Genomic DNA, 72089 nt, shown 5'->3' on the forward strand with positions numbered 1-72089 from the left:
ATTCAATGTATGATAGTGTAATTTGTTTTTCGGTGATCAAGTGTGTTAGCGCATTGTTGCTCAGAACACATCTGGAGTGAATACTCACGTTGCAGGAGTCAGATATTATTTCGGGGTTTGATAATTCCACCTGCCTGCTTCGATCTGGAAGAGCCTCTTAATCCCGTGACAATCTAACGTCGCCTGAACACCTAACGCATTGATTGCTGTAGCTGTCCGCTACTTAAATCGCCACGAAACGAATTTTACTTTAAACGAGATTCACTTCTTCTTTTGCAGAGAAGAGCGACGCCGAAATGAAGAAACTAATAGCCTGTGTTATAGCGAAGGTTCCAGACGCTAGCAGTGTACGTACCTGAATTGTTCTTGCGTATTTATAGTTGTATTTATAACCAAATCGTTTTGTTGCGCCGATTTGTACAATAGCGCGAGCGTTCAAAAGAAGTGTCCGACAATCTTTTCAGTCTTATACTGCAACTCGCTTTTATATGCCCAGATGATTTATTCTAATTTATTCGCTTTGCTATTTTTTTACAATGCTTTGGGATAACAATGTCGCTCGTTTTGAGTGAGGGTGAACAGGAATGTATAATGTCATACACCTGTACATCTGAAGACTACTAATAAATGCTCTGCTGCATCCGCTTTCAAATGAGCAAGGCATAGCATACATCCTCGTGGGGAAAATATGTACCTTTCTTAAGTAGTTGTTTTCTGAATATATCTTAAGAGATTCCCCATAATGCACAGAAACTGGGTCAAACGAAATAGAGTCATCGTGGTCGTTGCATAACCTAGGTACTTTTTTAAATGTAGTAAATAAAATTATTCACGGTTTTGCCCCCCTTGGGAGATAGCAAACACCAGTTTTTTTTTTTATTTTCCGGTAAAGGCTTGACTTTAGGATCGAGCACGCTGCGAAAAAACTACAGAATTTGCCCTGCCGCGTTTGCTTTATTCCCGTCACGCGCAAGGCAAACGTGCCGCCGGGCGCACAGTCGTCTGTTGTTTTATTCTACGGAGTCCAGCCTCCTACAATGTCAAGTTTTTGGCAAACGACGGAAGTAGCGCTTATGAAGACACAATGCTTTGTTCTCTATTTTTGTCCAATGGGATTAACTTCGACACAGGAAAACGTTGCTACTGTCACTAAAACAAGAAAAAGAAACGCAGGAGGATCGAGCATTATCTTGTACCTCCGCAGTGAATGAAATAAGAGCATTAACTGAAAATCATCCGGAAGAACGAATCACTAACAAGAAGCGCGAAAATATAAGGTCACGTCCTGCGTTTCTGAGGTTGTCGGTGGCTCAAACAAAACAGTCTTGCATCGCGCAGTGTTGAGGCCGAAGTGCTGAGCGAGAAATTGAGACACTCGTTCAGTAGCTTAAAATATACATTTTTAATAAGCAAACGGTTTATACAAAGAAATGCACTAGTTAAATTTCGCAATCGTCTTACACTATCTGCGCTGGAGGTACAGATGCGCTCGTGCTTGTTCCAAACCCGCGATTTCGTGCCTGTAGCCTTCAATTCCCTGTCAGCCTAAAGACAAACATCTCGGCCGCCACCATATCTTTGGTGTAGCAAAATTCCCATTTGATATAAGTTATTCTTTATACACCAGACAACTTCTTCACATACACCCACAACTAAGTGAAAAACCTCTATCCCAATACTTTACAATGAATCCATCGATCTATCCCCTAAAGCAGCCGTTTTCACAACGCAGTTCTACGACACGCTCGACAAAATGATCAAGGACCTCGGATGCACTGAAAGGCTCTGCGCCGTGCGAAAGCTGTGCGGCCACGAAGATGTGGTAAGCATGTTTGACCTCCTTTCCGGAGAGCCTCTATGGTGTATTATAGTAGCGAGAGAGGCCGAGAGAAAATAAATGAAAGCTTTGGAGATATTCCGTATAGGAAAGTATATCCCACTCTTTGTGTACCGCGCAGACGCGCATACGTGACCAGTTGTGAGCCAACGTCACGCGATTCGCCGTCGTCCATTCACCGAGCACGCATCGGGCATGACGACTTCCTGCGTCAGGAAAGAGTTGGTTTTCCGTCTGCGTCCGGCGGTGCCCGATGCGTTGCGATTCTCTATGCTAAACATCGGGGAGCTGTACGACTACTCTAATCCCTATAAGAAAAATTATATTTGCGTACTGACTGACAACTTAGGAAGCGCAGGTCGTGGCGCGTCTCCAGCATCGCACCCAATGAGATTGTAAAAATTAACCGCGATAAGAGTACCAAGAAACGAATCACCACGCATTACGCGTAAGCGCAACATGCTAGGCCGTGCCTTTCGAGACCTGTCAGCGACTAGAGCACGAGACACGATACCTAAAATATATATTCTGCCCTGTGGCACCGAGCCGACACCATCTAGAATAAGGAAGGCCTCCGAACGCCCCACTCTTTTTTTCCGTGAAACGTCATCAGAGTGGGATGGCTCCCACTCGGCAGTCAAACCCCGAGCCCGACTCCGAGCGTCCTTCGACGCGTTGATTGGTCACGAGGCCAAGCCGAGCACTGACGCAGCACTCGTCCCCAATCTGCGTCTTCGCTCGATCTCACTGAGATGACGTCAAAATTAGAGCGCTCACTAGTTTCGATTATCGTAGGTGGTGTTGACTAAGCACGGCAAAGCGCCGTGCTTTGTGCCGCAGAGCAGACGCTTCTTTTCAGTCTAGACCAGGGGTGGCCAAACCGCGGCTCGCGAGCCGCATGCGGCCCTTTGCTGGACCAAGTGCGGCTCGCGGATCCCTCGTAAAGAACCCCCCCCCCCCCCCCCCCCCCCACACACCCCTCGCTCCTTTCCGCGTTTCCCCAGGAAAAAAAGAAGGGATTTCAGGCAGAATAAAGTACGGCTTGCGGTTTGGTATACTTTATTACGTATTACTTTATTACGTATAAGTGCACAAGGCTGTACTGTCGTACACCCTTGTACACTCATATGTACAATCAGACTCTGAACAAACATTAAATTTGCCCCCCCCCTCCCCCCCCCCCCCCCCGCTGCTCTTAGAAATTTCGTGGTTTCGTTTGCGGCTCTTAGGCCGGGTCAGCCTGGCCACCCCTGGTCTAGACCCATTGTCAGCCACGTCACTCACCGAGCTTTTTTCGGTAGATTACGGCGATTGGCCCTCCCAACTGCTTTGGGGGAAAGTAGACCTCTCCATGTTGGTAACGGGAGAAAACAGCGAAAAAACTTTCAGCTTTTTCACTCTAGTGAAGAAGGAAGACCAGCGAAGGTTTACTATAGTGGGAATGAAAAAATGGCTGGCCGCCAGTAGGCGAGCCAGAGGGGAAAGGCCAGAAAGGTTTCTGCCATTTATAAGCGACGGCTTCAACCAGAAAACCGGCGAATTGGCTGTCTGATTGCCGCCGTCGTTAATAGATGGTGGGAGCTGTCCGCAGTTTTGTGTCGAGATTTGTTTGCCCCCGGGCACACTACTTAATAATAATAATAATAATCTTTATTTCCATTTAAAGAAATGGTGGAGCGAAAGGGAAAAAGCTTCAACAAGAAGCCTGACTGGCCCTCAGCCCAATCACCAGCCAGTGAACAAACAGTTTTCGTGCAATAAAAAGAAATCATACAGAAAATTATACATTATCAAATGAGATAACAGAAACAAGACACAGAACACTTAAATATGTAAAAATATATTACGCAACTCTTTAGTAGATATGGTTTCTATATTTCCATTTTCCTTTTCAAAGTTGTTTAGAAGTTTTGGAATTAAACACCGAAGCATTTGCTGCCCATAATTTGACCTGCATGTGGGAACCTTCCAATATTCATTATGGCGGGTCAAGTAAACCGTATTATTTTTTTTCTAATCTAACTATCTCGTTTAAAAGAACACTTTTCTTTTTAATTTCATTCTTAATGGTGAGTAAAAGTCTATAATCAGATAGCTTATGAATTTTTAATATTTGCAGATTTCTAAACATATTCTCAGTGTGAGAGTCATAAGGCGCGTTGAAGATGGCTCTTAACATTTTTTTTGAAGCAGATAAATTTTGTTCAGGTTGGATGCCGTTGTTGTGCCCCAGACAAGGTTACAATAACTGAGGAGTGAATAAAACAAAGCGTTGTACATAATTAATTTCACGCGAACTGGTAGAAATTGGCTGTGGCGATACGTTAAACCAACAACACGTGACAATTTGGAAATCAAATCATTTACATGGCTATCCCATGACATATTTTCAGAAAAGAAGACACCTAGTGTTTTAAAATTTTTCACGATCTCTATTGGACTTGAGCTAAATACTATAGGCCTTGGCATAAAATTTTTTTTATTTTTTGGACGAAAGAAAATAGCCTTTGTCTTTGCAGTGTTAATACTTAGTCCATTTTCATTTGCCCACGCTGCCAACCTTGACAAAGTAAAATTAACGTCATCCGCAATTTCATCACTATTTAAAGAGGAAATAAATATACTAGTCTCGTCTGCATAAATTACAAATTTAGCAACAGGGTCTATATTCACAATATCGTTTATATACAGGTTAAAGAGAAGGGGCCCTAAAATACTTCCCTGTGGGACCCCTGAAATAATACGCTTTCTATCAGAGGAATGACCACTAATGTTAATATATTGGAGCAGTGACTCAAGTATGAATTGAGAAGTGCTAATGGCAACCCTCGAATACCATAGTAATTTAGTTTGCAAAGCAGAATGTTATGATCCACGAAGTCAAAGGCTTTTGTAAAATCTACGAACACGCCAACAACCGTTCTTTTTTCTTCAAAATTTTGTAATATATATTCTTTTTGGGACAAGAAGGCTGATTCCGTGGAACGATTTTTTCTGAAACCAAACTGCGAAGAGGAGAGTAAATCGTGCTTATTCACAAATTGTACGAGACGGGACTGTATTACTTTGGGAAACTAGCCCTTAACAGATCCGCGGTAAAGAGACACAGGGACAAGTAGATGAATCCATCTACTTGTCCCTGTGTCGCTGCGCTAACTCACGACTTCGTTGTTGTTGTTGTTTTTTTTGTTGTTTTTTCTTTGAGACGTAAAAGCATTGAAGTGAGAAAAAAGAAAAATACAAAAAAAAATCAGTCGTGAGTTTTTCATACAGCAGGAATTTAGTCTGCCAGAACATGGCGACATTGTTACCCAATGTAGGTGAGCAATTTAGCCAGTGCAGTATACGACTGCCAGCCTGGGGTTTTTAACGTGCATCACGCAGTAGTGATCCACGACCGCACGCCGGTACGATGCTCATCCAGATCGAAACGGGTAGGGGTCTGCTTTTCCCTGTGTCTTTTTTTGCGCTCTTTTCTCTTGTTACAAATGTGCACCAACTAGCCCAACCTCAAACTTTATTACACACCCTCCATCTTGTTTAGAGCGAATTAGGCTGCCAGCCCACTGGTACGCTTGGGCATTCCGTCTTCTCTTTTAGGACAGTTCTTAGTAAGAAAATGGGAAAAAATATAACTAGCCTAAAGGCTCGTTTTTCAATTGGATCATGAACTGCGAAAAGCTATCCGTCGAACTTTGAGAAAGGTGATTCGCGACCTGGTTCATATAGCGTTCTAAATCAACTCGACTATCAATATAATACCTTCGCACATGAGGAGCAAAATATTTTTTTGAGTATATTGCATTGCCGCCTTTGACGAGGACCAGGCAGGGCGTAATATTCAAACTATAAACCGACGAAGCTAACTTACGCCCCGACACTGCGCAGACGCATCAACGTGCGGTTTCAGTTTTTGCTGCATGCGCTTTGACAGTGGCTGTATCATCTTGAATTACGTGACGCGATTGGCTCTTCTTATTTACCGCAGGGCAGTAGTCTCAAAATCTTTATTACAGCGGAGCTGTTAAGGGCTAGTTTCCTTAGGATCGTGTCCCTCGCAAAGAAATGAAGACACCGAACTCTGGACATCTACCGCCGTCTATGAGCGACGGCGGCAAGCGACGTATCTGGTTGCCGCCGTCGCCCATAGATGGCCACAGCCTTTCCACTCTGGCTTGCCGACTTGTAGCCAGCCATTAATTTCCATTGTGCAGCTCCGCTGGTCTTCCTTCTTCACCAAAGTGAAAAGGCTGAAAGTTTTTTTCTTTTTTTTATTTCCAGCGAATATTAATTGTTTACACTATTTCAATGCGTGCACGTTTTTTTTTTTGCATTTGATGATTGATATTAATATGAAACACCCTTTGTTTACTCTTGTTGTTTCCACAGGAGGGGGCCTTCAAGAAATATATTACAGTAAGCCTGCGTTTTATAGCTACCGTATCTTCCGCGAATTTATTTCTGCATTCAAAAAAGAAAACAAAAAGAAAATACAAGAGCGTCGCAGAGTATTTTTTAGTCACCCGACCAACACCGCCAAAGTAGAACCAAGGCCTGCGAACGACGTTTTCTTGCTTCATGAAGCGTCATGGCAGGTGGATGACGCCAAGTCATCGATTCGACCCGAGACCTATCACGACCGCACTTCGACGCGTTGATTGGTGACGAGGCCCAGTCGAACTGTGACGCAGTACATCGCGTCCAATCTGCGTCTTTGCTCGATCTCACCGTGATGACGTCCAAACTCTAGTGCACAGGCTTCAATTATTCTATTAGGTAATGCCCCAGTCAAGCTGAGAACTACGCACTAGCTCGGTGTTGATAAACGAGAGTGTGGTCGCGTGAAAACTATGGGCAATGCAGATCCGCAAAATCGAAGCGTCGTCTCGTTATTTTATAGGTGCGAGAATAGCCGAGCCTACAAGTACTAGCACGCTGTCCCTAAGAGGTACTATTTCACTGCAGGAGTGCGCGTGCTCGGCAGGCCCATTCAAAGCACGAAGAGCCTCAAGCGACAGAAACAGATATTAGCTATACCCGTGGACGACTTTCTGTGGCTATGTACGGTCGAAGATACGGGAGGGCTTGTTTGAGGGCCAATCAAAGCTGGGCACGCGCATTCCTCCTCTCGACGAAAATGTCACCGAAAGTTGCCCGCGAACCTATTTTTGTTGTCACATTAAGAAAAAAAAAATGCTCATTCGTCATGCGCTGCGGGAAGTAGTTCTTGCAATATTTAGTTGAGGAAGAAAGTCACGATGCTCTTGGTGCTCAAAAGTGTAAGTTTCCATAAAATAACAAAAAGCAAATCTAAGAGGAACGTGTACATATATATATTAAAGGAGCTGTGCAACGATATTCAATTGGAATGTTTTTCTCTCTACACGAGCTTACTGGCACACCTGGGACTCAAGGATACTCACACGCAACGCCATTGGCCAAGAAACTCCTTTGTTGCGGTGTAATTTCAAGGACAAAAGCGATCATTTTCATTCAATCTCTCCTTTGTAAAATTTGATGGCGTAACGTGGGGATTGAAGTACTCCCAAGTGACGATATTTTAATGCGGTTCATAGATTGGACCCGAGCATTGCGTGGGCACTCGACTTGGGCTCGTGACAATTGCTAGCTCGAGAAGCATTCGGGCAGTGACCCGTGTCCAATCGCTGGAACGACGACAACAGCCGAGCCATAAGAAAGTCTGGAATTCAGCGCGTGTCCTGCGCTTTGCCAACCCCAGCGCGTGGCTATGATCAACACTGGCGGCATATAGTCGGCTCCAGATCACGTGGCCGCGCTTGTTCTGGCTGCGAGTTGAGGGGGTGAACGCTTCTCGTTTTTCTTTAATTTTTTTCTGGGACTTCTATTGTGCGGGGTGAAAAACGAACGCGTGTTTCATAGGTCATTAACGTTAGGGATCCGTTTTAAGCGGTATTTGTGCACAGTACAAAAATTGTTGCATAGCTCCTTTAACACACGAACGGGGAAATTAGTAGAGTTTCGCGAGGAGGCGGACTTTAACTTTTCCTTCTTGAGGTGAATGCTAGTATAGAATATTCGAAACCGGCGCAATCGAATTTTCGACATCATCACAGTAATATCGAACAAAAACATGAATAGAATACAAATGCTGTGTCAGCGTTCGGCTGGGCTTCGTGTATAATCAACGCGTCAAAAAACGCGTTAACAAAAAAGAAGAAAAAAAAAACGCATTTTGGGCGCAATACGTCGGAAAATCTTTACCGCCGTGAAGTGACGTCAAAGATATCAGATACCAACTCAATACTGTGACGTCATAACATTGTGCTGGCTCTGCTGTCGGCACTGCGCACGCACAGACGCCTCTCCTCAAGGACATCTGGTTTCTGCTCACCCGCTTGGCCCTAGTGTGGGCGAAATGCGGGCTTGCGTGTAAACAGAGTGTTCATGTAGACTGGAATTCTTTGGAGCGCTCCCTACGGTCTGCGGGAAAATGAACTCGCAGGCTCTTTTCAGAGTGTATGCGCTCTGGTTGGCTTGATTTCGGACGCGCCTTGCTTAAACAAAATGTTTAAAAAAAAATTCACTGGCATGGAAGTTGCTTCTGTAAATGTTTTTACTTTCGATGATCTGCCACGTGACCGGTCTTCCGTGCAATGTTATTCAAGTTTTTTTAATGATTTTTTTCCTTTTTGCAGGCTGCTCAGCTTGAACTGTTGCATGGCCTGGTAGACAGCTGTTCCCACTGAGGCGATCGTTGCTCCCCGCAAGATTTCCACTAAAATAAAAATATTAAAAAAAAATTTCCTTACTTTTCTTCAAATGCCGTGTCATTCAACCCCTTCGTGGATTAACAAAGTGTCGTTCATCACTCCGGCGTATTGTGATGAAGGAGTTCACAATACGAGCGGCCTCTCAAACCCCGAGCGAACAATTGCTAGAAAAAAATTTGTCTGTTCAAGAAAATACGATTCTCCCAGAGTAAAAAGCGGATTGTGAATCGGTCACAATGCGCATTTTTCTATTCGTTCAGTAGCGGTAGTCCCAGTAAATAGAATCATTACTCTTTGCAGCTGCTACGAACTCTTTGATTAATAATTAAATGCTCGTGGTGTCTTCTGCATTCGAGATGTTTCATGACCTTCATTTTAACCTAACTGCAGAGACATTCCTCCACGTCTGTTTTTCCGAAGATCACGTAACAAGCCAATCATTGAGATCTAGGGATCGCGTCCAAAGAATACCAATGAGCAAAAAAAAAAAAAAAAAAAAAAAAAAGATAATTCTTGAGAAAGCAATTTGTAAAGCGTCATCAAGCACGCTAAACGTCCTGCTTGTGTTCCCCAGCAAGTTGGGGTTTTTCAGCCAAAACGCCTTTTCAGCCCTGTCATCCGCTGAACGTGCCACGTGGCTCGCAGTGACTGCAGCACCTGCTCCACAGCGAAGCGGGCTCCCAGACATTTCCAGATCATATCCAGCAGTATATGTGGCGTGTTCGAAACTGTTTCGTGCTTGCTTGTTTTGGCCTCAGAGGGGCGAGGATTTCTCGAGTACTCTTCGCCCACCTTGAACTGCGATAGGGTTACAATCACATCGCACTCTAGATCTCTGCTAAATAATCGCTGTGTTCATTTTATGTGCGTTTGAAGGGATATGAACAGAAGATTGAACAGTCGCCCCTAGCAGTTCATTTCAAGTGCATAGGCAAAAAACACACGCTCCTTCGTTCGTTTCTAACGCAGGGTTACGTAGGGGTCCGAGTTCAATCAATCAAGCACCGACTAAATTCGATTCCAGACTTGGACGCAGCTCTCGTGTCCAGTATCCGCTCCTCGCTCAATCGAGAAAGATGACGTAAATGATCCAGTCCACGTGCCTCGACTTGGGTAAACACAGAGCTGTGTATCAAACAAGTTGGACAAAGCGTCTTCTGTAGTTAAATTTCATCGCGGCGGCATCAGAGGGGGACATGAAAAACACGCGTTCTGTTACACGTGTGAGCTCATCAGTTTTTTTTTTTTTTTGAGGGGGGGGGGGAGGCTTCTTTGTTTGTTTTTTTCATTTAAGCATATACAGCACTCAATGCCAGGCAGCTATGAGGCAGAGCAGATGTCAGAGATTGTGCTGTATATCAACTATACACGCAGATCCAGGGATTTTCAAATCCGTTCCCCTCAGCGTATCGTCTCAAAATACAGCGAGCCTCCATTTGTATGCTCGGTGGGGCCTGAATGGAAACCACTGCGAGCTGCAGCTGCCGCGTATTGCATATCGGATTACTCTCGCCGTGTTTTCATCCGTCATCTAGCCCCGGTGATGCATATATAAAGAGAAACGCCCCGCCGTAAAAAAAAAGATTTCCCACCGGCGTTCGAAGTGGAGGTGAGGCGTGCATTACCATGAAGTTCTTACTGGCCTGTGTCCTCCACGCCGTTGTGATCTTCGTGGCGTTTGGTCTGAATTGGGAACACTGCGGTAAGTGTGTTCATTTCTTCATGACAATGTCCCGTATTATGTGTCATGATTGTATCGTCAGCCGAGCAAGCAGTGCCAAAAGTTTATTGTCCTCACGCTCGTCGCCTTTGCGTGTTTGCTATACCCGGCTAAATCAATCGCGGAAAGCGATTGCACAGTGATTCTTTGCTTTGTTTGGCGCGTGTTAGATGCAGCCGGTTGTAGCAACCGGATGAATACGACGAGAGCCCTGATTTTGGCGCTGCAAGGTCGACTCTAATCAGGATGTAGCGTCTGCGGCGACCGGATATAGAGTGAAACAAAGGGATATAAGTGTACGTAAATCTCCTTTATCTATATTTCAGTTTATTCTAGACAATATCTATACCACGTTTATTTCAACATTATATCAAAGCATGATTCTAATATAGTGCGACGCGAAAAAAAAAAAAGTGGTACTCCCACGTGTACAATATAGATAAAGAGTTGGCGAAATGGATTGAACGCACTTTTAACTGACAGCATAAATCGGTTTCTTAACTTATCGCGCTGGGATTTACTACAGAGGTGCCTGAAGTTAGTGGAAGACTTCGCGAAAATTTCGGAAAGATTGGCTCGTGTGAGTAAACCAAGGAAAAAAAAACTGTTTTCTTGTACATTGCATGTACACTAAACAGATATTATGTGTCACTGTGGCAGTTATTTGGGCCAAATGAAGTGAAGGATAGGTAAGCCAATTTTATTTTTTTTTCTATTTCACAAATTGTTTAATCGTAGTAAACAGCAGAATAGCCCAATATGATTTTCTTATTTCGAGATAAAAAAAATTAGCCATAATGTTTGCACAGAAAAAAAAACAGTTCTTTTTTTTGTTGTTTTTGGCTTCGGAGGTTTCTTGTATTTATACTCTCAATTAATGAATGCACTGCTTCGAGCAGCTCTGTAGTAAATCCCAGCGCGACAAGTTAAGAAACCGATTTATGCGATCAGTTTAAAGTGCTTTCAATCCATTTCGCCCATGCTGTAGCAGTGGTTGCTAACGTTTCCTAGGAAATTCGCACTCCTGACGAAAGGGTATGTCTGACTATCTAACCGGCCTGCTCCGATACGTCCGTTGTAACTGAACGTGCCAATCGTTTGATTGTCCGAGTCGCGGCACTCCAAATTGTGACACCACCGCACCGCGGTGGTGGGCTTTCTTCCTGCGCAGAAAAAAACGATCTCGAAATCAGGACGCTGCTTGACTGCGTCGAATCGAAGGTTCCCTTTTATGTAAGTATTACCTCTTGCACAGGTTTTTTTGTCTATGAACAGTATTGGAGTAAGACAAGCAGAAGGTGGTGAGTTCCAGCTATCCTATAATCACTTTTCAGTCAATGAGGTTTTGGCATGAGCCGATAAGATCATTGAAGGGTGAATCACGATGCAATAAACATGAACATACTAAGACATGCTTCTTTCGACTGGCTTTAACGTATAGAACATAAGGCGGAAATGTATTTACCAAATATTCGAATTCATTCAGAAGATATAAGCGAACTGAAATTTAAAAAAAAAATTAAAGACTTTTACAACTCCCTGTTACGCCGAATTAGAGCGTAGCTCTTGAGGAGGAGGAGAGGAGGGCATGCCCATCCTCCTCATCCGTAGTCTATCCTCCTCCCCTTCTTTTCTCTAGAAGTATTTCCATTTTGCGTTGTACTGTGCCAAACAATCTTAATAGTATATATATATATATATATATGAATAGTGGTATTCTCGCTCACCGCTTGTCCGAAGAAAGGAAATATGGTTCTCACATCTGGAAGCTCCACTCTGTCTAAATTCTGCCGGTGCCAGGAAACAGGGCAGCAGAAGCAAGGCGGGAGAACGATATAGCGTTAGAGTCAACACTTTGACGAAGCACGTGATGTTCTCGATGTCATCCTAGTTGCTCTCGGCTTTGTCGAAGACTCCTCGGCATTTTTTTTTATTTCCTCGGCATTAGTCTTGAGCTTGCCGTTGTCGCCCTTGGCGGCACACAATTTACCAACTTCGTCTGACGTGCCACAGATATCGATGAGTACAGCACAGACCCGTACCCATGTAGATAGATACTTGGATAACGAGTACACCACGTTTTCATACGTGTCTCCCTGTGATTTATGAATGGTGATATCACTTGCCTGCACAGTGGGCAGCTGGCATCTCCCCACCTCCTCCTTCTCCCTCCTCCTCCGCTTCCCCTTCTTCTCTCCTCCTCCCCTCCTCCCTCCTCTTCCCCATCCTCTCCTCCTCTTCCCCCCTCCCCTCCTCCTTCCTGACGTCACTCATGAAGGTCACTGACAAGGTCGTGACCTTCATCATGACATTCACGATTGAACTTCGTGACGTCGCTCGTGAGCTTTGTGACATCACTCGTGACCCTAGTGACCCTCGTGACGTCACGTATGGCGTCATTATGGGAAACGTCCCACAATACAACGCGCGGCTACGCAGACGGCGACGGCGACGCCGCTCAAGCCAGAAACGGGCGCCTAAGAACTGTGCTCTAAAAGGAACCATAACATTTTTGCTCCGCTACATAATCGGCAAAATTCAATGATTTGAAGGTTGTCGCGAAGCGGCTGGCCGATTGGCTGCGGGTTAGGTTCATGGCTGCCGTGCCGAGGACGTGCACGCATCGTCACCAAAGCTGCCAAAGACACCTTTTATCGACGTAGGTTCGGGCTCCGAACGCGCTCGGCGTTACCAATTGGCCTAGGCCATTGGAGGCTATGCCTGGGCTGTTTATACTCGTCGGCGAACCCAACGCACGCTGGCGTAGAACGATATGTTCGTCGTCCGTTTCGCCGCGCTCCACCGCGTTGAGAAGAGACCGACCAAACGTGCTTATAAAGTGCAGCGTGTTGGCATGATGAAAGCAGCGGTTCGGGGAAGGACGTTGTGCCGCCAATAGGTTTGAAAAAAGAAACCCAACGCAGGGGATAAGGAGTGCAAATAGTTTATTTATTTATTTATTGTCCCCCTAAAGTCAAAGCAGGGCATTACATAAAAGGAAGGGGGGGGGGGGGGCAATAAATGTGGACAAAAGACTTACATGTGGACAGAAAAAAAGCACTCACTATACTCCACTACCAATAACCATATACAAAAATGAAGGACCAAAAACGTGCCTGATGTAGATACAGCAACGCTTCAGCCACAGTGAACATTGCTGAGATATCTAAAGGTCACAATAGCAACGGCGTTAGTTCCTTATAAAAACAATGAGGTTACTTATTTACGAAACAAGATGGCGTCCGCGACGTCTGCGATGCAATCGGGAAGGTCGTTCCAATCCCGGATGCCACGTGAAACTGCTGAATTGACGAATGCAATCGTTGTAGCGGTTAATTGCCTAAAACTCCTGTTTTCTACCGAATGTCGCACAAATGTATGCGGAGGAAAAAATAAAGTATCCGCCGCCTGGCTTCGACGGACACGATACAGCCGCGTTTCGCAGCAACCTTCTGACAGATGGCCCGTCTACTAGCATTGTAGCTTGCTTTCCACATCAGGGAGCTGATGATCCCTAAATGGCGCCGTGTACGCATTGAAAATTTTTAGCGCAGAATAAACATTCCGGGCTTTACTTTCATTTTCATCGCACACCGCTATCTTGGCATTTGTTGCTTCGAGCGGGAACGGCTGCCGGCGCGAAAGGACCTAGCACATGATCATACATAACTCATACACGAGGTCGTCCTGAATTCTAACTAACTGCACCTTTGGTTAGTCATCAAGCTCCAAGCGTTTGCCGAAACCCCGTGAAAGCGCTGCTTAGAATCAGTCGCCCTTCCGTCGTACTGTTCCTTTTTGTTTTTGTTTCTTGCATTCACAAGTTAATAATAATATTAATAATATTTTTTTTATTTCCATCATCCGGTCTTTATGACCGGATGATGGAAATGAGTTCGCTTCGTTAAACGTATATTTTAAGTTTTACCATCATCCGGTCTTTATGACCCTTGGCATTCGATAGCAGGGCAGTGCAACTAAAAAAGGCGCGGGCCAAGCCAGAGTTTATTTGAGACCTCGCGGACCTCCCGTAAGCTTATGTTGCTATTTGCCATCGAGAGTCCGTCGCTTCCCAGAATCATCTGGGCTCATCTCTGTTTCAAGGCGATAGCTTTAAGGAGCTCGTGTCGAAGAAAAGCCGTCGTCGGCGTCGGTGTTGGCGTTTGTGTCGGCATCGGTGGGAGAAGAAAATCTTGATTGCTTTAAAAAAATTCATTCGCCTTAAAGAAAAAAAATTGAGGAGTTTAGGCGGAGCGCGATCGAACCCACGAGCCTTCGGTTGTAAGCCAGGCAAGCTAACCTTTTACACAATTCTTAAAAGGCCTAATGAGGAACGCTTGCACGGCTTGGCAACGAGCAGGGGTTTAAATTTAGCTATCGCGTTCCACTCCTGAAGGCGAAGCTTAAGTGTCCTCATGCAAATTTCTAAACAAATTGCACAATGTCATATCCACCGGTCTAAGCATACTTTTAAAGGGTTTTGTATTTTCAAATGAATTAAAAAAAAAAGTGGGCTTAAGCACTCGAGAGCCAATTTTTATGATATTCATTTATCTGAGAAATTCCGTATCTCCGAGTTGTCTGATCGGGAGGACTCAGGAGTGTAAAATGTTTTCCTTTTGCAACGAGACTCAGATGGCTTTCGAACGGCCCCTTCAACTTGCCGTATAAGCAAAATTGGGGAATTATGTTTGCAAATCACTCGACGGAAAGCCGTTTCGATCTTGTAGGTTTCTGCGACTGGCATTCCCGGCCGCTATGGTGACCTATTTCTCTGTAAGTCCTGAACCTGAACGTTGCAAAACAACCCGGAGAATCCGAAACATTACCTAAATAAACTAATAATAATTTCGTTGTATGCATGTTTAGATAGCCGGACGTTAGTCAGCCGTAACATCCCCAGCATTCCTGGACACGGTATCTTGGCTATTCTCAGAAAAACGTAATAAAATAATTCCAGCCAAACTACTGCATAAATCCTTAAGTTCGCCGGGATATTTATAGAGGGCACTAATACACTCTTATTTAATATCTACTTGAACCTCAGGATTGTATACTTTTTATTCCTGGCCCCAATATGATATTGTTGCATTGGGTCCTATGAGCCACTCTAACAAAATTTTAAATTTATTCTCACTGAAATTAAGAATCGTAAAGTTCCCGAGGAATATAATAGCTGACGAGTCATAGCACGCACCGCAGTTAAAATTTCGATTTTTAATTAATAATTTTTATTCCTCGAGACCATACCTCGGCAAATTCATTCATGAACTCGCTCATTCACCTTCATTCACATTCACGGCGTGAATCTGAATGGCTCTGAATGAATTCTTGAATTCGAAAAAAATCATGATGTGATGGTGAATGACTTTGTGAATTTGAATGAATTCGTGATGTGATGGTGAATGACTTCGTGAATTTGAATGAATTCGTGATGTGATGGTGAATGAATTCATGAATTTGAATGAATTCGTGATGTGATGGTGAAGGAAGTCGTGAAGTCATGATGTGATGGTGAATGACTTCGTGAATTTGAATGAATTCGTGATGTGATGTTGAATGATAATGTGATGTGATGGTGAATGACTTCGTGAATTTGAATGAACTCATGATCTGTTGTGATTGTGAAGGACTTTGTGAAGTGAATAGAATTCATTGTGATGGGTGAATGACTCAATGGATTCGTGACGTGATGGAGAATGGCTCGTGAACACGATGAATTTGCGATGTGCGTGGCTCGTGAACTTGGTAAGTTTGTGATGGGAAGTAATACCGTAAACTTAATTCTCGACGTGATAGTGAATGCGGTTATGCATTCAGAATAGGCGGAAAACATGTTACGCAGGTGCTTCTTGCTTACTAATTGTTTTCATCCTTCACCGCAAACCACAGGAACATATTTGACTTTAGCGGTTTGGGCTTCAGTCTTGCTGCGTAGCCGTGCGTGCCTCAGCACGGTGGCCCTTTGTCGAGCAATTTCGTAGTAACAGCTGTTTATAAAGGAAGTGCGGCGGCAGTGGCAATGAAGGGGAGGAGAGGGGGGGGGGGGGGGAGGAAGGGGGGCAGGCTAGTCTTTTTTTTTTTTTTGGCACTTGACACTTAATTTTGCCGTTGTTCTGAGCGGTTCCTCGTGAATCAATGGAGCTCCCATGCCGAGCTTGTCCTTCTGTGTCTCGGGGCATATGGTACGGAATCTCTGAAGGCTCTCGCTGTGCCGTTTCGCTCGTGAGTCGTGCGTGGCGCAGCCGCGCTGTCGGCGGGCACTAATAGCAGCAAGCGCCGTTTCAAAAGATACGAAGCCGAGGCCGACGTCACGAGCAGGCGCACCTAATCCGGCGCCGAGACCATATCATGTGACCTCCCGGTTCCGCGCGGCGGCGCACGGAGCACATTCATGTGACACGATCGCAGCGCAGCATTGACTGGGCTGGCGCTCTATCAATGTGGGTTGTGTTTCGCGCACTCGAAATACCCCACTTCCCCGACGGAGTCAGGTCCTGGTTTCAAGTGGCTGACACAAAAAGGCGCCACAATCCTATTCCACAAGAACTGCAAACTCGTAAAGGGCTACCAGCCGTGAAGCCGAATATAGTCAGAATGAACCTGAATGACTTCGTGAATTATGCGGAATTCATGATGTAATGGTGAATTCTGGTGAATTCGTGTTGACCGTGATGGTAAATAACTTCGTGAAGCGATGGTGAATTCGGATGAATTCATGATGTGATGGTGAATTCGGATGAATTCATGATGTGATGGTGAATTGGATGACTTCGTGAAGTGATGGTGAATTCGGATGAATTCGTGAAGTGATGGTGAATTCGGATGAATTTATGATGTGATGGTGAATTCTGATGAATTCACGATGGTGAATTCCGATGAATTTGTGGCGATGGTGAATGACTTCGGGAATTGGTGATATGATGGTGAATGACTCCGTGAATTCGGACGCGGTGGTGATGTGATGGGGATGAATTTTCGGCGCGGTTGAACGCCGTGATGTGAAGGTGATGAATTCTCGGCTGAGTTTGAAAGCCGTGATGTGAAGGGGATGAAGTTTTGGCGCGGTTGAACGCCGGGATGTGAAGGGCCGTGACTTTGGGAGGTCGGAGTACCTTGTGACGTGAATACGAATGAATTTGGAGACGTGATTTTGTTCGTGATGTGATGGTGAATGAAGGGGGTCTAAAATGCCGACCTATGCTCGAGACTTTCAAATTCGGCCCGCTTTTTGCCCCTGCAAAGTTAGCACTCCGCCGTGCACCAAGAAGCTTGCGGCCAAGCCACGTTTACCTAGGCTTTTCGAAAAAAAGATTTTTACGATGCGTTTGTGACAGCATATTGACTAAGAATGTGGCGGTTAAAATATGACTACATAAAGATTAGATGTTTACAATCAAAATTTGTGCCCTGGATTTCAAATATAAGCAATTGAAATGTAGGGTCAGAAACACTTGCATTGTATATATTTTTCCGCGGACACCATAACGATATCATTTATGAAGTAAAATTTTGTTGTTTAGGACATGAAACGCTTTGCTAAAATCAATAAGGATGCCTAAAGTAATGAGCCTTCTTTCTGTGTTTTGTAAATAATTTATTTTTGAAATAACAATGCTGCTTCTGTAGATTTACCTTTACGGAAACCGAACTGGGAGTCTGTAAACACAGTGTTTTGCAAAAACGTTGTCAAGGCGCGTAAAAATAAGTTTTTCAAGTACCTTGGAAAAAACAGGCGGCACAGAAATAGGCCTATAATTACTAATGATATGCTCATAACCACCTTTATATATAAATGCGACTTTCAGCCAACCTCATACTTGCAGGAAAATGTCCGGACGATAAAGATAAATTATATTGTCACGGGTGGTGAGTCGTGACCAATAAACAAGAAATAAACAGAAATAAATAAACGTTTAATGTGGCGAACTTGTGCCAAAAATAAAGAAGGAAACAGAAGAAAGCAGAGCGTCGCGGGCGTCGAAGTCGGCGTGTCAGCAGAATCGAGCGCTGGGGCGAGACTGACTCGACAAGGTCGCGGGCGGCCTCTTATCTAGGTGAGTCAGTATCTCGAAGATTCGGCGGAGAAGGTTCGAGCGTAGCGCGCTCGGGGCGAGAATGAACAAGCACTTTCTAGAACAACAAAAACAGGGATGAACGATAGTTATGTCCGCAGCAAGAGTGAACGAGAACTTTCTACAAGTCCGTGACCCTGCGCGCGGCATTATCCCCCCCTTTAAAAAGTGCATCGTCCCGATGCAGCACAAAACGAAAAACAACAAACAAAAACAAATCCAAAACAAAAAGGCAGCAGAATCGCGAGCCACAGTTCACAGTTCACCCGTCGACGAGAGTGGAAAGTTCTATCGTTCGTAATACGGCTTCAGCCGGACGACGTGCACCACCTCGGGTCGCGGCTGACGTCTTGCAGATGGGCGCGTTCCGTCGGAGAGGACTTCGTAGTTAAGATCACCGAGGCGACGAAGCACTTTGTAGGGTCCAAAGTATCGTTTCAGCAATTTCTCACTGAGGCCGCGGCGACGGATGGGCGTCCATACCCACACCCTATCTCCGGGCTGGAAGTGGACGTCCCTGCGACGAAGGTTGTAGCGGCCGGCGTCGACGCGTTGCTGGTCTTGAATCAGGAGTCGGGCGAGCTGGCGAACTTCTTCGGCGCGTTGAGCAACCGCCTGGGCGTCGTCGCTCTCGTTGTCAGATGGCTCATGGGGCAGCATAGCGTCCAGCATGGTCGTTACCTTCCGACCATGTACCAGCTGGAAAGGGGTGAATCCAGTGGTCTCTTGAACCGCCGTATTGTAGGCGAACGTGACGTAGGGCTGCACCTCGTCCCACGTCTTGTGCTCTACGTCGACGTACATAGAGATCATATCGGCGATTGTCTTGTTGAGTCGCTCCGTCAGCCCGTTGGTCTGCGGGTGGTACGCAGTTGTACGACGATGGCTGGTGTGACTGAGTCGGAGGATTTCTTGGGTCAGTTGTGCCATGAACGATGATCCGCGATCTGTAATCAGAACTTCTGGAGCGCCGTGCCGGAGGACGATGGACTCAATGAAAAACTTCGCAACTTCCACAGCAGTCCCCGAAGGAAGAGCTTTCGTTTCGGCGTACCGCGTGAGATAATCTGTGGCGACGATGATCCAGCGGTTCCCCGACGTCGAAGGCGGAAAAGGACCAAGTAGATCCATTCCGATCTGCTGGAAGGGTGCAGTTGGAGGAGAAATAGGCTGCAGGAGTCCGGCCGGCCTCGTCGGAGGTTTCTTGCGTCGCTGGCACTCGTGGCATGATCGTGTGTACAGGTGGACGGTCTTGGGGAGCTTGGGCCAGTAATACTTTTCACGAATACGGGCCAGTGTCCGGCTGTATCCAAGGTGTCCGGACGTCGGGTCGTCGTGACATGCTTGAAAGATCTCCCCTCGAAGGTCGGTCGGTATTACCAGCAGCCACGGCGAGTTGTTGTTCCCGAAGTTCTCTTTGTAGAGTACACCTTGCCGAATGGTGAAGGTCGGCACGGCTCGCGAGAAAACACGGGGTACGGTACCGCCGCGCCCTTCCAGGTGCTCGATTAAGGCTCGCAGCTCCGGATCGTCTCGTTGACGTCGTGCCATGTCATCGGTGTTCACTGCCCCTAGAAAGCACTCGTCATCATCGTCGTCGCTTCTGCCGGAAGGTGTTTCGACAGGGGCCCTGGACAGGCAGTCAGCGTCGCTGTGCTTGTGTCCTGACTTGTAAACCACAGTCATGTTGAACTCTTGTAGCCGGAGGCTCCATCGAGCGAGGCGTCCTGACGGGTCCTTGAGGTTCGCAAGCCAGCAGAGCGAGTGGTGGTCCGTGACTACGCGGAACGGGCTTCCGTACAAGTACGGACGAAACTTCGTGATTGCCCAGACGACCGCAAGGCATTCTTTCTCAGTCGTGGAGTAATTTCTCTCTGCCTTGGACAGTGTCCGACTTGCGTAGGCGATGACTCGTTCGGTGCCTTCTTGTACTTGAACTAGTACCGCGCCAAGTCCTGCGTTACTTGCGTCAGTGTGAATCTCGGTGTCCGCATCCTGATCGAAATGTTCAAGAACCGGAGGCGTCTGGAGTCGTCGCTTCAGCTCGTCGAATGCCTGCTGCTGTTCTTCGGCCCATTCGAACCTCTCGGCGTCCTTCGTGAGGTTTGTGAGCGGTGCGGAAATCCGTGCGAAATCCCGAACGAAGCGACGATAGTAGGCGCAAAGTCCGAGGAATCTTCGCACGGCCTTTTTGTCTGTCGGCACTGGAAATGACGCGACGGCGCGAGTCTTCTCAGGGTCTGGGCGCACGCCTTTGTTGCTAACCACGTGACCTAGAAACTTCAGTTCGTCATAGGCGAACCGACACTTTGACGGCTTGAGGGTGAGTCCAGCGGTCCGTATGGCTTGAAGAACAGCTCGGAGTCGTCGCAAGTGCTCGTCGAAGTCGCTGGAAAACACCACGACGTCATCGAGGTAGACCAGACAGCTCTGCCACTTCAGTCCTGCCAGTACGGTGTCCATAACACGCTGGGAAGTTGCTGGTGCCGTACATAGTCCGAAGGGCATTACCTTGAACTCGTACAGCCCATCCGGCGTGACGAAAGCTGTCTTCTCTCGGTCCCGTTCGTCGACTTCGATCTGCCAGTAGCCGCTCTTCAGGTCCATCGATGAGAAGTATCGAGAGTGGCGCAGCCGGTCGAACGTGTCGTCGATTCGGGGGAGTGGGTAGACGTCTTTCTTCGTCACCGCGTTCAGCTGCCGGTAGTCCACGCAGAACCGAAGCGTTCCGTCCTTCTTCTTAACCAGTACGACTGGAGAGGCCCACGGACTGTTTGATGGCTGGATTATGTCGTCGTTCAGCATCTCTTGAACTTGCTCCTGGATCACCTCCCTTTCTTTAGCGGAGACTCTGTACGGTGATCGATGCACAGGGCGCGCGTCGTCCTCGGTAATGATGCGGTGCTTCGCAACGGCTGTTTGGCGTACCTTCGACGACGTCGCAAAGCAGTCACGGTATTCGGCGAGGAGGTTCATCAGCTGCCGTCGTTTTGGGTCCGGAAGCTTAGGGTCGACGTCGAGTTGCGCTGGCGACGTACCGTCTTGCTGAGGTGGCGAGGATTCATCAGTAATGGCGGCGATTTCGGCGGAGTTTCGGAGATCCTCGACGTGGCCAACGGCTGCACCTTTCGTGAGGTGTTGCGTTTCATTCCGGAAGTTCGTCACGAGGACCACAGTGCGGCCATCCTGAAGTTCAGCTACTCCTCGTGCGACGCCTATTCCTCTTCCCAGGAGCAACTGGAGGTTACCTTCCAGAAGAACTTCGCTACGGGGAGCTGCATCGGTCACGACAGGTACGACAACACTTGATCGCGGCGGCAGATTCACGTGGTCGGCAGCGACTCGGAGGGCGGCTGACGCAGTTTGGAGTTTCTCCGAAGGCGGAACAGGTGTCCGCAGCGTCAATCTGTTTTCTCCAAGGTCGATGACGGCGCCGTATTCACACAAAAAGTCCATGCCGAGAATGACGTCTCTGGAACAGTCTTGTAGAATGACGAATTTCACAGGACACGTCTCGCCGTGAATTTCGACGCGAGCGGTGCACCTTCCGACAGGCGTGATGAGGTGTCCTCCGGCGGTTCGTATCTGCGGTCCATCCCACGGCGTCGTGACTTTTCGAAGGTGACGAGAGAGCCTCCCACTCAATACTGAGTAGTCTGCCCCGGTGTCAACGAGTGCCGATGCGTTTTGGCCATCGATAACAACGTTTAGGTTGTTGGACACCGTTGCAGGCGCGTCGGTGCAATGCGGGGCGTCGAGAGAGTGGGAGCGCTCCGGCGTTCTTGGAGGCTGTTTGCTTCCGTCGTTTTCGGCAACGTCACCTCCAGGCGTTGCCGCACTCAGTTTTCCCGACGACGCAGGGGGGACAGGCTCTCTCGGCGGGATCGTGGCGCTGGGGAGGCTGAACGTCGTGGCGATGGGGAGCGGGCTTCACGGCGGAGTGACGACACTGGGGAGGGGGAACGTCGGAGGTACTCCTCGATGTCGTGAGGGCGTTCGCCGTACCTCGGGCGTGGGTCGTTCGGGTGGAACCCACGCAGGCCCATTTGCCGGTAGAGACAACGACGGTAGATATGGTCGGCCTCCCCGCAGTGGTAGCATAACGGGCGTCGATCGGCCGTCCTCCACACGTCGGTCTTTCGTGGAGCAGCTTGTTCTGGGCGGACGTACGCCCGATCTTCATGGCGTCGTGAATACTGCGGCGCTAGAGGTTCACGTCGAGGTGGCGCCGTATACGGGTGAGCAGGGGGCGGTGGTCGTCGGGTAGCTGCGGCGTAGCTCAGCTTCGGTGGTTCAGGAGCGGCGCTGGCGAGAACTTCTGGCTGCAGCGCCTGCTGAAGTTCTTCCCGGACAATCTCGGCGACTGAGGGCGTATCCAGGCTTGTGGCAGCAGGTAGCAACTTCTTCAACTCCTCCCGGACGGCTTCACGGATAAGGTCACGGATGTCGGGGAGGGTGGTGCCCAGGTCGGATCCAGATGTCGCTAGAGTAGTTACGCCAGGGTGTCGTTGGTAGTGTCTGGCGCGGGCTAGCAAGGCCCGTTCCATATTTGTAGCCTCCGTGATAAACTCGTCGACTGTTGTTGGGGGATTCCGGATGAGACCGCCGAAAATCTCGCTTTTCACACCCCTCATCAGGTGGTGCAGCTTCTTCTCCTCGGTAGCCTGAGGATCGGCGCGGGCGCTTAGGCGGAGAACATCCTCCACGAAGCCGGTGATGCTCTCGTTGGGGCCTTGAGTCCTGGTACGCAGTAAGTCTTCGGCTCTCTCTCGGCGGTGCTGGTTGACAAATGTCGCCTTCAGCTGGCTCTTGAAAATGTCCCAGGATGTCAATGAAGACTCGTGATTTTCGTACCAGCTTCTGGCAGTCCCCTCGAGCGAGAAATACACGTTTTGCAGCCGTTGCTCGTTGGTCCAGCTATTGTGGCGGGCAACGCGTTCAAATTGGTCGATCCAATCTTCAACGTCTTCGTGGAGTTCGCCGTGGAACGGAGCCGGTGTCCGAGGAGCGACGGGTAGGTAGACGACGGCAGGAGCGGCGGGGGCCTGCGACTGGTTGTCCATCGTCGTCTTCTTCGGCTTGGGTTTATCCAGGAGCAAACCGTACTCCGGATCCTCTCCCTTGGTGCGGCGGCTGGTCCGAGTTTCAGGTTCCGCGCTGAGTGGTCTTCTCAGCGAGCTTGGAGTCGGGCTTGCACTGCGGGTCCTGGGAGGGGAACGCTGCACGGGCATGCGGTACCCCGCACCTCCACCAGAATGTCACGGGTGGTGAGTCGTGACCAATAAACAAGAAATAAACAGAAATAAATAAACGTTTAATGTGGCGAACTTGTGCCAAAAATAAAGAAGGAAACAGAAGAAAGCAGAGCGTCGCGGGCGTCGAAGTCGGCGTGTCAGCAGAATCGAGCGCTGGGGCGAGACTGACTCGACAAGGTCGCGGGCGGCCTCTTATCTAGAGTGAGTCAGTATCTCGAAGATTCGGCGGAGAAGGTTCGAGCGTAGCGCGCTCGGGGCGAGAATGAACAAGCACTTTCTAGAACAACAAAAACAGGGATGAACGATAGTTATGTCCGCAGCAAGAGTGAACGAGAACTTTCTACAAGTCCGTGACCCTGCGCGCGGCAATATATGTGTACGAGTCTTGGCGGCGATGACGTCCATTACTAAGCTAACTGGTTTTATCTGCATCTCATTCATATCAATACTCTTGCTGTTCTTAAGTCCCCAAAACATGTTAAATACCTCTTGTTCGTCGGTGGGATTTAGAAAAAAACTCTCATCGACATTTTAACAAACGAAATGCGTCGACATTGTAGGCAGTCTCGCGTGTACTTGAAAAGTAGTTATTAAAGCATTCCGCCAAAGTCGTACCCGACATAGCTTGACCATCTAAAATTAATTCATTTATACCAGAAAAAACCTGACTGCAATTTAAGACTTCATTAATATTTTTCCAAACAACATCTGGGCGTGGCTTAGGGACATCTTCGAATATTTCCATTGTAGTACGACGATTTTGCTTTTCTGAGCTCAGACTTTAAATCGTTCCTAAGTCTTTTGAAACGCGATAACTTGATTTGGTTTCTTGATATCGTATGCATCGTTTCGAAAAAGTATCAAACGAAAACACCAAGCACCACATTTGACGTTGATTCACACATCGAGACACTTGCTTGCACTGTCGCACAGACCGCCGGCGTAGCATAGCGTGTAGTCGTGAAATGTCTGCGACTAATAATAATGATAGCGATTTTGCCCCCCCCCCCCCCCCCCCCCAAAAAAAAAAAAAAAAGACTCGGCGCGGATTTTTTTTCCGTCAGGGCTGGATTCGGCGCTTTAGGCGTTCTGTCTAATGCAAATGAACAGAGTGGAATGTATTCCCCCTAGTAAAGTGTTTGGCCAGACGCAAACGGTGAAAAGGGTGGGAGGCCGGAGAGATGCACAGGAGAGGAGGTTCAGATAGCGGTCGCGCGCTTCGAATTCTTCGTTCACCTTGCTCTAGGATACCTACATGTCTGTCCGTCTGAGGGTGAAGACATCCATTGTTGCCCTGAATGTACCAGCGCGTGACGCTCTCGCGCACTCGGTGCGTGACTTGGGCGGAAAAATGGCGTCTATGCATTGGCCAAAGCTACGCGTCCGAGCTGAGTGACACCAGATTGCGCGCGCTTTAAAATGCATTAAAAAACGATTGGGCGGAAAAATGGCTGAGATGTCACCACTCAAGCAATTAAGTTACTCAAGAATTAAGTTACGCACGTCGCCTGGCTTTAATGCTTATACCACACCGAAGGGCTCCGCACAATATATATTGAAATACAGTTAGGGCGCAGGTGAGCTGGAGTAGGTTTACTAATTTTTAGACCACGTGAGACTGGGTGGAAGAAACACAACGACGTCGTCTTGTTTCTTCTACCCACTCTCAGGTGGTCTAAAAACTATTATATATATATTGGTTCGCTCCACTTTCATGCACGGTCTACGCATGGCGATTGGATGAAGTTACCTAAGCTGTACAATCACACTGGTGAAAATCTGCCAATGTTGCTCTTAGGTTGCTCAAGATTGATATGTCACGTGTCGTGAGAACCGGGAACTAAAACAGCGTGTCCCAAAAAGCTGGCCACGTGGGCGTCTGATGTCTCATCTGTATACAGTCTTGTACATTTACTTCAAAAAGGTTATCGATAACGATCAAGAGTACTCTTGCTTAAAAAGCATTCAATGAGATTTACTTGATTACTTGAGGAGAAAAGTAATTGGCCGTAACGTTTCTGATTACTTCCAATTTTCAAAACCTCATTTGTCCTGTCGATTGTTAGACTAGAATCCCTGAACAATAAACTACTTATCATCTTAATCCACCACATTAAGTAAACCATTTCCAGTCGGAGTCTTGTTTCGAGGATTTCTCGGTCGTACACCTGTACAAACAGCGTGCTCCATTAAAAAGGAGGGAGAAACAAAGCAACGGTTAGGAGTAATTTTAGTACTTTTAGTGAGTACCGTACAGTGTGACTGTATATAGTTGAAAATTTTACCGAGTACAGTATAACCCCTAGACTGGGGCCTTTAACATGCCCCCCGCAGTAGTGATGCAAGACCGCACGCCGATAGGATGCTCACCCATATCGAAACCAGGCAGGGTGGGGATTCCACATTGCAGGTTCCCTGTGATCTGCATCGCGAGCTTTCGCTCCATGCGCTCCGAGATGCGGTGGGCACCGCCCCCCCCCCCCTTTTTTTTTTCATTGCGTCAATTTGCAATGCAGAACTTAACGATGTTTAGATCCTCTCGAGTCTATAACTGCGCTGCGTTCTTTGGCACCAAAGCTCCTGTAATTGTAAGAGTGACACGGGCCTCCTCTCCTCACGCCACTTCCTCCTCCCTATGGATGATACCCTTCTCCCCTTCTTTTGCCTCCCGGGAGACATCTTTGTTGTTGTTTTATTTAAACGTGCATTGTTCAAAAATAATTTTTTTTTTTTTTAAACTTTAAGCATTGATGCATTATTCTAACCTCACTCATGTTTTGCGTGTAATCGAAACTACGAAGAACAACAAAGTAAGTATTTTCGACCGACCTCCCATCTGACCTATTCCCTGCCAATTCTGAGCATCTTGCCATATTTTCAATGTTACCGTTTTGTTTCGCAGAAAACCAAAACTTAATTCGTATAAAAAATGTTGCTTCTATTGTTACGATTAATTACAAATGCTACTAACAAAAATGAATTTAATTTTTATGTGTAGCGATATGTCTGTATTCGCTGTATTTTTATTTATCTATAAAACCGCCATATATGTAGAATTACATACTATAAACACCGCTGCATGATTTTTTTAATAAAACTCCGCCGCGTCTTCTTGAAGAGTCGCCTCGTCATATTTTTTGACACAACAAAGAGAATGCAACGACTCACAGTCTGAGGCAATGCAAAAGCGCACAAATACGCGCAGTTGGTGTGCCGGCGTGGGTAATCTGCAGGCGGCCAACTCCAGTATATTTTCACCGTATTACGGCTAGCTTGCTTACCATCATCAAGAAATTTGAGTAAGCTTTCTTTAGAATGAAATTCTGAAATATGCAGTAATACATGCCGAATATCCTGGTTCTAGAACGTTTTTAATGTCAACTCCACGGAAACACTTCAAAATTTATGACGGAAGCTATTTCGGTCATTCAGAGGCACTCGTAGTTATATTTATGGTGTTAATTTGGTAGTCTCCATTTAAGTATATATATATATATATATATATATATATATATATCAGACAGCTCGCGATTTTTGCTTTTTCAGGCCTAATTTCCGCCAAATTCAAGATGTCGCCGAAGCACTGCAGCGTGGGCGAAATAGATCGAACGCACTTTAAACAGACCGCATAAATTGTTTTTTTAACTTCTCGCGCTGGGATTTACTACAGATGTACCGGACGTTGGTAGAAGCTTTCGATAAAATTGTGGAAAGATTAGCTCATCCGAATAAATCAAGAAGAATCAAAAACAATGTTTTTTTTTTATTCTTTGCATGTACACTAAACAAATATTGTGTGTTACTTTGGAGCTTATTTGGGCCAAATGAAGAAAAAAATAGCTAAGCCAATTCCATTTGTTTTCCATCTTACGAAGTTTTCAATCGTTGCAAACGCCAGAATAGCCCACAACAATTTTCTGACGATTTTGAGATAAATTTCAGGGATAAATTTTCCATAAACAAGACCAGTTTCATTTTTTTTCTTTTGACCCCGGAGGTTTCATGTATTCTTACTCTCAATTAATGAATGCACCACCTTCGAGCACCTCTGTTTTAAATCCCAGCGCGATAAGTTAGGAAACCGATTTATACAGTCAGTTTAAAGTGCGTTCAATTCATTTCGCCCACGGTGTAAAAACGTTTCAAATTTAAAATACATTGCTGAACGTACTTTTACGTCAACAATTGGGAACGAGACCCAAACGTCGCGCCCTTGGGGGCTAGCGGCTATTTTGAGAACGACACCGAAGGGAACAACAACATAAATTATTTGTCGTTGTTCTTTCGCTCAGCTTTCGGCCCACGTATACCCGAACGTTGCGTCAGGGTTCAGGTGGGGCTGGTGTTCAGTCTGTGAAGCCGAACATGGACATGCAGAACTTATGGATTTTTTTACTTCACCTTTCTTGACTGAGCGCGGAAAAAAAATTGGACACGGGTTGTGCCCAATGTTTGCCCTGCCTTCAATCAAGAAAGGTGAAGTAAAGAATCCAGTGCACCTGCCTTGCGTTGATGATCACAGAACTCTGGAAAAAACAAGCTGGACATAGCGCCCATGTAATTCGATCACAACTATACACTTTTAGACCAGGTTCGGGAAGGTCAATTTAAGGCCTTAATCGTTTGGTGGAGAATAACTCGGAAAAAACCCAGTATGCAGATGTCTAAAGTATATACACACTAAAAAAAGGCTCCAAGTTTAACTTTTTTTCAGAATACGGAGACCGACAATCCAAAGAAAAGAACTATCACCGCGAGTGTTAAATCTCAGGACACGACTACATCTGAAAAATGCGGTTTCCGTAGAGGTAATGAGCAAGTGTGACGTCATGCTCATTGCCTCTCCGCGCATTGCAGTTTTTTTAATCTGTAAATATATTTTAATTCATTCATTGGCAGGCATTCTTATACTGTTCGTCATGATTGATTGCATTCGTCTTCTGCGATAAAGTGAACTCACATACTTTTTTTTTCTTTTAAGTGTATGACAAAACTAATCTTTGCGCTTGTTCCTTGATCGCGCTTAAAAGATTCACCGTCAGAAGTATTAACCTGCTCTTGCACCATTTTAACAAAACTTTCCGCCACAGCTCAAAGCCAAGCTGAACGAAACGGTAAAGAAACTCGGATGCACCGAAAAGCTGTGTGCCGTGCGAAAGGTGTGTGGCCAAGCTGACGTGGTAAGTGGAATTTCGAGTTCAGAATATCAGGTTCAAGTCACCGACAGCTGATAAAACAAAAACACAGGGTGCGGCGAGTTCTGAGCGTTCACTCAGAGTCAGTCAGGTGTGGCACTAGCCGATAAGAACGGCGATGAACCAATCACGGGGAAGGAATTAAGCGTGATATGTCACACCCTGCGATTCGTTAGCTGTCAGTGACTGGAGTGGGAGTGGGACTGTGTCCTTACATTTTACGATACTTCCACCAAGTGTGCACTGATATCAGCTGATTTGTTATGAGCTCATATTCCTGATCATATTAGTAAAAATAAAAACAAAACATTGACACGTCTTTCTTTTTTTTTTTGTTATTTCACAGGAAGAAACCCTCCAGCAGCATTTCCCAGTAAGCATGCATTGGTCTTAGTAGTATTGTGTTGCAACGAGTTGGTCTGAGCAGAATTGTATTCCAATGAACAACGGCGGGCATTAACAGCAGGTCGAAGAACTGTCATCTCTAAGTCAATCTATCGCGACAAATTTAAGTGTATAGAAGAATTTTAAGAATGCTCTGTTTCACTTGGGAACCTAAGTTGCAGTGGGCGTCAACTGTTCGCAAACATTTACAGATGGCGTGCAAAATAAAAAGTAAAATGCAATAATTTAATTTTGCGTTTTTGTATTTTCTTTATTTATTTACGTATTTTAATTTGTCTTCATATCCTGTGCGTGTGTTGTACACTGTTTAAAACTATACTGGAAGGCACATTCTTGAAAATTTTCAGAGTTTATGGAATGTTTTGTTGCAGGCCGCTGAGGTGGGTATGCTCAAACGAATGGCGTCCAGGTGCGAACGCCTTGGCAATCTTGTCTATCCTGGTGGTGATCCTTAAAATGAGACCGCCTTCGGGATTCCCATCAAGACTTATTGCGGAGCACTCGCTACTTCTGGACTACAGCGCCGATCTTGTACGACAGCGAGCGACTCAAGAAACTTGGGCTATTATCAGACCTGAACGTCCGATAGCTAGACGCCTGTATTCATTACAAGAGCAACCAATTGCGAAACCAAGTAGAAGCGCAAAAGTTGACCACGCCTTCGATTTCTGAAGTTGTCGCTGCTCTTTGGAAATAATAATAATAAAAACGTAGTGCGTTCTCTTAAGCAAGGTTTATTACGGATCATTTTAGTGCAGGCTGTTACATGCAAAAGCCAGACAAGACAAGAGATGCACACGTGCTCAAGTGAAGTGTCATTGGTTACGAGATTACTATTCTGTGTGACACAACGCAATGCATATAGCAACACTTTACGCATATTAGAACTCCACAGGTAACACGAAATTCTTAATTAACTTTCAAAATTGCACATAAAACAATAATAATATATGTTAGAAGTGTTGAATGGTCCTCAACTCATCGAAATTCAAATCCCTCTTCTTTTTTTTTTTATCAAACGCGACAACGTCTTTACTTTTTCCACTTCAATCGCGACCTTAACAATACTTCTGCCTCTCACTACAAATATCTTGGCATACAGCCCCTCACTACATTTCTTGGAAAGCTAAACATAAATAGCATAGTGACCAATTCACGTGGCACCGTTTATTTCTTACGTTGTAAAAATTGTCTCGCTGGTTAGCTGTCGCCATGACATAGTAGGCCCTAAATTGCGGCATCCATGATCCGTCTGAGACACAGGAGCAGCGCGACAATATTGGGTTGGAATATTTCTCACTTTATACGCGTGGTTACTGACACTACGCGAGGCGACAAGTTTACTCGCACGCAACATGACTTAGAAGCTTCTTTGTAGCGGCGCAATAGTTCCTTTTCAAGACCCCATTAAGCAACATGGGCGGGCGCCATTTCATGAGCACGAAGCACGCGATCGAATCCGGGTCCTCGGCGAGCTCTGACGCGGCAGTGGTGCACAATCCGTGCTCGGAGTACGTGCCCAAACAACAGCCCACTTAGATAATCGGCACAGCAGCTAGTAGATGGCGCGCTATTTTGAAAAACTGGTCAAGAATAAATTTTTCTTCCAGTCTCTTCATTGCAAAATGAGACTATGTTTAGTTATGGGGATTGCGGTGTTGACATAGTCACGAGGATTAGTACATGGTGACGGTAGCCGAATATGTCTCTCTGATTGGCCAAGAATACTCTGTGGGTGCTCGATTCGGGTTGGTAGCAAGCAATGCCTCGACGAGTATTCGGGAAGTGGCTCGTGTCTAATCGCTGCAAGGACGGAAATAGCCGATCCCTAATAATGTCTACCACACAGCACGTGTAATTGTGATGTACGTATGTTTAGACAGCCGGAAGTTAGTCAACCTCAGGGGGCGACTTGTCTCTCAACTGTAGATGAGTAAATGCAACCGCTAGCCCGGGTTCTCTAACGGGCATCACGCAACGGTGCACATGCACATAGCCTGGGTTTTGACAGCGCCGCCGCTTGAAGTTGACTAAGACGAGCATTGGCAGCACAGCATTCGATAACGCGGACGCTTTTTTGGTTGCAAGTTGAGGTGGTGAACGTTCCTTGTTTTTATAATTGCTTCTACAACCTCTATTGCTAAGAAAAAGCCGCGTGCTTCGCGGTTTATGAACGTCAAACATTAATTCTAAGCGACATTTACAAGAAGTACGGGTGTCACAAAAGAAAATTTACACGGTCTTTTTTACCGCAAAAATAAACTAGGCATTGCCGAACGCTCATTCTCCGCCCAAAGGTAGCGCTAGAGGTCACAACCACATGCCAAAGTTTCAGCCCGATCCGTTAACTTAAACAAAAGTTATAAATGATTTTCTCAAAATTTCATTGGGAAAATGGCGGCCGACGGAGTTTTGAAACACATGGGGCTCTATGGCACCAGAAACCGAAAACGGGCAAAAATGAGCTCCATTTTCTCATTGAAAGTTTCAGAAAATCACTTATAACTTTTGATTAGGTTATCGGACCGGGCTGAAACTTTGGCATCTGGTTGTGACCTCTAGCCAATCTTAAGTGGTAACGCGTTACTAGTAACGCGTTGCTGTAATGTAGTTACTTTTCTGATAACTTGTAACTGTAACGAGTTACTTTTTAAAAGTGTAACTTGTAACTGTAGTTCTATTACTTTTTTCTGAGGTAACGATGAAAGTAACGACTTTACTTTTGTCGTTACTTTCCAGCTTTTTGTGAATAATATATCACTGAACGAGTACAATTTAGCTATTCTTCGCACTTTCTAAATCGTCTGTTCCGACATTTCGAGTGTCAAGTTGGCCTTGCACAAACTTGTGAATACGTTCTTTCTCGCGAGTCACGACCCGAATATAGCGACGTGTAGATTTGATAAAAAAAAATCTAGTTTTCTTTACCCACGCGCTTGTACTTTGTGACTGAAGAGTAGTGTCTTGAAGCACTATCTATGCTGTGTTTTTTTTTTCTTTTTTTTTTCTGTGTAAACGCTTTTTAATCCGATGAATCAACCGTGAAACAATACACGCGGAGGGCACTGCGCATGTTTTGTATTTTGATTTGCACCACTACTCTGGCGTGGAAACTTTCAAACACTAATTTCGAGATGCTACTGCTGCTAATTTACAATATGAGATAAAAAGCGTACTTCTTAATTTTATGCAATACAACTTGGTGAGGGGTGTTTTCTAGCTTTTCCTACATTTTTTGTGCGTTATAGAAAAGTAACTGAACAGTAACGTCGTTACTTTTTAAAAGTAACTGTAACTGTAACGAGTTACTCTTTTGTTGCGGTAACTGTAACGGTAACTTCACTACTTTTTTCTGAAAGTAACTGTAACTGTAACGAATTACTTTTTAAAAGTGACTTACCCAAGACTGCCTCTAGCTCTACCTTTGGGCAAAGAATGAGCGTTCGGCGATGCCTAGTTTATTTTTGCGGTGAAAAAGACCGTGTAAATTTTCTTTTGTGACACCCTGTAGTAAAATTGTTGCGCTGCCTTTTTAAAAGGGAGGTAAATCTTTTTTTTTTTTTATTTCCATGGTAACGGACGTGAGGTTCAAAAAAAAAAAAAGATGCTGTACCTCCCTTTTAAAAAGGCAGTGCAACAATTTTACTACTTCTTGTAAATGTCGCTTAGAATTAATGCTTGACGTTCATAACCTAGGTACCCCGCGGCATTTTTTTTTTCTTTTTGTTATGTGATGTCAGAATCGTACTGCGAAACATTCGGCGTGCTCAGTCGCACAAGTATTTTCAGGTAGGGAAAGTTGCTCCTAATCTTCTGATTTGCTTTATATATATACAAAATACCTGCGATAAACATTAGTGCGCATTTATACACTTGACGATCCAAAAGCACATTCGACCACGCTCATTTAAAAGCACGAGTTCATTTTTGGTGCGGGGCGGGCAGCGTGGCTGTTGTGGTTGAATCTGTCTACTCATGTCTTCGCTCTTTAACAAGGAATCGGAAGTCATATGCTATCTGAAAGTGAATTAAGAAGTTAAGCCGCTGCGTCCCACGATCGGGGGACGGCGCGGCCACTTTGTAGGTTGCATGAGGTACACGCACCGTATGCGGCCGCTTGCACAATGGTGTTCTAGAGTTGCTGTGCATTATACAAGGGGAAGTGTTCTCAAATCATGTCCAGAAATTTGTGACAGGCTCTTCTAATTCACTTATCTGACCCCACGGGACGCATCCACCTTTAACTTTTATGCAGTGTGCAAATTCCCGCAAAAGCGGAATGTATGCAGACTAAAAAAAGGTAAATAAATATGTAACTTTAAAGATAAAAAAGATGAGATGATAAGTGTATGGCGGCTGCAACATATCGATAACTTTATCATTCTCTCTTACCTATTCACGGCGAGAGTGAGATCAAAAAAAGAACACCTGAGCTTTTAAACAATTTCGCAAAAAAACTCAGCGCGCATTTTCGTAGTTCTTATCGTTGACCTCGAGTGCGATAGGCATAGGTACCTTCAAATATAACTGTGTTTTCAGTGAGTATAAGCATAAAGCATATGCTATTATTAGTGGTTGATTCCGTACAAGACGTACCTAAGGATGGATTGTTAGCTTACGCGTTGATTTTTTACGCGTTCACGTCATGAACAACCTCTAGGAGGACTTCTTGAACGACCAATAGGATGACGTTTAGAACGACGTCAAGGGTAACCTCTACGACAACCTCTCTGACGACCTCAAGGAGGAATTCTAAGACGACGTCTAGGGCGACGTCGAGGACCACGTCAAGGTAGTCAGGTCCTTCGAAGAGGGTGCGAATGTGAAAGAGTGCGTACTGCCGCTCCGTATTCACGAGGTGCAATGCGGTGCCAGTACAGTGAGCTGAAATGGTCTACTGCGCATTCCTACTGCGCATTAGAAGGCCAGAATATGCATAGTTGAATATCTTTAGTAACTTAATAATGCTATTGCATTAAAATAATGCGTCTTTCAAAGTTAAAATCCCTTTCAGGTAATTTCAAGACACAGCAAGTTGTGACGCCCCCAACACTTGTATTATGTTGGTAAATGCTTGGAAATATGTATCCTCGTATAAGTGACCATTCATTTTTACTCTGAAGCCGTCATGGTCACAGGCACATCACGTAGTTTATGCTCGTCAGTGAGATCTTCGTGCGATGAGCGCATAGCAGAGGTTGTGACTAAGAATATTATGTTGTGCTAATGCCACGCGTTATCTCAACCTGGATCACACGACTGAGGCTTCTGAAAATTTTACGAGCCAGTATTCTAGATGTACTTCGAGGAACTAAATGAGAGCGCTAATTATGTTGTTTTACGACTTTATTTTCATTCGCGCGAATGCCAGTTATGAATGTAGTAATTCATGAAAACAAACGGTAATTATATTAGACCTTAAACGCACAAGACGTCTTTCCTAATTCGAAAAAATGGCGTAATTTAATTGGACATCGCGGCTAAGTTTGATGGAATTGTTTACAGACATTTTCTCAGCAAATATATCGGTCAAAATTTAAAGTGATAACTTTTTAACCACCTATTTTTCTTCTCAAAAGCAATATTTACTGCAATGTATTGCTTTTGACTTGAGAAAAGTTGCAACCGAAATAAGAACTAAAATTTATGCAACCCCTATACAATCCCGAGGCATAACTACATTAATTTAGCATGTAACAGCGACGACGTTTTTGACTAAATTGAGCCTTTTTAGCGGTCTCAAAAGCATTTATCTAAATTTATAGTTTAAGTAATTTAATAAAATAATTAGTTAACTTTCTTGTTATTGGTATTTTTCTCCATTTTATATTTACCTTCGTTTATCCTGAATGCAATAAAATAACCTTCGTTTTTGTGTCTTGATATTAATAAACATTTATTATCCCCCTCCCCTGCCCCCTTTTATTTAGTGCCCTAACTAAGCCCTCAAAGGACCCCTGAAAAGAAACAAAAAGATGTTTTTGTTTAACAGTGTGGTTGGGAAACGCGTGTCAATAAATTAATTTTACGCGTAAAAACATTTTTTAGATCAATATTGACGGCACCAGGACGCGATTTAGTCCGTAGTCACCTCCTTTCCACTTGTTTTCCCTCTCGGCATCTCGGGCGGGTGGAAGAGGTGTATATCATTTTTTTTTTGATTTTTTTTATTTATTTATTTAAACGTTTCCTTAGGGCCCGAAGGCATTACAGAGGGGAGCGGGTTACATCATTAGAATTCAACAACATACAATAAATAACAACCTATGAATGCAAAACAATATGTACATATTAGTAAAACGCTGAAATGTGAACATTGTTAAGGCAATTTTTGAAAGCAACGCTGTCAGATATTGATACCACAGACGCTGGAAGGTGGTTGCACAACACTGTAGTTCGGGGTATGAATGAATTGTGAAAAGTAGTAGTGTGACATGAAGGTAGGCCCTTCTTGTGTCGGTGATCATGACTCTGCGATATGTAAAAAGGAGATGCTAATAACATGTCACGCAAAGTATGATTGTGCTAGTAGATTTTGTGAAACAGGCGCAAACGGAAAACTTCTTTACGCGATGCAAGATTAGGCAGGTTCAAACTTGATTTCATGGATGTTACGCTGGCAGTGCGGTGATAATTAGTAAGTATGAATCGGGCGGATCTATTTTGAATTGCTTCAACTGCAGATGTTAATACGTCAGTACCGGGGTCCCGAATTGAAGAGGCATATTCTAGTTTGGTGCCAACAAGCGTTTTGTAAAGAAGTAGTTTAAGTGATAAGGGGGCTGCTGAAAAATTTCGTTTTATGAAACCCAGCATATGATTGGCGTTACTTGTTACGTATTGAATATGAGTTTCCCAGGACAGATTGAATGCAATATGAACTCCCAAATATTTGTAGTTTGTTACTTGTTGTAAAGGAGTGTGGTTCAGGTAATAGGGAGTTTTAGCGAGTCGTTTTTCAAGCACACGGTTCCGAAATCACGAACGGTACAGCTGGTCCGTTCCGTGAAACCGTACGTCAAATTTGACATACTTTAGCGAATCGTGAAAGTGGCGCGACCGCGCAAACGATGATGATGATCGTGCTTAATGGTGGCGCCATCTTCTAGTAATTATGTGAAACATTCTGCAACCTATAAATCAGTGGCGACGGTGGCGGACGGTGGTGGCGGTTTGTGTTTCCGGCGTACGACTGATGTAAACAGGAAGGCCGACGTAACATTTGCTGGTCGGAATTTCAAGAACTGCGAAGCTAGATAGAATAAAAAGTATCTGAACGACCGTAAAGGTATGTGGTGTGTCTCCGCCATCTTCAACTTGAACGATCGTTCACGTTGTGTGCCGTCGAACAAAATCATTTCGTCTGCTCGCGGTCGCCACAGCAGCTAGTCTGCCCGCAGATCCCAAAACTTTGCTAGCATGCGCAGTTTACAGCATTCACGATCGCTTACCATTGTGAGCAGTCCTCGAAATGATTTGGCTCAACCTCTCAAATGAAGCAGACTTAAACAGGACGCCAAATCGCCTCCCGCTGTCCTAAGCCTAACGCTCGGCTGGGTCGGCGAAGGCGGTCGCCGAACCGACCGCCATCTTTTTTTTTACCCGTGTCGTTAACGATGCTGGCTGCGTTGCGGTGACGACTCCAGCGGCCGGAATGGGAGAAACGAACGAGAAGAGCCTCCCAATACTCCCCGAACGACTCGCGCGCGCATGCGCAGTGGCGTCGCGGATGCGTTCGAGAGCGAACCGCTCGTGTGGAAACGACCTGCTAAAACTCCCTAATGACAAGAGATATCACTGTGAAGCCGAAATACCCTCATTACCTTACCTTTGTTAGTGTTAAGCTGCATACGCCATAAGTCACACCATTCAGATACACGGTCAAGGTCACACTGAAGAGAAGAAACATCGGATGTGTTTGTCACTTCACGATATATAACACAGTCGTCAGCAAACAAGCTAATTGAAGATGAAACACAGGAGGGTAAGTCATTGACATATATAAGGAAAAGAAGAGGACCCAGTACAGACCCCTGCGGCACCCCGGACGTCACAGAAGCTGAAGGAGAAGACGTGTCATTCGCAAATACAAACTGAGACCGGTTAGTTAGGAAGGCGTGAATCCAAGATAATGTACCGGAATCAATACTGAGTTTGCTTAGTTTATGAAGTAGTAGACTATGTGATACCTTATCAAATGCTTTAGCGAAATCGAGGAATATGCAGTCAGCTTGGAAACTTCGATCAATAATAAGGTGAGGGTCGTTAGTGAAGGTTAGTAGCTAGGTTTCACACGAAAATGACTTACGAAAACCGTGTTGGGCGGGAGAAAAGAAGTTGTTAGACTCCAAGAAGTTTACTATATGTGAAAAAATGACGTGCTCAAGAATTTTGCATGGGATGCTTGTTAGCGATATGGGGCGGTAATTAGAAGGAGAAATTTGATCACCCGTTTTGTGTATCGGCACCACCTTTCCCACCTTCCAGTCGTCCGGCAAACACCCACAATTAAGAGACTGATTAAATGGTTTAGAAAGTATTATAGAAGAATATTTTTTGGTACTTTTTAGGAATTTTGAATTAATAGCATCTACTCCCGCAGAACACGATATTTTTAAATTATCGATTAGTTTAACAATTCCACAAGCATCAATAGCGATCGGGTACATAGGAACAAATTCAGTATGTTGAAATGGAGGAAAAGATGGCACGTTAACGTCTGAAAATGAAAAGACAAAGGCGGAGTTCAAAACAAGGGCGCACTCACTAAAAGGCACAGCATTTCCAGAAGAAGTAAACAATGATATTGACGATTTTTCATTTCGATTAATTACATTCCAAAACTGCTTTGGGTTGCTTGTTAAAAGTGATGGTAGAGTTACATTAAAATAAGTAGCCTTCGCATTTTCAATAGCACTTTTATAATTATTGGCAGCAATATGGTATGCAGACCATTTAGAATCAACATTTGAAAATTTAGCTGCTCGAAATTTTTGTTTTTTCTTGTTAGAAAGCTTTTTTAATGTGTTGTTAAACCATGGTGATTGCGGGATAACGGAAATATTGCGCAAAGGTATATATGTACTAGTAAGATGCACAACCTGCATTTTAAATAACTCCCAATTTTCCTGAATTGAGCGTTCCGAAAAGAGCGGCAAGTAATCATCAAGAAAAAGAGAAAGTTCATTGTTAATGGCCTCGAAGTTACCTTTAGCATAGTCGCGTATTTTTTTCTGAATCTTTGGAGCATTTCTAACAGGAACATCGATGACATAATGTATTAATGAACGATCGCTTATGCCCTGCATGGTGCTAATTGAAGATATTAAAGAAAATGACGTTGTTAAAATTAGATCCAATATGTTGGCTGTTGTATGGGTAATTCTAGTAGGAAGAGTCATCAATTGACTGAAGCTGAAATCGTTACACAAGTTTATGAAGTCAGTCGCGTCTGATGAAAATGGGTGACTGTAAGCATGCAAGCCAGTCCAGACTATATTTGGGTTTGGCCATCACGTTGAGGTGGAAAGAGTTATGACCATTCCGTGACGTAATGGACTTCGCGCGCAGAATTTATAATAAATCTCGCGCCGTCAATATTGCTCTAAAAAGTTTTGCGTACCATTAATTTTTTGACACGCGTCTCCCAGCCAGATTGTTCAAAAAAACGTTTTTTTTTTGTCTTTTCAGATGCCATTTAAGATGAAATAAATGAATAATGTTATTTATGGTGCTTTAGTATACAAGGTGTGTTTCTAGTCTTTAAGATTTGTTTTATAAAGCCGCGAAAGCTACAGTATTGGGGTCTATGCAGTGACCGTCAAGGGGACATATATATGGGGGCTAATCTTCACGATAACCTAAAAAATTAACTGAAATATGTTCATTAACTTTTTGATTTGTGAAAATAAACATATGGTTATAATAAATAACTTGCTGAGCGTGATCGAAAATCACTAAATCAGTAAAACTTAAAAGGCCGAGCTCGTGGGAAGCGCAATACTGCGCTAAATTTACGACTCGTCCAAAAGGCAGAAGGCTGGTAGGTGAGAAAGCGTGCATAAGAGACGGAAAAACCGGGCGGGCGTGGATCGCACCGGTGTGGCCTTGCTCCTGCTGCACAAGTGATAACTTTAGCGCTCCACTGTGCTAATTCCCACGTGCTCTAATACGTTCGAAAATTAACTGATGTAGTGGCTTTCGATGACGCTCCGCGAGGTTTTAGTTCAAACCATGTGTTTATTTTCAATAATGTGAAAGTTAATTAACATATCCTAGTTCATAGTCGACCTATCATGACAATTATCCCCTTATATTATGTCCCCCTAGCCATATAACTCATATGTACAAACCTCATTATTGCAGTTTTCACAGCATTTTTAAAATAAATGTGTGAATAAACAAAGCCTTGTATAATTGACGTATGAAACACTTGTCTCATGTCATGGTTTTCCGATTTTCAATAATTACTTTAAGGAGATGTTTTTGCTGTTCTATGGTCGTATGCCTTTCACAGCTCCTAATTCACAAGGGTCTCTTGCTTTCTTGGGTGCATATTGACTGGATTGTAAGATATTATATTTATTGGTTTGCCTTTTATATCTATGACTCATTGGTGCATTCTCCATTTTTAGTCAGCCCGAATTCACATGTGATGAACGCAATATAAGTGTAACTAACCACTGGTGTTGCTTACCTTCTTTAAAGAGCAGCAATACAGTCAGCTGCATTGTCTTCGGACGGGGGCTTTACCACAATCTTTTTTCTGTAATCAAGTGCTGACAGATGAGTCTTTTAACATCTTGCTGCCTCAAAGTTACGAAAGGAGAATAGGTTTGCGTTATTACATCATCCTATGACATGAGTCTAATCTCTCGCATAATAATTTTGTTCATATAACAAAGTTTGCACCCAACCAAGCTTGTAGCAAATAAAAAGATAATCTTGTATTTTCTGCAACATTATGAGCTGTTCAATAAAACAAAGCTACTATATTGATGTATTGGAAAATGAAAAACGATTGAATGAATGAAAAAAAAGGTTAATCAAAAAGCAAGGAAAGAAGAACTCTCATGAACACACTTTATTTGACATGCCGGTATACTTATACACAGTAGTATGCCACTGGCACACATTACGTTTCTACATTTTTACCTTGCTCGTCCAAACATTTGTTCAAACGGTACATCCAGGTATCGATGCTCGCATGGAAGAAATCTGCTTCAAGTCTCTGAAACCAACGTCGTGACGGATCGCTGAACTTCCGCTTCTGGTGGGAGGTAATGGGGCACCTTTCCTACAGCCCCGACCTGGCACCCTCGGAACCCTGTGATTTCCATCTCTTCGGACCACTGAAGAAGAGCCTGGGTAGGAGGCAATTCACAAGCGATACGGGAGTTCTGCAAGCCGTCATCAACTGGTTTCGGGGACTTGTCGAAAAGTTATTTTATGCCGGTCTTGATGCCTTGGTGTACCGTAAGAACAAGTGTTTTGACAAGCATGGAGACTATGTTGAAAAGTAATGTGTTCCGCGGACATACTACTCTGTATCAGTATATCGACATGGGGAAAAACGGTTTGTCCCCGAGGGCTCTTGTTACCTCGCTTTTTGACTAACCTATATTCCTATTTTTGATGCCCGCAAATTTAACTATGGAAGCAATGATTCATACTTTTGAAGTTCATTAATCCCATTTTGAAGTTGCTTTGGTTATTGACTTAAAGCTTTCTGAATCTGCATTTTAGCCTTCAGGCTACCAGAACAGGTTACGTTTATGATTAAATAATATTTGTAATGCGGTAACAAAATTTCCATTTTAATGTGGCAGAATACTTGCGCCAGGTATAAAAACTTCACAATTAAAGTTTAGAGGCAGCACCTTTGTGTATTAATTTATTACTTTGAACAATAAAAGAAAATACTTTTACTCAACTAGTAATTGCGTTGGTAGCCAACGTATGGCTGCACGCGTTCTTGTTCTTTAGTAAACGGTGCACTTAAAAATATGAGAGTTCATTTCGAGACGTATTTAACACGGAGCCTAACTTAGATATTCATTCAATTACAGAAACTAATTTCCACGCCACGCTTTAGTGTTGGCAGAGCGCAGGGCGCGCGTTGAATTCCACGCATTGTTAAAGAGATGCTGAACCGAAATCTGGATTACCCAAAACACGTGGCAAAAGTGTGCAACGGGATGCTACAAACACCAAAACATCACTCATACAGCGATATCTCGAACGGATGACCGTATTTTTAAGAAAAAAAGAGGCGCATTTGGCAGGAATGTTCACGCCATGTTTCTCCGAGAAAGAGAGGGAACGGCCTCGCGTCTTCTCCGCGTCGCGGCCTTGAGGGAGCGAAGCGAAAAGAGGAGGAAACAAGGTATCTTGACGGTTAAGGCCCGTTCACACTCTTGCGACCGAGTTTGACCGAGAGAGACCAGACCGGTTTTTAAGCCTCTTGCGACTTCTTAGGGCCAGTTCCGCTGCATGGCATCCGGTCCTAAGAAGTCGCAAAAGGCTTAAAAACCGGTCTGGTCTCTCTCGGTCGAAGTCGGTCGCAAGAGTGTGAACGGGCCTTCACGCGCCTCGTCGGCCTGGTTCAATCTCGACTTCTTCTCCCCAAAATACGGCCGTCCATTAGAAATATCGCCTCACTGGTAGTGTTGTTACCTACAACACTAGCGTCCCGCCTACATCTGCAGCAGTTTTTTTTTTTTTAATCCGAATTTTGGTTTACTATCTTTTTAAGGTTCGGCTCTTCCCGTCATCCCAGCGAAGGAGCACGAGCCACCACGCCAATGGGTGTCGAGGCATAGATTGCCACAAGTTAAAATTGAATGCCTAGCAGTCTTCGTGTCCACTGTATGAGCAGCATTTAAAATTATATTACGCTTCCGAAGTTGTTTGCCTAAGTAGGCTGAAACGATAGGAAAACATTGTTCAAGGAGGGCGTGAATGTTTTGAACTCCGAATTAGCTTCCCAATACTTTCTTGAAGCAAACAATTTTCAAGTGTTTCAGCTCGGAGAACTTGAAAGAAATAAACTTTTTTTTTTTATATCTTAAAACAAAATTACATTGTACTTCCGTTCTTTTCAAAAACACAAAAACAGAAGGGAGTTTCAGATTAATGCTTTTCCGCGAGCCGTCACGCAGCTGTAGAAGAAAATACGTTGGCGAGTACAGCTAGCATCACACTTCCGTAGTAAGATGCTACGATATATCATTCAGGCTTGTTCCTTTATAAATGTTCGCAACGTAATAACGTCACTCATTCTGATATCGCGTTATTTTTTTTTCTAAAAGATGAAGTTCCTTATTGCTTAATTGCAGGGTACGAGCTTGTCTTCAAGCGAAACGTATAGTTTAACACATACCGACAGCAGCACATCTTCACTGCTTGTAGTTCTATTCTTTCTAAAATTATGCTTGGCCAGTGATTAACATGCTACTTACCACCCCATTTTCAAAAGAAATTTTGTAATAAATATTTGAGCATGTTATTTTACTACAAGGCCTCACCAGTATTTAGGAGACTGGCAGCTCTTCGGGAGAGAAACCTTTCTATAACAGATCCTCGGCTGTCGACCCGTTGGCTTCCCCGGAGGGGATTGTGGGCATTAAAATCTCCTAGGAGGACATGGGGTTCTGGAAGCTGGCCTGCAAGGTGTTCAAGATCGGACAGTGTCAGGGAAGATGAAGGGGGTACGTAGAGGAAGCATATGCTAAAAAGGCGATCTAACATCAACCGTACTGCGACAAGCTCCAGAGAAGTGTTCAAAGAGATTTCAACAGGTGGCACCGTGCCATCCACGGCAATGGCAACTCCTCCGGAACTGCCAGACGTTGTTATGCGATCTTTGCGAAAGACTTGAAATGATCGCAGGAAATTACTATTCGACGGTCCCAAATATGTCTCCTGGAGACAAACTGCGGAGGGAGTGTACTCCTGAAGCAAGGAGTGAACATCATCCAGGTTGTGAAAAAGACCTCTGCAATTCCACTGTAAAAAGACTCCTGCCAACCGCTAACAATGAATAATGAAATTAATATTAAAAAGCCAGGTTATTTTGACCTTAAAATAATTATCACAATGCAATACACATAAAAGAGTAGACAATGTGAAATTGGAGAGCTTCAAAATTAAAATATATGGGGTATATACATGAGGAAAAATGCATGGGGTGAAATTAAACGCCTTGGGTAGAGGGTTCATTTAGGAGGCTTAACAGGTGTTTTTGCTTTGTGCTTGGGTTTCGGGGTCTGTCAATCCGCGTCTTCGAGGTCAGACAGGTTTGTGGATGGATCAGCAGCCCAGAGTGCAGTGTCTTGGCCTTATAAGGGAACCCGATAAGATGTTCCAGGACCTTCGACACAACAAAAGCAGATATCTTTGCAACGGGTCTTTGTTCATCTAAAGAATGAACAACAAAAAACTTGGTGAAGTTTTCCACAGGAGGGTCTCTTTCTATAGTTTTGTGCTCAAGGCAGCGCCTTTTCCAGGGCTGTCGTGAGCTGGGTTTAGGAGGAGGGGCAGCCATAAGAGGCGGAAAGTGTTCAGAACCTGTGGTGTGCCACCTACAACGGAGCCCAACAAGGGAATAGTTAACGGACCATAACAAAAAGGGCTTTGCTGGAACCGTTACACTATTAGATTTGTCCAGGTACCATTACCAAGTGTGGTTTTGGACAAGGGGTCTGTCGCCACCCAAGGTTAGCCCTAGCCGCCAAAGAAGTTGAAAAAGGAAAGAAGAGAAATGAGGAGAGTGAAAAGGATGAAAAGTAAAGGGTGAAAGAAGGGTGGGGATAGTAGAAGTGGCGACTGACTGAATCATCCTGGTCGGGCCAAGCCAGGACACACGTCTACGGGAAGTGGGGGCCGAAGTGGTGCATTGCCTCACCCGGGGGACCCCGAAGGGTCCAAACCTACCCCGGGCTCGGCTCAACCACCAGGATGCCCTTTTCCTCGGACACGGGAAAGCGACGCACAGCCAGACGTGGGCGGGCGAACCCGCATGGCTCGGGGCCTGTGGAGACGACACTCTCCAAACACCTGCTTTCACAGGTGCCCCCTGCGGGGAAACTTTAGATGGAAATTTTAAGCCTACAGTAAACCATAGGCGTGAGACTTCTAACTCCAGGCAAGTGCAGATTGTTACACACGTCATGGCCACTTCAACGCCATGCGAGTGTTCGTTTAGCGCCGCAGACTATTACGAACAAGTCACAAGAGGCCACTTTTGCCGGAGAATGTCAATGAACTTTGCCTCATGCAGCTGAAGTAAGAATCTGCGAGTGTGAGTGTTTTTGAACTGTTCTCAGCTACAGATCGAAGTTCGTAGTCGAAATTGTATATTACGCTGTTTATCACATAATCAGCGAAGGCAAAAACAAAATCAAAAATAGGATCGTGACGTTTTTATTATATCATGCATGGAAATGAACGAGACCGGTTAATCGAAATTTTAAAATATTAAATGGTGACGATTAATCGGGTTAAAGTTTGTATTCGACGCCCAGCCCTACCAAAACCAATGTTGACGGCGAGCGACAAGCATAAATCTCCCACAATAAGGTGGACCACGACAAACTAACGTCAAACTGTCACCCTGATAAACTGAATGCCAAGATTTGCAGCAATAAAAAGTTTAAAACCTATTTACTTAGCCTGTCTTTCGGTAAGAGGGCCTCTACTTCTTGGACGGGGTGTTATTCCGCGTGCGTGGTGGAGTTGTCAAAGCACGAGGAACGTGATTGGACACCCCTTTGCCCGGTCCTTTCGTTCATCAACTCCGTTCAATTCTCGGCTGTCGTCGTGTGTTCTCGTTCAAAACGTTCTAAAACATGCCGCGTGTATAGGGCAGCGGCAGGCACGTAGTGAGGATTTAGATAAGGAGGGGGGGGGGGGGGGGGGGGGGGCGCCTATTACAAAATGCTTTATGAGGGGGAAGGGAGAAAGGAGGCCCTAGTAAAATGGAAGATTTCGGGGAGGGGGAGGGCGGGCCCTATACACCCCTCCCTCCCCATGGCTACGTTTCTGGGCAGCGGTAAGGCTCTGGTTTAAGTCAGTCGCGGTCTTCCTTCTGTAAAGCAAGATGCTGCTACCTTTAAGTAAGTTCAAAGGTACAAGTTCGCCTGGGTAAATGTTTATTTTCAGGTTCACGGTCATTTTTATATTTGCTTGGGACCAACATTGTCTTTACATTTTAACAAAAATTTGAAAGCAATTACTGAGGATCTACGGCTTGAATCGTTTTACGATATGAACCATTTGACGAGCGAATTTAAATGGACATTAAACAAATTACAAAATAGGGTAAAGAAACAAACCTAAACTAAATAGAAGCCCTGCTTCTATTTGGAGCCGAATATATTGGTTTCCTTTTTACATTGCATTAAATATACTTTAAGCTTACTTTCTTGGAAAAATTCTTATTTCTTACGGAATAATATTATTGATACGTTAAGCATTGTTCGGACTGAAATATTTAGTTTTGTATAGACACGGAAAAATTTGCAACCCGGCTGCAGAGACAATGTGGCCATCTGCTTCCAGGCCAGCCCTTCTCGGAGGGCGGTGGTCGCCCAGGGCTCCGTTTTATGCGATGAGAAACTGAGGCAGAGGAGCAGACGAGAGCACACGGGGACGTCGGACGACAAATTCCGCCATTGGGCAATTGAACGAATTAGAAGATTGACTATAGAGACAAAGCTACCTTTTCGTCTACCCAATAATCATTCCAACCAAAGCTTGGCATCCTTACGCCCCTGCGCACTCTCGTGTCTCCTCTGCCTCAATTTCGTGCGGTGATGTAATCTTCTACAACGATTTGCAGGTCTCATTGGTTGAAATCAAAACGAAGTCAGTTTAGCAACATTTGAGGCACCAGTGAGATGAATTTGCCAGACAGAAAGAGTGCTGCCGATTAGAGTTGTGCGAATATTCGAACTTTCTAATAGTAGTTTCAAATAATACGCTATTCAATATTCTCTTCATGATGAACTGCGATATTCATTTTTTTTTCTCTTTGTTGATCGCGGTATGTTAGCCCCGTTTAATGTGCTTCTTACTGAGCAAGGTTCACTGTGGAGAAGCAACACCCGTGGAAGCGAACTACGCAGGTGTTGATTCTCCGCAGTGTAGTGGTGCTCGATAAGAAGCGTGTTCAACGGGACGAACCCGCCACGATCAGCTTTTTGTTCTTTATGAGACACAAAGTACACAATACGAATGCAATGTCAATATTCACACAAACCGCCCAAAGAACTCGTGGGCTAACTAAAAGTACTTCATATTGTTTAGCGATCGAAACAAATGTGCCCAACCAGGCGCAGGTTCGAGAGTCCTGTAGTTGACCTGCGTTACCACATTATTAAAATGAATACGTGCCGGTTTAATGTGCAGGCCTGCATGACACCGTTCCGTCGATGTGTTTCATAAGCTAAACAGGGCCAGGGCTATTATGAAATCACAGCGGACCGTGATCCCTTCATCGACAGGCAGAAAACGAATTGCTTAGTGGGTTATAACCGAGTCCTTTTTCGACGTCCTCTGTAGTATATCCCAAGAAAAGACCACGCCCCAACAATAAATGAAAATGTGCTAGATTGTTTCTGGCGTCTTACACGGGAGAAAATAAATCAATGAAGGAAAAAAATAACCCCTTTTCCTTCAACAGTGGTTTGACAGGTAACGTACCACTATGTAGTTTAAAAAAAATGACAAAAAAAATGGGCAGGTCAGTATTTTTTTTTTTTTTTCACGCGACACAACATATTTTGTTTCACGCAAAGGCTATTGATTGAGTGATACAGAGGCGCGGTAAAAATAAAATGACAACTAAATCCCGTGAGAGCTTCTTTATCTTTTTTTTTTTTGGTGCAGATAGGGTATTTCCGAGAAAATCGCAATTTCTATAAATAAGGCAGCATATACTTAATTTCCTTCGACAATCCGAACAGACAGAGCGGTTCACCACAATCACTGGTCACTAATGTGGCGGGCAAGGAGTTCGTCAGTTTTATCTAAATAACTATGTCCACAAATGGGCGTTTCTGATCACGCAGAAAGAATAAACGTGAAACTAATTGCCTAATGAACAACTACGTGAGTCCCAGTTTCCGGTATCGACGCGGCAAAAGAGCTTGTCTTTTCGCATCCTCTCCCAACTGAATTTCCACATACAAGTAGCAAAAACCCTGTGAAACTTTTGAATTTTTATGCGCTTACATGCCAGAACTTGAAAAGCGCACATAGCTACGCTACGAGGAAGATGTTCCACCCCGTGGCACGGGTGAGAATAGTTATATCACGATTAACCCACATAGTTGCTTTTCATTTTAAATTTCCGAAAACTTCGATTTGATATTGAGTGCCAGTCCTGAAAAGTTGTAACGGCACCCCGAGATAGGTGTTCGGGGTGTTTGTCCAGCCAACGCTTGCAAAAAACAAAGGATTTGATGTTCAACTTCCGTACCAGAACCAGCAACATATTCCCCAGTTGGCCGCGGCTCCTGTGGTATCACAATACTCATTTGTGATGGTCACTGTTCCCTCTATACTTTCTTTATCACAAAAAAAAAAAAACGCAACATCATCCGAATATTTTGACACTTTTACCTCGATCTCGTTTAAGGTGAAGCCTCGAATACTTTCGGAGGCAGCTATTTGCAAGCAAAAGTGTTCTACATATAGCAAAAAAATGTAAAGGTGACGAAGAACAGCCCTGTCACATCGATGTCTTTACTTATATGCGTCTTGACAAACAATTGTTTATTAACCGTCCCTTGCCACAGTTGTTATAAGCCATAACCACTCTCCTCAAAATGACGCCCTCGATATTTACATGTGATAAACTGCTTCAAGGAATACTACAACGAAATTTCAGCGTTTGTTTTTTGGTCTATTCGTGTTCAAGAGAGCAGTATCACATCAGACACACCAATGTCTTATTGAAAAAAACAGGAAAAAAATTCAAACGAATTAAACAATTAGCAAAGACCACGTGGTTAATGTTGCCAATGCCTTGTTTGTAATGCCCATCTAGGAACCTTGGGAGGTAGGGACAATGACTGTCTCGCCTCCGGCCACCACAACACCCCGAGAGGGGAGGGGAAGGAGGAACTCCCGTCTCCCCGAGACTCTTTTTTGTGTGTCCCAGACGTCACTACTGTCCGTCTACAAGATTATAGAAGATGAATCCGTCACTCAAAATTCGTACAAATGCAGCCTTTGGGCTTATTTATTTATTTATTTATTTTACAATACTGCAGGCCAGTTCTCTGGCCCAAGCAGGAGGGGCAAAAAATGCAACATATGGGTGCACATGAAAAAATGGCAAAAACAATAATACAAAAGAAGACAAGACCACTGCTGCGGAATGCATTATCGAATTAAGTACCGTTCTAATGCCTGAATGAAATTGGCTGACTGAATAATGGTTTCTGGTAGCAAGTTCCAGTCCGAAATAGTGCGCGGAAAAAAACTGTGCTTAAAGGCATTTGTTTTTGCGAAGATGGGCTGTTGTGCGTGATCCCTAGTGTGTCGTGTTTTTCTTGAAGTTGATTGAGATATGGGAGTGCATTTAGGCTTACTTTGGATGTCAGGATGTTGTAAAGAAATAAAATACGAGTCATTTTCCGACGTGTATCGAGAGGTCGTATTTGGTTATCCCTCATAAGTTCCGTGGGCGAGTCCAATCTATTGTATTTACTAAATATAAACCTAACTGCCTTTCTTTGTACAAGTTCAAGCTGGTGGATATCGTTTTTATTGTGGGGATCCCAAATGACTGATGCATATTCGAGTTTTGACCTGATGAACGTATTGTATGCGAGGAGCTTAACACTACTGGGGACGTATTTGAGCTTTCGCCTTAGAAAACACAGTTTAGCGAAAGCTTTAGAGCAAATATTTGAGATGTGTGTAGACCAAATTAAACGATTAGTAATGGTAACACCTAGATATTTATAGCTAGTGACCTCAGGAATGGCAATGTTGTGAAGGTGATACTCAAATGAGCTTATGTTTTTTTTCGTGTAATTTTTAGAAGCACAGTTTTTTCAATATTCAAATCCATATCCCAAGCTTCACACCAGTGCTCTATCTCGATAATAGATTCTTGAAGTGCAAGATGGTCGTCAGCAGTGTTGATGTCTTTAAAAACAATACAGTCATCCGCAAACAATCTCATGGGAACAGACGAAGAAACCACTTCGGTTAGATTATTTATATAAATAAGAAATAGTAATGGTCCCAACACACGTCCTTGGGGCACGCTGGAAGTGACAGATAGAACGTTTGAAACATGGCCGTTAACATCAACGAATTGGGATCTATTTTTTAAGTAGGCACTTATCCAAAGAATAATGTAAGAGGGAAGTCATATGCGTTCGAGTTTATAAAGCAGTTTTGCATGCGGCACGTTATCGAACACCTTACAGAAGTCTAAAAAAAGAACATCGCATTGCCCTGAATCATCGAGTATCGCGAGAAATTCATGAACAGACGTAACGAGTTGCGTGACGGTGGACATTCCCTTCCTAAATCCATGCTGCTTAGGCGATAAGATACCCTTTTCAGATAAGAGGCTTTTAATATAACCGGCCACGACGTGTTCCAATAAGTTGCAGCAACTACAAGTAATTGAAATTGGCCTATAATTAGACACCGATAACTTATCCCCTTTCTTGTGAATCGGTACAACCCGAGCTCTATTCCAGTCATTTGGCACTACTCCGGTAAGTAAGGAAACTTAAAAAAATCTTAGTAAAAAATTCAGCTAATTGCAGTGCATAACGTTTTAAAAAGGCATTGGGTAGACTGTCTGGACCAGAACTCTTTTTTACTTTCAGTTTACGCAACATTGACAAGACACCTTCGACTGAAATTACAGGAACCTCGAGAGTTGCGGTGGCCCAATCTCTGACGTGCTTCGGCCGCTTCGGTGGCTGGAACGTCTAGGACATCCTCTGGACGTCAGCCCCGCCGCAGCTTTGCTCGTCCCGAGACAATCTACGTCACGATTGCGGCGGATGTCACTTGCTCTCCGCAGGCTGCTCTCCAAGCACTTGGCAGAGTGGGCCGTTCATAACGCAAAATACAGCCATCAGGCTGAAAATATAAACGCGTAATTGTCATTTACAAATATTGTGGATCACATTCAGCCTATTTATCGATACGACGGGTACATTTCAAATTTAGTTGAAGTATCCCTTTAAGCACATTGTGACGAACTCTATCAAAAGCGTTTTCGAAATCCAACTAAATCATGGCCAGGCGGCAATGCCTCACTGCTTCTAAAATGCTCCTTGCAACGTAAACGTTTGTTTGTATGGACGTCCCTTGGATACCACGAGCTTGGTGATTCTCAATTAGGTCCCAACTGACTCCCTGAAGGCGGCGGGTGATGACTTTTAAATATTTTATAATCTGTATTGCACAAAGGAATGGGCCTGTAGCCTGTTACACCCCGTTTCTTGGATTCATTATCTCATTTCGGTATAAAAATGGTTTGGACTTCTGAATATGAACGTGGTAATTTATGTTTTTTAAAAGCTTCTTGAAATACAGAAAGCAGTAAGATGCTAAGAGATATTTTAAAATATTGATAAAATTCTGCGCAATGACCATTGGGCCTGGGCGATTTCTGTCGTGCTAATGAATCAATAACTTCTTCAATCTCTCCGACGGTTATGTCTCCCCCTAACCCTGCTTTAAGGAAACACCATATATCTTCGCCAATATCGGAAAGTTCCCCGAAAACCCATGGGAGTGCGGCGAACGCGACAGTGGCCCCTCTAGCGGACTCGGAGTTTCCGGAAGCAGACGGCGCTATGGAAAAGTATAGACTCCGCGACGTCCTCGAGCTTTGCTAGCCCCGTTTCGTCTCCCCAACAGCTGAAACAATTCATGGCGGTCAGTCCGCTTGCAAAGCGGAATCCACTGATCGCATCTGCAACGACAAACAAATAACAACGCGCGCATAAACAAAGATAGAGCCGTTCATTTAGCGATCTAAAACGACACTCAGGGAATCACACGTGTTGGAAGCGCGTCTGGGAAGGGGAAAAACGTTGTTTAGCTACACGAACTACGTAGTAAGAGGTTACTGTTCATCCATTACAATCTGAGTTGTCACAATTTCTTACCTGAATAGGCGATCATTAAAAGGTGCGCAAACAACATGTGCAGATTACCAGAGCGAGCGCACCAGCCGCTGCAGCATAACAAAAACAAAACTTAACAAGAACAACTACCGTGCAAACACTTTCCGAACTTTTGCAGGAAAGATGGGGTTTCCATCCCAGACGAAAATAAAAAAGAAATGAAAAGCAGTCGCGAACAACGGTGAACAAAACAAAGACGTTAGCAGACGATTACAAAGATACAAATCACCCAGCAAAGGAACTCCTTCAACGACGACGATTGTTGCGCAGGTGGTGATCACCTGAGCTGTTGAGTTTACAAGATTCAAAGCGGAAGCAACACGACGAAACAAATCGAGAAAGAAAAGTGCGTCACTATTTTCTTTTTCAACTGCTTCTTGCACATTTTTTTTTATTTGCTTTTGCGGTGTTGGTGGGAACTAAAAACAAAACAGGGGAAAGGAATAACGTAGTTTCACACTGCCTTGTACGTGCATGGAGTATGTGACCGTTTTAGCTTTCGCATTTATTTTCCTCATGACTTCAGCAGTTTTTTGTTTGCTCGCTTGACGACGCAGTTCAAAAGTGCATTCCAATACTTGTTGACGTACGTGTCCATGCAATCTTTGCACACCGTGCCTTTTTTTCGAGGGTCGATCAGCGACCTCAAGTCCGCCTTCAGCTGAACTCTTGTCTGGTGCAATATATCTGTGAAATGTGTGTCGAAGGCACGGCTAATGTTACCGGCTAGGTGACGAGCTAAGTCGGAAGGTGGTGTCATTTTTGCATGCGAATATTTCTTGTTCTTCAACGGAATGTCTTTTGAGGTTCTCTGTGTTCCTAATTTTCGTTGGACTTGGCAAGCATGATGACAGATCTGACTGGCTGCCCGCCCGGCTACATAAAACTGGGTGTTTAGTTGTGCATCTGGTCTGCCGTCCGTAAAGTTCTTCGCGCTCTTCGTGGAGTTGTCATATTCGTCTGTTGAGTCGTCAGTGGCGATTTTGAAGCCAGACTTGGATAGCTCTCCCAGTCTAATTTGAATGCTGCAGTAATATAATTACTCACGTTTGTTCGGTCTTCGGGAAGGGGAAGGAACGCTTTTTACCACATCGCAAAAACTTGTTTTCGCAGTGATTGGCAGCCCATGGCATACCTGCCATCTCCATGTATGCGCTGGTATAGGCCTGCAGGCGGCCGTATGATCAACAAACGATAACCCATAGCGGGCTTCAGCGTGTATTCAAATAAAATTTGAACAGAAATGTATAACGAGCTTACACTTTTTAATATTTTTATTAGTATACAAAAGCACATATGAAGAGTACAAATTAGAAACTCAATCGAAGGCAACGTTTACATGAATGCGCAGCAAGCCCTACGCGACGGTGGCACCACGCCATGTCAACGCTTAAAATTAAAGCTGCGTTTCCGGCACCAGACGCACCACGTGACCACGTCTTCCGGCGGATCGCACGTGAAGGCCTTTCCTTTCGGCGAGCGTGAAGATCCTGCCCGCTGTGTTCGGTGCTGTACTAGAAGTTGCGAGACGGAAGAAATATCAAAACCCACGCGTTTTGGGCTCTGGGCCGGCCGTCGGGCCACTCCGAACCAGAGACGTCGAGTGTACGCAAGCCCTGGCGACCGAGATCGTTTCCGAACGGACGCCACCGCGCTTCGTCTCGCCAAACCTCGCCGACAGCGGCCGGATCAACCGAACCCCGAGGCCGAAAGGCTCCGGCGCAGCAAGGAACGGCACCGAGATAAAGGCTGCTCGTCATGCGCTACCATGCAGTGCTCGGAGCTCTCGGCGTCGTTCGTCCGCGCGCCGAAGCCATTAGGGACTCCCTCGGACGCGCAAGGCGTACTTCGCAAGGCTTGAACGGGGGCCTCATTCACCGAGCAGCTCAGGTATATTCCGCTCACTTATGATGGTAATAAAAGCTCGCCTTTTATACTCGGGCGAAAACTGTGGGCAACCACACGGGACCGCTCTCCGTGTCGCCGACGAGGTTGGCCAACGCCATGTTCTCATGGTGTTCACTGGCTCCCGCAGCGAGCGCCTTCCAATAATCCTCGCAGTTCCAAAATGCAATGCGACCTCCGTTTACATGGGCTGAATGAATGCGCATTCGCCGTCTCGACCCACCTCTGTCTAGCGACTTGAATGCGATGCGCTTCCTTAGCGCACTATGCCGTTTGCGTGACCGCACTGAATGCGACAACTATAGATTCGGTGCGATTGAGTCGTATTCATGTAAACGCGGCTGCAAACGATCGTAAAAAAAATAATAACAACAAAGTGGTAGACGGCCCTTCGGATGTCCGGGCGTAAGAGTAGCAGACTAACCGGCGGGAGTAGTGAAGGAAAGAAAGTAAAAAATGAGTCAAACAAGAGGAAAGCAAATATACGCACACGATGGTTCGAACGTCAAATCAACAAAGGAAGGCAAAAAGCAAAAACAACAACATAAAATCAGGAGAAAGAAAGAACGCGGCGGTGTAGCGTCGCCTTAAACCAGACTTGTACCGTACGCATTACAAGTAATCAAATTACTTGTAATCGATTACTTTTTGGAGTAATTTTGTAATCAGTTGATTACTTTTATTAGGCAGTAATCACAAGAGTAATCTGATTACTTTTTGGAGTAATAAAATTACTTGTAACCGTTACAATTTGTCCACGGGACCCCCCCCCCCCCCCCCCCCCCACCGGCACACGCCTTTTTTTTTATGAAATGACAAAAATAAAATTGCTTTCTTTTTTTGCGAACGGAAAAAATAAAGATTTTTGCTGAGGTCAATCTCTTTCTATGTACAGTTTCTGTAGAATGTCTGTTTCCTTTTTTTTTTTTTTTCGAGCTGGGACTGGGAGTGGGGAGCCCCAGGGATGCCACAGTGCGTGACAAAGGCCATTCAGGGCGAAGTTTGAGGAAGCAGAATGTAGCTTTGTGAGTCCTTCGTTCAAACTAGCCCCCTCACGCACACACACACAGAAATAAAAAAATCCTGCTTAGGGTACCTACTCGCAGCCCGTAGGAGAACCAGAACCGAAGAATGCCTAAACCGGATGCAAAATATAACAAAGGCAGTTGAAATATTACCCCATTTCCCCTACGTGGTCTTTGTGACAAGCAATGTTTCGAGTTGAGAAGTGGTCGGGGCGATCTCTTCCGCTAATGGATACTACACATGATCCGTTTCAAATCCTGGAACTGCTGCTCTTTTGTATAACATGCGAGCTCATCCACATGTGAATAATAAAATGAGCGACGCAAACTTTGAGCGACAACCCTTGCTCAAGCTTAACAAGATCTAGAACCCCCTCCGCGCCCTCCCCCCCCCCCCCCACACACACACACACGCACACACTGGCGAACGCCCAAATCATTAAACGTCTTCAAACGAATTCTATGCTTGTGTCCGCATTGTGAAGGTGCAACGACCACGAAGAGGAAGCCAGTTTTTCTTCTTCAATACATGTGCAAATATTAAATATAGGTTGGAAGTAGTTAATTGTTATGAGCGCTAAAGATGTGTCTTCACAAAATAAAGTAATCGGAAAAGTAACGATTACTTCTTTAAGTAATGGCCAATTACTTTGGCCGTCGAGTAATCAAGTAATCTAATCGAATACTTTTTAGCCGAGGGTAATAGTAATTGTAATCGATTACTTTTTTTTAGTAACGTGTACAAGACTGCCTTAAACATAGAAAGAAAGTAGACTGAATAATGGCAGGAGTTCTAGGACCGTACAACGGGGGCCTGCCTTCCGTAGAAGTCGCAGAAGGCGCTAGTCATCTTGCCGCTAACAATCGCAATTTGTGCACCGTATATAATCACCTTTTTTTGCGCTACAACGCTCTCCTCTTTTTTCCTTTTCTTTCATTTTTTTTTTTTTTTTTCTTAGCGAAGCTACGTAGTTTTCGGTTTAAACCGATAAAAACGATAAAGTACGCCAAAACCATTTTCGAAAATTCGGTTTTAACCGAAAAAGGTCAGTTCTTAGGTTCGGCATTTTAAATTTAAACCGATAAAAACCGATAAAAGTACGTCGAATCCATTTTCCAAAACTCAGTTTTAACCGGAAAAGATCACTTTGACCTTCTAATCGTACCGCAGAGCCGTGGCGAAAAAGTGGAACGACAGTGTCTATCGAAACGTGTCAGAATGTGTGGGATACACGGATGCCTTCCCGACGTTTTGGTTTAATGTGCGCATCATCGATCGGCACGTGAAGTCCGAAACGACACATGATTTCGCCATGTACGAGCGTGTTTTCAAACTCGTTGTAAGGAAGACTGACTTGATGCAAGCTCTACATGTTGTGTCGGGCTTCAAAACGTCGCACCGTGTTGCTTTTGGCGGTTCCATTCGGTTGATTGGCCGATTTTGGCTCAGGCAGCGCTTCATCTACTCAGCCTGCCAGTGTCCAACGTTAGCGTTGAGTGGGCATTCTCGAAGCTCAGGGTCATATTAACAGGAAAGAAAGAGTGCGGATCAACCAGGAGAACCTGGGAAAGTGCATGTGTGTGTACTATAATAAGATCACGTAATCCTGATGTACAGAAGGTGAAGTTCCATGTCTTTTGGGCATAGGCATCATATCTGACTTGTTTGTACTTCTGCGTTTTTTTTTCTTGTTTCTTTTACAGAGATTTGCCAAATAAAGGTTCCTCTGCTTTTTCAATGTATCTGTGCCGTTATTCTTTGAGTGATCACAAATATCAGAGCTACAAGGTTCATCTGATCCGGTGTCCGTTGGTGTTTATTTTATATTCCCCGAAAGAAGTCGGTAAACTTTTGTGGGCATAGATATACGCTGAAAAAGACCGAAAATTGAATTTTAAAATAAACGCCGAAAAAAGTATGCCGAATTTTGAAAAATCAGAAACCAAAAAAGCGGAACACCATCTATACCTCTACCAGCCAAGGAAATGTTCGTGCCGTCGGCGTTGTAGGCAAAAAAACTCCCGGCGAACAATTGAAGGCAAGACAGCATATCTCCTTTGAAATCAAGCATACAGCATACAGCTCATTATCTGTTTCAATGAAGAAAACCACAAAACATGCATCAAAACCACATGATGGATGATAAGGCGCGTGTGAACAATAGGAACACCCTCCCTCGCCTTCCGGTAAAGTTTGTGTTTGCAGCTGCTTCGAAAGGGGTTGACGTCATTCGAAGCCTTTGTGTGAACTGCAAACCGCATAATGAATGATAACGGTGCCTGCGAACAATGCGAAACACGTTCCTTGTCCCCGCGGGTGTTTTCGTGTCGGAGTTCTCAAGAAAAAAAAAGACTTCAGAAGATTGAAACGAAAAGTACAGACACCACGCATACAACATACAGCACAATATTCGTTTCAATAAAGAAGAAGCACAAAACAAGCATCCTAACCATAGAATGAATGATAAGGAGCTCCCAAAAACAATGCGAGTCACGTAGCGCTCAGCGCATACGTTCCCGGTGAAGATTACTGTTGCCCAAGCTGCCGCTGCGACGGCAGCTTGCGACCTGGGGAGTGACGTCACTAGCCTTTTATATATACAAGAAGAACCCGCCTATACCCCGTTTCAAATTACGTCCGGACGCAGCGGAAGCTACGAGCCATGGATCTTAGCGAATTCCGTTCTGTGGACGTGGCCCGTGATACGCTTTCCGCGCGTCGCTGTGCCCCATCTGCCATCTCTAAGGTCACGTGACACTCACACGGCCTCTGATTGGCTCCGATCGCTCGTAACATCCGCTGCTCTTAGATGTAAGACAAAACGGAGTATAGCAACTGATTTCCTTGTTGCTGCAGCACCGCGATGAATAGGCCACGGATAGTAAGGACTTCCGAGGAGCAGCGTGAATACTAGGAGCGGCAAAGGGAAAGAAAAAGGGCAATACGACCGGCGGCGGCGTGCTGCGACCGGTGGTGGCATTTCGTATAGTGCAGTAGGCAATCGTTGCAGGTGATACCGCAGCTTCACTGACCAACCACATTCACAGCGTGGATTGGAGCCCCAATTTTGTTTTGTGCGCACGCAAGAAGTATGTTTTTTTTCCTTTTTTTTGTAAGACCCGTTTTATTAGTTTTAGTATTAGCATCAGATTTCCTTGCGCACAATCGACTTCTTGCACAGCATGCTGACATCGTAGTAACGTACGTGGTTCGTAATTGCCTTTTGCTTCTTCATCCGGAGATGATCTTAACAGGATTAGCCAGCTCGCCTATCCGACAAGACGGTTTTAAGCTATAACAGTCAAGAGAAATTTGAATTGCAACAATCAAACGAATTGATCGATAGGAACAGTCAAGTTGAAACGTAGCTATGTTCTGAAAATATTTTACATTGTTCTTTTTCAAGAAACTGGTTGAAGGTACATTCGTGTTTTGCCTGGCTTACATAAGTTTTGGCAAAGTGCTTCCTTCGGGAAAGCCCTAAAATTGCACTCTGAAAGCTGTAACACCTTTACCGCGCGAAAAAAAAAAAGTATTTTACCCATTAGCTGGAACCTATATTTTAACATTCAAAGCAGCGAATGCCCGTAAATTTTTTTTTTTCAGTGGTCAGCTCGCACGGAGATAGGCAAAACCAATGCGTTGTGGAGAATTCGTCCGCTTGCGGAAACTCCGAGCTCGCCAGGCGCGCTGCGATCACTTTTCGCCAGCGCTTCGCGGGAGTTGCTGTATTGGCGTGCATGGTATTTGTTTCAAGTTTTCACTTGGTTGGGGCATGAGATCAAGACAGTCATCTAGTTTTGGAAAACCTCTAGAAGGTGACTGTTCGCCAAACAGCTTATAATGATAATCGACAAGGGCTTGCTGAATGACCTCTTTGCCGTTGCGTTTTGTCCTATTAACCACAAATAAACGAATTTCATTCGACAAAGCGCGTGCTTCTTTTCATTGGACAAAGCTCGCTTGGTGGGCTGCTTCCTCAATAGGTACTTCTCGGACCGTGAGCGTATGACTACCCCCCCCCCCCCCTTCTCCCCCAACCCCTGCACTTTTCCTGGTATAATTTGTCTAGCTCGCTTTAATGTTTCGGATAGCTTCCATGCATGTTCTAGGGTTTTTGCTCTCTGATAGGTAAAGTGCCCCCATTTTCCGGTTTAGTTGTTTTTTTCGCGCTCCCTGCGCAGAAACTGAACTGTTCCTTGATCTTTTGATCGCAACCAATTTCACTTCGTCATTGAACACTTCCCATGTATATCCTAATTGGCAAAGAAGCGGCAAAGGCTTTTGCTTACGTCACCAGGAGCCCGGTAAGAGCGTCAATAAACAGTCCGTCCTTAAAGAGTAACTGCAAAGAAAACAACTTTTTTTTTAAACAACCTAATTGGGACAAGCATGTCAACAAAAATTCTGTTTTTCCGCGAGAAAAAATTGTTACAGCAATATTTATTGCGTGAGACTGATTTCAGTTTGCGGCGATTTCGTCCGTTTTAGATCGCGCGCCACCAAGTTGGAGTTCCGTGACGTCTAGCACCAGTTGGCTGCTATACTTCTCATTGGTTAAGAGTTTGATTGACAACTTAGATATTGGTTGTTCAACCTGTGTTATATGTTGTAATTTTCTTTTGAGCCGCATAGTTTTACGCTTAAAGAATAACCCATGTAATGAGATTTATTATTCTTTACAAAAGGTTTACAAGACGGGCACTTCCGTTTGGATTCATACCATAACAAACAAAAGCTTCGCTATTCTTTCATGGCCGCCGATGTCTCTGCTCCCGCCTGTCTCGCCTACGTCAACTAGTCGTTTCGCGGAAGTAATCAGTGTTTCGGGCAGACCCAGGTGCTTGAGGGAGACTTCCTGAAGTGAAGTAGTGTGAGTTTAGCAGCTGTCGCAGGTGCTAGTGATAGGAAGCGACGAGGGGTTTTGGCTTTCATAGGGTGGTTTACTTTCGTTTTCCTCTGATTTCTCCGGGTGCTCCTTTTTCTTTTTTTTTCTTGCTTGCGCGTGCAAATGCTAATATATATATATTCTTTTTTTTTAGATTTCAGGTCTTGTAATCCGGCGCCGTTGCTCCGTAAAGTGATGCGAAATGAGTAATCGCGACAGAGATTCTTCCAGTAGCCATGTCGCCCCGAAATATCACAAGCTGAGTGGTGTTTTGTTGGAGGCTGTCGGGCGTTCGCGTAGCGACAAACAAGTCCAGGAGTCTTCTCGTCATTTCGCTCCGGAGGCCTTCGAGATTCGCACCGGGTGCACCTAACGTCCGTGACTAGACACAGCTGTTGCGTAAAAAACCCGGCACAGCAAGCTTTTTACGTAACAGCTGGCCGCAGAAGCCTTCGGACGTCCGAATGCTGCTTTAGACGGCAGACCTTTTTTTTTTTCTTTTTTTTCTTCGGTTTCCGAATTATCTTGCGTTAAGTTGTTTGAATTGAATCTGTACTGTTATCGTAAATCTTGGCTTGTGATTACGCCTTTGTAGATCATCTTATTCGTTTTCCTGGCGAGGCGCAATTAAACGACGAGCATGACAAAATTGTTTGCATATTCCGCAGACCTCACAGAAGAACTTCCCTAGTCACCTTGCCAAGCACGGAATCCGCAGCCTCTTGACTTCCCTGTCTTTTGCCTGATTTAGAGCAGTTTGCACCTGCTAGTAGGTATGCCTACTGAAACTGCAATTTGGGGCGGTGCCAGAGAGCAAAGGGACAATGTTCGGAAAGCTTGGTCACCCTCCCCAATTTCTGAACTGTCAAGTGATTGTACCATAATAAATCCACCAACGCCTCTTCCCAAAATAAAGAGAGAGCACTATATTCACTAAGTAAAAAAATGGTTTTAGTTCATGCATCTGTGAGCAGGTAGGAAATCTTACCCAAATTTATTCACACAGCATGATGAGCGCTACAAACTCGCACGAGATTTACAGAAAAATATCTGTGATGACTTAAGTCTCCCTGAAATTCTGTATAACCGGTCGTTTGCAGGACCGAATCATCTACTCGAGCGGTGTGCGTCGTTGTGCAAACACGTCGCCGTGCAAACGCAGTCTAACAATACCAAGCATAAAAACGGCAGATTTAGGACAACAATCCGTAGCCCCTTGGTGCCATTAAGACGACGTAATTTTGTTGAAAACGCGCCGCAGCTTTTTACTCGCGATATGCGTTGGGAATCTTCTACATTTTGAAACAAAACGAAGGAAGATTTACTTTTAAGAACGCTCGCTGCCACAGCTCGCTGCGTCCTATCAGACCAGCTGGACCGGATGAGCTGACGACGACGGGACTGAATCCGTTGAACATAAACCCCACAACAACCAATTTGCGCTCCGTGTTAGTGTGGGTTTCTACTTCCAAGCCCCGCACCACACTCCACGAACGTTTCAGTTCTTTTATCGCATCGAGGTGTCACACTAAACAGAACGAGATCGCCGAAGTCAACGCAGCGCTGTCGTGAACGTTGGCTTGTGGTTGCGCACTCGTGGACCCTGTGACTGCCTTCCCTTTCAAAGCACACACGACGATTACGAATGATACTTTTCGTCTTCCGGGAACATCTCAGAGGCACTTCTCAGGTCACGTCTCCGCTGCATGTGCTCGCAAACTGCGGAGGCTTCTTGGGTCCCGTCAAACCAAAACAATGCCGGCGCCATGTTGAACATGGGTTGGTGCAATATTTTCACCGTCCAAACAAAGACAACGAAAGAAAACCGGCTCTAGCTTCCAGCGTACATCGACGGCACCTCCCCCTCCCCCCCCCCCCCCCCCCTTCTCCCCGATCCGCGCCGGATGTCAAGACGCTGCGTACTCCACAGCCAAGTCAATCCAAGAGAATCCAAGAGTGAGGGGCAGGGCCAACGAGGTAGAGGGGCTTAGAGTGATAAACCGGAAGTTCTAAGGTGGCACCCCCCGGTTGTTGCCAAGTTGCACGCAAATGTGACCTCCTCACGTGACCTCCCAAGAGCCGGGACGTCACCGGTAAGATGGCAGCGCCGAAAGCTGGCGGATGCGAGTTTTTTCGGTGCGCGGTAGCCGTGATGTGCAGCTGCTTTCCGACGACTTCGGGCTTCTTCGTGCTCGCTGACGCAGTTATAATATGAAAATATGAAGGAATGAGACTTTATATCCTTTTTGGGCAAGATCGCTCTGGATCATCTGGATATGAACACCCATAGGCGTAGACTGCGGGGGGGCATCGGGGCTCGCGCCCCCCCCCCCCCCCCCCCGGGCCCGGGGCATGATCCTTATCGAGACGCTGTTTACGTGCCATGTAACGAGCTTCTAGTGGTGGCTTGTAAACAAAATAACGCCCACGTTGCCTTTATTGACAAAATACATAGGAAATGGAATCCCAGCGTGCTTTCGTTTGCCTCAATCTCCATTTCTGGCGAGAAGGTAGCGCTCACCCCCCCCCCCCCCCCCCCCCCCCTGGAGAACTTCTCAGTCTGCCCCCCCGGGAAAATAGAAAGTCTACGCCGCTGTTAACACCTGTGAGGCAGCATCAGCCGTGTCGCCGTACCGGTGCTCGGATTCCCGGATGTGTTCGAGGATCGATACGACTTTGAGTGCTTTTAGCGTGAAATTTTCGCATTCTCGTAGCTTTGTTTGAACGTTGGAATGTCTGAGAATCGACGCGAAATGTATGTGTCAGATGTGGGGCCTTGGCAGTGGCGTAGGCAGAGGGGGGTTTGGGGGGTCAAGCCCCCCATCTCCCCGAAGTACCAAAGCTATCCCCCTCACCCCCCCCCCCCCCCCCCCCCCCCCAAACGGGGCCCGCTCGCTCCCCTGCTGACGCAGTCGGTTTTGCACGAGGCACGGAGCAACGGGGGGCACGGACCATCTCCAACTTATATGCTTTCGGAAAAATTGTTTCTGGAGTAGAAAATGCTCAAAATAATAAAATATGCAATATTGCTTACCTAATTCATGTTTTTGTTTTACGTGATGTGGGGAACGGATATTTCGAAACATTTGTGGGGTGAAGTATGGCAATTTCGAGGCAAAGTATAACAAACTATCCTCCCTGAAATACAAAGTTAAATGAAACCAAAGTGAACATAATAAAACGAACACAAGGTGATAATATAAAACAATATGTCAGTGATGTAAAGCATTATAAATGAATTGTAAAAAGCAATCGCACTCTAAGCAACGGGAGGCGCTGCGCTCATGCACACTTTTTGGGATCAGAATTACGTGCTTTCTAATAGAAATTGCCGCGAATAAAAAGGTAACTGCGACTAGTTAAATTAGAAAGCAATTTACAGGTTATCTTTATCATCTCATTTACGCCAAGTGCCTACACACTAAAATGCAGCCACCTGCCTCCACGGAAAAAAAATATCCCAGACGTCCTGCGCTTGAACTTTAAAGGGGCGTTGCAACCATTTCTGTACTTTGCGCAAATACCGCTTAGAAGGGATTCCTGATGTGAATGACCTATGAAACACGCGTTCGTATTTCGCCCCACGCAGTAGATGTCCAAGAAAAAAATGAAAGAAAAACGAGCAGCGTTCATTCCCTCAACTCGTAGCCAGAACAAGCGGCTACGTGATCTGGAGCCGATTATACGCTGCCAATGGTGATCATAGCCACGCACTGGGATCGGCGAAGCACAGGATACGCGCCGAAAAAAAAATTGGGTTGTGTGTATGTTTATACAGGCTAGAACTTGGTCTGCCTCACAGGGGCGGCGAGTCTCCCAGCTGTAGATGAGCAATTTTGCCACTGCAGTACAACCACTAGCCTGTGGACTTTAACGTGCATCACGCAGTAGTGATACACGACCGCAGGCCGGTACGATGCTCATCCAGATCGAAACGGGCAGGGGTGGGGATTGAGCCCAGGATCCCTGGGTTCTGCAGCGCGAGCTTTCGCTCCACGTGCTCCGAGCTGGTGTGCGCTAGCCCACTCGGCCACCGATCCCCCTAGACAGGCGCTGAGTTCCAGACATTGCTAAGGCTCGGCTCTCGTCGTTGCAGCGATTGGACGTGGGCCACTACGCGAATGCTTCTCGAGTTTGTAATTATCACGAGCCCAAATCGAGTGCCCGCGCAATGCTCGGGTCCAATCTATAAACCGCATTCAAATATCGTCATTGGGGCGTACTGCGATCCCCACGTTACGTCATCAAATTTTGCAAAGGAGAGATTGAATGAAAATTATCGCTTTTGTCCTTGAAATTACACTGCAACAAAGAAGTGTCTTGGCCAGTGGCGTTGCGTGCGAGTATCCTTGAGTCCCACTATTGCCACTAAGCTCGTGTAAAGTGAAAAAAAAAAAAAAAAAAAACATTCCAATTGAGTATCGTTGCACCGCTCCTTTAAGGTGTATCCACACGACGGACAGAATTGATGTTTTAGTCCGCGGGCCGCGCATCACGTGATCTTACGTCACCGGTTTTCGAGGTCCGCCGGCGGTCCGCGGACCGCTCTTCTGATAAATACCAAGCGACCTTTCCCGCCCGGACCTTGGCGGCGGACCGCGGCATTTTTAGTGTAATTGAAGCGATAAGTCTGGCAACAAGATGACTTTTGTTGTTTGGGTTGGAATCCAAATCCAAAGTCGTTTTCTTTTGGCGCCAACTGTTGAAGACGAAGACGAACCTTCTGTTGTGCGACAATGTAACTTTTTACTTCATCGCGCTCATGGCGCGATTCCCCGCTGTGTGGGACAATAGTCGCGACGACTACTCATTTAATCGTCTAAAGATGTTCGCATGCCTTTTTCGGTTCAGTTAAGTCCTCGTCCTCAAGAGTCAACGCCAGGGCCACCGCGGCCAAACGTCTCTTTCGTTCAACCTCCATCTTGGCTCCTTACAAATAGCCTCAAAGCAGCTCACTGAAAAGGAAGCCTGATGCGTGGAAAGGTAGAGACATTTCCATTTTTACTAGAGCAAGTGTCTGTAATATATTCCTTGATTCGAAGCTTACGTACGTCCTTCAAGTGCTCCATTACGCACGAACAGACATCCAAAAATTTCATCGAATATTTGCCACTTTGATATGGTGCTCAACGTGGGAACGTGTAAAAAGGGACAACCTTTTCCTTCCTCTCGAATCTGGTGGTTCAGGCCTATGTCATATTTTTGTCCGCCAGTTGTTATCAAGATTCTTTTTCTTTAAAAATGCCAATCACAATTTCCTTAGGGTCATACTCCAATCACGCCTTGCCGATATTTCAAGTTACCTTGTTGTTTCAACGGGCGAAACGTCGAAAAATAGGCCCTGGGGATTTTTAAAGGAAGTTGTCGATACCTTCAATTTTCTAAAAACACGGTTTTCATTGGAATATTGGTTTATCGTGTCAAGGAAGACACTGTCGAGGAATATTACGGAAAGCTTGTTTTCTCTACCACTTTATCGTACCCGTTTCACGTTAGAACCCATCAATGATGTTTTCAAACGAGTAAAAAAAATAGGTGCGCCTCCCTCAACCAAGACGTTCTTCTTCAAATTGCATACATCAAGCTTACCAGTAAAAACTTTCCTCCAGGAAAAATGAATATCTGTACCGTGGACTGTTAATTGCAGACTCTGTAACAAGCCAGAAACCATAGAGCACTGTTTTATTTATTGCACCGATGCGTTTTTATTCTGGGATGTTCTGCAACGCACGCTGAAAAAAAGATCTAATACTTAATGACTACAGTCTCCGCTTGCTCCCTTTCGCTGAAAACGAAACCGTGCCGTACGACATTTTCGCTCAGTTGGGACTTCATAGTCAATGGAAATGTCGCATGATCGACAGACACGCAGAGAAACCCCGTACAACGAAATCGCTTTTTCTGGAACAGGTAGCGCAAGTGAGGAGCGTATACGCTTCACCTGTCAGTCAACCAGAGTGGTTTGCCTTCTTCGATGCATGTCTCGGTCTCCCGGATTTCTGAAAGGCTCTATTGATGATGTATCTTTTTGTAACCATTGTATTACACTTGTCAATGATATTTCTGTGTCTAAATTTATAGCACCTACTGGCCACATGTACAAGATGCCAAATATAAGGTGCGTGTGTGACATTGGTATGTAAATACGGTGTGAAAGTGAATGTCTCGTAACTGTATATACCCATACGCATCAACATGTTATGTCACTTGTAAAAATTCCCACGCAATAAAGAAGAAAAAAAAAAAGGATCGGTGGACGAGTGGGCTAAAGCGCACACCCAAGTCGACGCGCGCGGAGCGAAAGCTCGCGCTGCAGAAACCAGGGAACCTGGGTTCGAGCCCCACCCCTGCCCGTTTCGCTCTGGATGAGCATCGTACCGGCGTGCGGTCGTGTGCAGCACTACTGCGTGGTGCACGTTAAAGGCCCCAAGCTAGTGGTTGTACTGCACTGACTAAATTGCTCATCTACAGCCTGTGACTCGTTGCAACTTTAATGGCTGACCAACTACACGCTGTATAAGTATCCCCGTAACCCATTTTTTTTTTTTTTTTTTTGCTAGCAGTGCTTAGTTTGCACAGAAGCGGAGCCCAGCTCATCTACCCGATCGAGACTGCCTAGCTGGGCAGAATTTGTTCTTTGATACTGGCTTTGTTCCGCGCAGCAGGGTTGGCAAAGCGATTTCGTTAGAGGCTCACGAGCCAGTGGCTATTGTTTTAACTATTCAAGAATTAAAAGCATAGTCAATCAATCAGTGTAGAATGTTATCCAGTGTTGCGGAATGGGCACCCCCATTCCATTCCAATTCCATTCCGGGGAATTAGAGTTTTCGATAATTCCATTCCTTTCAACTCCTAGGAATAGGGACACTGGGCCCATTCCCAATCCTGGAATGGCTGAATCGTTCCATTCCATTCCTCTAATTCCTAAACGTTAAAAGTGTCACTTGACAGTTGCATTACGTTGCACGGTTGGGCAGAAATATTCAAAAAAGTATTTGGAAATACAAATACTGGGATAGATGAAAATAGTTGCTATGATACTGATTTTCAAGTGTCAAATATATCTGTAAAAATATATCGCGATACCAATCGGAAATACATTTTTAAAAAAAGCAAAAAGTCTTTGGAAATACAAATACAAGAATACATTTTAGGGAGGGCAGAAATGTAAATCTGATTATGCAATACATTTTTGAAATTTCTTTGAGACGCCAACTGATATGAGGCTTTAAGTTTGAAGTGGAAGTTTATTTTTTTTTTTCATGTTCAGGGTGTTGCCTTGAACATGAAACTATACCCACGCTGCTGTATGAAATGACAATACATACTTTCGTTGTAGGTGACCTCATTGAACTCCATGCAGGCAGTTGCATTTGAAATTTTCGAGAAAACTGAAGCGCATGTCTTATCTTCTGTTACGGTTGAAAAATTGATACGGTGGCATCCCTGTTGTGGCGGTCCTTCCTGCCGACTCTCCGCCTCCAACGCATGAATGGCAGTCTTCAAGTTTCACCTAGCATCATTTAAACAGAGACCTCGTAGATTGCAACCTGAGATGGCAGGCGCAGGTGCGAGCTCTCCGAGAAACAGCGCGCTTGATACGAGTCGCAGGTGTACGAAGTCTGGGTCCGCACAGAGAGGCCACGTCTGGCCTCCTTCCTGGGTATCGGACCACCAGAGTAGCGGGTCACGCTCACGTCGGCTGTTGACGTACCCTTGAGCCGTGCAATATTACAGGCACAGACGCATTCGGATATGTGCTGAACTTCACTGGTGAAAGGTGCCACCGCCGCCTCCCCCCTTCTCTGGTCTTTGCTTTGACGCTTGTTTTTTGTATTGCATGTTTTTGCGTATAAGTCTGTTAGGGCCTTACGCGAATTCGCAGTCTCCCGCTCATTTGATTTCTGAACAACCAACTCCCTGACTGACTCGGTATAGCTGAACATAAAAAAATAATAAATAAATAAAATACAAAAAACCTGGCCCATTCCATTCCCATTCCACTCCGCGGTCGCAAAAATGCGGAATGATTCCGGGAATCATTCCAACTCCGGAGTGGCAACTCCGCAACACTGATGTTATCACACGATAAAGAACACATATAACACAATCCTTGTCAGCATTTCGGGAATGAAAGAGCCTTTGCACGACATAAACATTTAAATTCACTTTCGCCGTGTGTCGGAGCGCAGCCGACATAACAGGTCAATGAGGCCAATCAAGCAAAGCCAAAAAACACTATGTCACGGAGCTCGACGTGTTTTAGTGGGTTTGTTGTTACCGTTCAAATCAATCAAGCGCAAACCCTGCACCCTGGACTTGCGCTTTTAGTATGCGTGTTTGTGCTTGTGTGCCTTATAGTCTTTGTCTGCATTTTGATCTACGATAGAACGAGCAATAGCAAACTCTTTTTTCAAGGCGGGTGTTCAGAGGGGCACTCTATATAACTCAATCATTTTTATGAGAGTTTGCTTAAACTTGATGACCGATTATCTGACCTTATAAATAACAACCCCAATATCGCTGAAATAGTACGCCAAAGTCGAAGAATCTGCGTGTTCAAGAGAATAAAAGCGTATATTTTAGCCCCAGCGACCTAAACTTAAAAATTGGTCCGCTAGTGCGTAGCAGATTTTGAAGTGTTTTATAGTGCTTTTGATATCCTTTTTCATTAATAATTAAGTCTATTGATAATTTATGTTGAAAAAAGTTTTCCGACGTCTCACATGTATCTCTCTCTCTCTGCGTATATACAGCAAACCTGTTTATAACGAACAGCAGGTAACGCTGCCCTCAGTTCAATATAGCAAAAAACATTTACAGCAAACTTCCACGATGCGTTCGTTGTGAGGCGAGAGCTTCTCTTTCATTTTCATATCTTCACTTCCGCCTTGTAACAACGCGCTAAAAAGGTTTTTTTTTTTTTCATCTGCGCAGAGTGTATTTTTTATCTTTCTCCCCTTCTGAATCGCTTCTCTTAGTTCAATTTTGTTCGCAACTTGAGCTCTTGGAAATTTCTTTCTTTCTTACTTGTTTTTTGGAAGGAAGAACAGGCTAGAAGACGAATGTTAGCGCGTTTTCGGAAGCCTTACAGGGAGAAAAAGTTCGATATAGGCAATATGTTCTTCGTTATAAAACATACTTTTTACATGCATTTTAATTAAATTTTCCGTGAGTTCCCTATCAACAATAATTCGCTGTTCGTGGGTTCGTTCTAAACGGGTTTCGCTTATACATATATATACATATATAAATAAATATATATATATATATATATATATATATAGGGTGTTTTTTTTTAATTCTTACATATTTGTTAAAAAAAGACACGTAAAAGCTACACTAATGCGGTTTCTGCAGGTGGATTATACGGCTAGGCGGACATTATGTGGGTGGCTAATCTTTGCGATAAGTAGGATAATTAATTAAAATTCGTTAATTAGCTTTTTAATTACTGAAAATAAACATCTGGTTTCAATTAGAAACTTGCTGAGCATCATCGAAAACCCCTATATCAATTATTTTTTTGAAGGATATAACGCCGGGGCATCATTTTACGGCGTTCTGTAAAATCGCGCTATTTGGACGCGTTTTTAATAAAAAAAAAACGCTATATATATATGTATATATATATATATATATATATATATATATATATATATATATATATATATATATATATATATATATATATATATATATATATATATATATAATATCAGCGTATTCAAAAGTTTCAAATAGGATTCATTCACATCAACATCATTGAGATCATAATCATTTACACACTTTGTCAATGTTACTGTGAAATTCTCCATTTCGCTTTTATGTATAATTGTTTTTATGCTGACACTGGTTTTGTATACCTTTGAATGCTGTAAAAAGGGGCTGAGGGCCTCGTCAGAAGAATTTTGAATGCGAAAAGATTATTTGCCCCATTACGCGAAAATCCGGCGTCGTTTGCGGCCCCATGGCCGAGCGATGGTACCTAAAATGGCTGACGGCGGAAGGACACGTAGGAAATGCTCGGATTGACGTTAAATGTTTCACGGAGGTTCCTATAAACAAAGTAAACGAATGGCTTTGGACAGAAACTTTGGTACATTTTTGGTGTTGATGGGAATCGAAGCCAGGCCTCCGGGGTGCAAGACGGGCACTCTTGCCCGACGCCACGGCGGCTCCACGGTTCGGGCTGACTAAGGTGTGCCTAGTGCGTGCGGCATAACACACGTCACGTCGCAACCATCTGGCTGGCTAAAGGTGTGGCCTAGCGCGTGCGTCACTGGGCGCGTGACGGTGCAGCCAATGGGCAGAAGGTGGCGCGACGTCATCAGTGCATAAAATGAGCGCGCTTCCTCCCGCGCGTCCCACACCGAATAAACAGAAATACCTTTAACACACGTCGACAACATCACTCGAAACCTTTCACCAAAGAGACGACATTGCTTTCGCATTCCCACACGTAAGCGTTTCCATTACAACGGTGGGCGGTACTTGTACGCGTGAATTTTATCGAGGGACTTTGTAGCAAGAGTTCGTCTCTCGCCATCTGTGCACGTTTCCACTGTTCACAAAAAGCACAGTCCACGCATGCTAAATCACAGTGCAGCCAGCGCTCGATCGCAGTTGCAGCCAGCCAGAAAGTGCGCACGGAGAACACACAAATGAACGCGCCCTCGCACGCTTTTAGGGAAAAATGTATACTCCGTTACTGGCGTGGGCGCGTAGCTTCATTTATGGTTCGTTTGCGCGAAAACACATGCAAAGGATCTGCGAGGTCAAACCCCATGCTCGCGCCAGCAGCTTTGACAGCGGTGTACACTAAGTGCAAAGTCAGTGGGACATTCGCGGTTCGAGTGAGGCATGGGATCCACTTCAAAGAGTAGGTTCACACGCGACAAATGAAGCACAGATGTCCCGCGGACTAAGTTATAACAACAGCTGGGCGTAAATTTTAATCGAATAATTATATAACTAAGAGGCGAGCATTTTCTTATAATGTTGCTATAAAAAAGGCAAGCAAGAACTGTCCTATGCGCTCAACTTTTCACCTGGTTTCCCAAGAACGAGAGTCTGCACGAACTGTCCTATGAAAATATATTTTTTTAAGGCATGCTGAACGTGAATAATTTCCACTGAATTGAGCAACAGGGCAAGGACGTTGTGCTTGCTCTCTTGTTCTGATGAAAACTTCCAACAGGTTGGCAGGGCAGTGCCATTTTAAACCTTGTTATCACAATGGGTATGCTCTCAAATCCAGCCAGCTATCGATCATAAAACTGGTGACCATGCTTTCTGCACACTTATGTGCATGAGGGCAGAGTCAGGTAATGAAATACTTGTCCAGAGAGCCCATAGTTTCTGCCAACGCGTAAACTGAGCCCTTGGAAGGAAATTAATAGCATAAGACAAACAAGGGCTTCATTTACTGCAAATGTGCTGAGAAAGAAGTGTAATACAACAAAGGGTAAAGTGCACCTTTTCGTTTCTACATCTTCTGCATCATGAAGCCTTACGATGATCTCGCAGACAGGGCCGGTCTTTCTTTCCTCTCAGTCACCATGAGAACAGTCGGCAGGTTTTCTGAGGCAACATCCATAAACCGCTCCTTTGCCTTGGCGCCAGTACTAATACGAAAAAAAACACTGCAAAGATCTGCAAGAAAAATAATTTTCACATCTTCAGTCTGCATGAAGATATTTGTAAACTGCTCTTTTTAAAAGAAAAAGCGAAAAAATCATGATTTATTAGTTGCAACAAAATCGTAATTGATGTCAATGGAACAAAAAAAAAAGAGACCCATCATGGTGCCAGGCTTCCCCATGACAGGACTAACGGCGCGTTTATGCCAGGACTGAAGCCGCAACCGCAAAGCAGATCTGCGCGCTGGGGAACATTTTTCCCAACCGCGTCACCAAGCCAATAAGATCTCCCTGCGGGAGCTCCCATTCGCTAGCAGCGTGAATGCACCATAATGAGGGTGGTCGTGGTTATATCAGGGTACTTACTGGTCCTAAAAGCATGAGCAATATTGTTAGTAAGTAACATATTACCGTCCGTGAGCTTTAGGGCTGGATAGTCGTCTACGATGTTGGAGATTGTAGGGTGTATGCTGATGTACCCCCTTTGGCCAAAAAGTCTTCTCCATGGCATCTTTCACCATCTCCATATACGTAGCCGTTTCCTTCCTTTCTCTTCTCATTGCGTCCATGTGGCCGGCTATGAAATTTCAATCTTCAGTCGTGGGCGAGGATGCTTGCAGCTTCCAAAAATTAGAAGGAACGAAGTAAACCAACCTTGAACATAGCAATAAGACTCCGAGATTGCGAATAAAAAAGGACAGGCAGACACAGTCTTAATTAACTAGCATCAACTTGTTTTCGCCCTAAACTTCTGTTCATATATCAACCCTTTTCCATGTCTGTTCTCCACCTGTGGTCGAATATTTTTTCTACATCACAAGCATTTCTCTGATAACATTCACGAGACAAAGGAGCCTACAAGCCCAATATTAATAGTTTAAAGAGCTCAATAATAAGATACTACTCAGTTAGTTCAACACCTCCTACATCGCAAGGCCTTAGTGTTGCTGAATTCCATCCCTTCTAATAGGTCATCGCAAGGAAAACTGGAAAAAGTGCTGCATTAGCATTCAGCTGGAACACGTATTCCCACCAACTGAACACGAGTTCTAGGCCAATGCTAACATAGCACTGTCCATTTTGTACCCTCCACTGAAATATGATAATCGACAAAGAGGATCAAGTGCTAAGGTACTGGTATTTAGGAGGTGTTACGCCAACTCAAAATTATAGTGTCATTTAAATTAAGCTATAGCAACATTTTGTGTCGCGATGAC

General features: G+C 44.8%; 2 protein-coding genes across 2 annotated transcripts; both read left to right on the forward strand.

Moving 5' to 3' along the window:
- Window positions 1-279: 279 nt before the first annotated feature.
- Window positions 280-8565, forward strand: LOC121837402 (the record flags this gene model as incomplete). The annotated part of the gene is made up of 4 exons (XM_042293020.1): window positions 280-347; window positions 1733-1822; window positions 6227-6253; window positions 8515-8565. Coding segments are annotated over 4 exons (236 nt in total), but the record flags the coding sequence as incomplete, so codon positions are not given.
- A 1650-nt stretch (window positions 8566-10215) lies between these two features.
- LOC115317332 (antimicrobial peptide microplusin-like) lies at window positions 10216-29694 on the forward strand. Its single transcript, XM_029976964.4, has 5 exons — window positions 10216-10291; window positions 11481-11542; window positions 28730-28819; window positions 29181-29207; window positions 29611-29694. The coding sequence occupies exons 1-5, from the start codon at window positions 10216-10218 to the stop codon at window positions 29692-29694; spliced, it is 339 nt and encodes a 112-aa protein (XP_029832824.3).
- Window positions 29695-72089: the final 42395 nt, after the last annotated feature.

This window comes from Ixodes scapularis, unplaced genomic scaffold (genome assembly GCF_016920785.2).
Source record: "Ixodes scapularis isolate PalLabHiFi unplaced genomic scaffold, ASM1692078v2 PGA_scaffold3__209_contigs__length_174095766, whole genome shotgun sequence".
NCBI lineage: Eukaryota > Metazoa > Arthropoda > Arachnida > Ixodida > Ixodidae > Ixodes > Ixodes scapularis.

Bases quoted from the DNA above. Each gene is read 5' to 3' on its own strand.
- LOC115317332 (XM_029976964.4), top strand. From the start codon at position 10,216: ATGAAGTTCTTACTGGCCTGTGTCCTCCACGCCGTTGTGATCTTCGTG. The intron at 11,543-28,729 runs GTAAGTATTACC...TTTCCGCCACAG, and splicing joins AATCGAAGGTTCCCTTTTAT to CTCAAAGCCAAGCTGAACGA. The intron at 28,820-29,180 runs GTAAGTGGAATT...GTTATTTCACAG, and splicing joins TGTGTGGCCAAGCTGACGTG to GAAGAAACCCTCCAGCAGCA.